Here is a 65,025-nt window from a genome sequence, read left to right on the forward strand (position 1 = left end):
TAAAGGACTGCCTGGATCTCATCAGTTCATTAATAACAATTTTCAATCCTTAGAAAATTATCAGTCTCAGTCAAGAGGCACAGCAAATACAACGATGAGTAAATGTCCTATAAAAATAAAAACAAAGGCTGTCTACTATCCCTCTTTTTCATTAGGCTAACAGTACAAATACTCTCATCTATTTCAACAGGCATTGAATCAAGCTATTGAATGGTCACTCACCTGGTATAGACTCTGTCCCCGTTTGCCTGCAAAATGTTTATTTTTATTTTTAATACCAGATGAGTAATAAGAAAAAATTACTTATTATTAAAGTACCCCACAAATCCAGCTCCTTTTAAAGTACGCAGTAACTCCACTGGCAGTTGGTCTGCACCCTGTGGGCAAACCCTGCGCCCTTTCACTGGAGCTCCGTCGGGACAAGCCGCCTTTGTGGCTGCTGCTCTGCCAGCATAACAGCGTGAGTATCTGTATGGCTTATTCCTGTGTCTCAAGGAAAATGAGGCATATCATTATAAGGCACTTGCACAGCAAAATAACTACCAGTATAGCTATTTCAGGGTTTATTTTTTAAATTGCACTGTCTGTGGATCAAGCCTGTGCTGGCAGCCTTCATCCAAGAACCTCTTAGAAAACACTTGAGAAGTGTAAGTTTCACGATGCTATTTGTGGGCCCTAGAAATGCTGCTTATCTTCTCTGATCAGAATAATTCTTTGCATGAATTCCAGTCCTGTATCCAAGGCAATCTCATTATTTGCTCTACACACTTGATCTGCTTGCTAATTTCTTTTTCCTTGTCATGGGGGAGGAACCTTCCTGTGCTCCACAGGCGTGCCTGTGTTTGGGAGATTAAAGAAAGCAAGCAAGACATAAAAAATGTCACCCACTTGCAGCGGTGGCAGCCTGAATGGGGAGCACAATTTAGAGACAGATGTTCCTTCCAATTGAATTGTCTGTGTCACTGATTCCAGCAAGTTCAAATGCTCCTGAAAAGTGTGAGACAGGAGGGCATTGCTGAGCAGAAGGATGGCTGCAGATCCAAGGAGCTGGCACACTGCAAGCAGCAGCTCTGCTGATTTTGACCTGGCTGCAGCATTAATCTGTCTCAGCCTTGAGCACCACTGGCTGACTCTCTGTCGTGGAATTAATTTGGCTAATGTACTGCATGATGGAAAGCCATGTTTGCAATCTCTTTGCTAGGCAAGAGCAAACAGAGATTGATAGCATCCTCTATCTCTGGATTAGTGAACCGGTAGCAGAGGTCCACTGAAGGGATACCCACCAAGAATTTGGCTCCATCTCTCTAGGGGTAAGAGATGATGTATTTAACAGCTCCTGGCTCTTGTAGCTGTCAGCATGGGGCAGGGGGAGCCTGAGCAGAGAAGGAAGAGGTGGAGTTGCCTTTTGAGTCAAGCACTGTCTCTGTAACCCCTGTGCAAGTGGGGTGTGTAGGAGTTTTTTCTGAGGGCAGCTTCCAAATAGCAGTCTCAGAATAACTTGGTTTAATGAAGGGGATGATCTCCAGCACAGGAAGCCTATTTGCAGTTGCGGTTTCAAACTGGTAGCTACAGACTAACATGTGACCACTAAGTATTTCAAATTAGCTAATGAACAGCTGTTCTGTTAGAGTTGCTTTTGGTCATTACTGGCCTGAGTCTGAATTAAACAAGAGCCCAATGGTGAAAAGAACCGATGTGCCGTGGTACAACTCCTTGGTCAGAGACTGGAAACAAGCCCAGTGCTTCCTTAGGGCTCTGTCCCCACTATCCTGTGGCACCTGGGCTCTCCTGGGCCCTTCCTGCACTGCTTCCATGGGAGGCAAGAAAGGAGAGAGGTCTTGAGCAGCTAGGAGGTAGCAAGAAGTCAAATAAATACGGCAGCAGTGGGAGCTGAGACAGCACCAGCCGATCAGAGGCAAGATCCCCAGGCTCCAGAAGAGCAGAGGACAAATCTGCCCAGCAAAGATGACATCCAGCTTGGGAAGCAGAAGAGGGTGCAAGATAGGCAGGATGACATGGGAGGAAGATCACTGTGTACCTATCAAACTCCAGCTAAATTGATTTTGTCTCTCAGTCAGTAGGAGAGGACATTTGGGGGGGGGGGGGGCAGACACCCCTTTTACCACCACTCTCTGAGATGCAAGCTCCGCACAGGGCCATCAACTGTGTGCCTTCCCTCCCCATCGTTGCTGTGGCCACATCCAGCACTGGCACGTTCAGCAACACACAGAGAACTAGAGGTGACGGCAAAAGAACATTAGTACATGGGTGTAAGCCACATCAACACAGGACCACTCAAACTAACCCAGAAGGAGGTTTTAAATGTAGGCAAGCTAACTGCCAAAAATAAACCCCAACCCACCCTGGCTGCTGTGCTGTGGCATGGGAACAATATCATGCATATGATCACATTCAGCAGGACACAAGCAGCCTAAGGGTCTTTTTACATTTGGCTTGAAAAGGCTAAAAATAGCACCCCAAACCACATTCCTTTCTTGCATTGCCATCTCCTCTGCCTGTTCCTATTCACTGACACTTTTACATGCAAAGCAGGATTTGGGATCCAAGGCCCGGTAATTAGACTCCAGCCCAGCAGCTGCAACTGGAACAGCTGGAGGTGTTATTTTTATGGGTTATTAATTGACTCCATGAAAAAAACTGAGCCCAGCAAACAGAGAGAGCCAGCGAGTCGCAGTCCACACAGCCACATGACAAGGTCCTAGTGACAGAAAAAGATAAAATAAAAGAGGGCCCAGTATCCTAAAGCCGATTAGTTATAGCAATTTCTCCAAAGCTAAATATAGAAAAAAAATCCTCCCCCATCTTCAGCTCCATTGGCAGAGATGAGAAAGCACAAGGAAGGAGATAGAGTGAAATTTCATTTTTCACTTAACCCCCTCATGGACTGCAGAGATAAACTGCTGCTTTGGTGATGCTCCCAACATTTAGAACCAGATTCCCCCAGCAGCTACACCCTGACCACCCCTTTCCTCGGCACTAACAAGTGCAGCTGCATTTGCTCCATCCAGGCTTCTGGGCTGCTGAGCAGCATCACCGCACTGGGCAGGAGACAAAGCAGGGAAGCTCCCGGTGCCAGCCCGGCGCCTGGCCACAGCCGGGCAAGCGTGGTCTCAGCACCCCTCTGCCAGGCACAGACGGGTGAGCTTGCAGAGCTCCCTTCCCGGGCACTCTTTGCCTCCCTTCAAAGGGGCTGAACCACCCACGCTGCCCAAAACCAAAGCAGGAGAGAGCCAGGAGACATCCTGCCTCCAGTTCTTCTTCCTCCCTGCCTTTCCCACAGCTGGGGCCAGACAAGGCTTGGGGACAGACGAACCCTGGGGTTTAGGGCTTCCACCTGTGGCCAGGAGAAACTCTGCATCAGTGGCCAGAGTAAGGAAAAGCTCAGGGTGCTGGTGGTGGGAGGGAATGGGACCTGGGCCATTGCCTCGGCAAGACCTACCGCACATCTCCTCAGACCTCAGGCAATAAATAACAGGCAACTCCAGCAGAGATGCTGAGAAGCTGACAAACTGGCAGAGGATTTCAGATTTATGGGAAATTAATTTAGCCCTTGTCTGCATGCTGACAGCCAGCAAGGCCCTGTCCCCAAGACAGCCCATATAGCTGGCCCAGGCTGTGTTCAGGCCCTAGGCTTCTCACTTCTGAAAATCAATGGCCATCACACAGCAGAGGTGGAGCAGCTCCGCTCGCAGGGGAGAGGAGAGCCGGGTTCACTGCACCTCGGCATCGCCTGTGCTGGCAGCCAAAGGGGAGGGAGAGGCAGCGGAAAGGCTGCTGCTGCTTTGAATCAACTTTGCCAGTATCTTGCCAAAACTCAGCCCAAGAAAGCCCCCTCTGCGGCAATCCTCGGCAGGAGGCAGGACAGCCCTGTGCTCCACAGCTCCAGCCCAGGCATTTCTTCCCACTTTCATCACCCATATAGCAAGAGGAGCACTGGAGGCCCCCCAGAACATCTTTTCCCAATGTTCAGGCATAAGCAAGACACACATACACTGGTTGGAAGAGAGGGATATTTCTCTCCAACCTCCACCCTTAACACTAGTCACCCCTCCTGTTGGCTTTGGGGTATTTTCAGTCCCTCCCGTGCTGCCAGCTGCATAGGCTCCATCTCTAGAGGCAGCCGAGGGAAACACCCATCTTGTAATGTCACTCTTTGGAGACCACATCTTTGAGGCGCAAGCAATTCCCTTAGACATACCTTCAACGTGAGCGTGCACTCCTGCATCCAAGCCCACTGCTGGAACCGTCTGCTTTCTGCACCAGCCTGGCAGTGCTGGGACCATCCTCGTGTAGGAAAGTTGCTCTTCAAAAGCCAACTCTGCCACATGCTCTGAACTGGGAATAGCGGCCACAGCTCCTGCCAGGTGCCAGCACTTCATTCCTGTAGGACAGGCTTGTCAGTTAGTCCTTTATTTCCTGCTGCTTTGCCTCAGCCGCGGTGTGCCTGCTCCGCACACAGTGCCCAGGGTGCATGCCCCTCCCTGAGCCACAAAAACATGGTGGGCTTCATGCTGTTACGTAGCCTATCCCCAGGCTGGAGGTGCCCACAGGAGCATCAGCTTCATGCAGAGAAAAAGGCAGAAGTGCCAGGGGGACAGGGACAGCCCCAGAACAGGGTTCCTGTGGGGATGGCAGGGCTTGGGTACACAGCTTCAGGGCTACAGGGACACATCACCTTTCCCATCACATGTTAATTCAGGCCAACCAGGCAATTGCTAGGTGTTTGACAATACAGGAACACCTGTATTTTTGCATAGGCCCTACATGCCTGTGGTGGCTGCACAGAGCTCCCCCCCACCCCCCACCTTTAACCTGGCAGGGGGGCACAGACATGCTGCCTCAAGAAGTGGATTCAGCATCAGCTGCATGACCCTGCTCAGGCTTGGGGAGATGCATGTTGCTCTTGCATCCACAGGTCTGGCAGCACCACGTCTCCCCAGGCTTTTGTCCCTGGTAAGCCTCAGTATATGCCATCTGTGCTACCATCACACCTCTCCACAAGATTCAAAGTTGTGGTTGCATGGGGATAGACAGCGATTTGGGGACAGCAGAAGGGAAGGAAGCTTCCTCGAGGAGGTGTCAGAACCACAGGGGACCTCACTGGAAAGCAGAGAGCTGCAGGCAGCCCCCAGGGTCACAAAAGTCTTTGGCCTCAGCAGCATGGGATGGGGATTTGTGAGCAAAGCACATCAAGCAAGCTGAAGGAGAGTGACATTTTCCTTCCCAGCTGATATATCCTTGCCCACACAGCCGGTGGGATGACTCTGCAGCTAAGGATGCGACATGATTAGTAAACAAATGATGCATTTGCACCAAGAATGAAAAAGAAAAAGAGAGGAAGAAAGGAAAAAAGCAAGAAAACAAGCCACATTTCAGGATAGCAGCATGCAGCAGTGTGCTTTTTAAAAATCTGCTGAGGAAGGCACTTGCACAGCACATGGTTTGGGCAGATCAATGAAGCTGCAAAGTGGCCTGCTCCTGGCAGGCACACAAATCCACTTTCTAATGAAATTTACAGCAAGTGGAATTTAGGTCACTACTCGGAAGCATTTAGTTTATTCCAGGCAGATTTTAAAATATTTAAGAAATAGCTGTCAAATTAAGCCTGCTCACCTCTGGTGGAAGGTCCAACTTGGAGCCATGGCAGATTTCTTAGCTACAGCTTAAAAATATATATATTTTTGAGCTTTCTTTGATTGCCCCCTCCCTTCATCATCACAGCACAGTGATTGAAATCAACTCCTGCCATGCAGTCCTGCTGCGGGTGGGAACTAAGGGCCCAAGCGATGCTCAGGCTGCCCCAGCCTGTCCCTTCCCCACGGTCAGGGTGGTGAGACACCCAGACACCACCCTCCCGCAGCCTGTGCTCTCCTTCCAGCAGTGAATGCAGGACTTTGCTGCTGCAGGAAGACCAATACTACAGCCAGACCTAAAAACGGCTCCCAAGGGAAGCAGCTAAAAGCAGCCTCTTAGCAAGGATGAGCCCTCACTGAAGGCTGAGTGATGCGGAGTGGAGTGGAAGGATCTGGGCTGGACTGGTGGCTCTGCTAGCACTGTTCCCAGATGTCACACTTAAGGGAGCTGCTGTAGCCTCTTCAACAGGTGGTGGAGAGGGAGAAAAGATGGGAACCAAGCAGTTCTCAAGCTGTTTACCCCACAGAAGTGGCCACAGCCTGAAATCTCCTTGCTCTCAATTCCTGCACAAATCAGAGTGAAAATACAGACACTTCCTCTTCTTATAATGCAAAGTTCAATGTTTTGCATAACAGAGTGAGGGAATTAACCACTTCACGTCCCAGCTCAAGGTCCAGCCTGCCAGGCCCAGACCTCAAAGCTTTTCCAGCCTAAGCACAAGCCAGGAGCAGCAGAGGGGAGAGCAGAAGGCAGCCTCGGAGCACAGCTGGGCTCCCAGCATGTGGCTGCACGGTCCTTGCTCCCAGCCAGCTCTTGAGGACTGGCCCGGCAGAGCAGTAACGTGGCCATGGCTATGGTGCTTGAGGGCTTAGTGCAAGTGCAGAAGCCACCTCCAGAGCAGGGCACTTGCTGGGACATGCTTTGGAAGTCAAAGCAGTTTTCCCCATTGCTCAGCAGCTCACCCCACCCTGACAGCCACCTGCCCACTCTGCCTCCATTTGCTGCAGCCAGGGCATCTCCCCTGCCCCACAGGACCTGCTCCCCTCTCATGGGGTCTGTCTGTCCTCCCAGCCCAGCTCCAGCACTCCGGATTTGGCCTGTCTGCAGCTGAGGTAAAACACAGGTGTATACGCAAACATCTCTGCCTCCTTCATCATTATTTTTGACTTGCACACGTACGTATCCGTTTCATGCTCAGCTGATGGAGGATTTGCTTGACTGCATTACAACCCTGGCTGCTGCTCTGCAGCTGGCTTTGTACCAGGATCTGGCACCAGAGGACACAATCGGTCGCCAACCTACAATCCATCTTCACTCCTGGGCTTGGATGAGCACCCCAGGATGCAGCTGATGGGCACTGCTGCTGCACACAGCGACACCATCCACCATGGCCCTGGCAGCCCTTTCCCTCTGCTTGGGCTTGCAAGATAGTATCAGGGCATGACAAAGGCTGTGACGGAGAGGGATGAGGAGGGACCAGTGATGCAGAGACAACACCATCCCTCCATAGCTCCACAAGCCTCATTTTCCTCTCCCCTTCTCCTGTCGGCACCGTGTGCCAGCCTCCTCCAGATGGCTCAGCAACTGCCCTGGCCCCACTCAGCCCTTAGGCTGTGAACCTGTGTGCATTTGCCCTTGAGTTAATTCACACTGGTGCCCATTCAGCTGGGTCACAGAGCTGGCAACAATGCCTTTGGACACAGCATCTTGCAGGAGGGCTCGGGGCACTGGCAGCCCTGGTGGCATTCCTTCTTGGGAGCTGGGACCTGTCCCCTGCATGCCCCTACCAAGCTGCCTCTCTTCACCCTGCCTCAGGCCTCCTGCCCACAGCTCCAGGAGGGGAGAGCACCAGAAGCAGCAGCTGGTTGCTTGGTGCCTGCACAAAAGGGCCAGGCCACACACCTTGCTTTTCCCATTGTAAAACTGGAGAAAGCCAAGCTCCCACGGGTGGCCAAAGGCACCAACTGCTCTCGTGCTTTCTACCTAGAAGGAAAAACACTCAGCATTAGATGTCTCACAACGGATCAGGTATTTTTTTTCCATCCCGTGGCCAGGGGAAGTGTGCTTTCCTCCACCCTCTACACCTAGGTGCCCGCAGGGTCTCACGCCCCGCACCCTTCCTCGCTGCAGCTGGCTGCAGGAAGCAGCGGGTCCCTTTTCCCGGCAGTCCCACCCAAGGGGCTGCCTTCTCACTCAGGGAACAGGGCACATATTTTAAGTCCAGAACATTGTGCACAGACCAGTTCAAAACAAACAACTAGGTGAGAGCACAGAACAGATTCCAGCAAAATCAGGGGAGCCCAGCAGAGCAGGCTGCCTTGCTGTGGGTTTTACTTTCACACATCTTTTATGACCTCTTGGCCAGTCCCAGCTTTTCTGTTCCACAGGAAATTCCAATACCAAAAGCCCCAGTCAGGCCAGATTTGGAGGGTTTGGGTTTTCGGGTTGGTTTTATTACTTTTTCACCCCAAGAAACTTTAAAGAAGAAGGAAGAAACTGTAATTCTAGAACACTGAATTTGGGATCAAGGACTGTAAGACGAAACAGTCACAGCATCACAACGCCCCAACCTTTCTGTACCCAGGAAGCATCTTTCAGCGTGGGGATACGTAGGAGACAGCCAGACTAGGGCTCTGTGACCAGAATTCATTACTTAGGAAGAGAACCCTCATCTTATCAATAAAACCAACCCGGTTAAACCCTGCCTGGAAGAGAGAATAATTATTCAGCCTGAAAGACTAATTTGATGTGGAAAATCAGGGAAGGAGGCTGGCTCTGGCTTGTCCTCTGTGCCTTGTGCTGGCTGGTGAGGAGGGGCCTGCAGTGTCTGCTCCAGCTGAGCAAAAGCCATCAGCCTTGCACTCAGTTTTGCCAAGAGAAGCCTGACAGCTCACACCACCTTCTCCAAGACTGATTTTCCCCTTTTTCCATTTAGCAGATCCTGATTACTCTGAAAAGAAGATGAACGTGGCTGCTCTGGCCCAGCAGGTTATACAGACATTGTCAAGCACAAATCTCCTTATCAGGTCATGTTGGTGGGTGGCAGAGCTGTGTGGCACTATCAGTTATCACCAGTGTCTGCAAGGACAGCAGAGAGGGCACTGACTGCTTTTACTGCACCTGCAACCAGAGCTCTCCAGTGGAGAGGCTTCCCCCCCTGCCATTATGGAAGAAATAAAGTTACTATAGAGAATTTTCTGCCTGGTCCAAGTCACGACTTTAATTTTTACTTCTCCCAAAAGAAGTCTGCCATCCAAATGGGCTGAAAAGCCAAGTCATTCCCCCTGGATGCTACCACACCACAGCTGACCCTCATGTATGGTGATGGTATCACAGCCCTGCCATGGGCTGAGGCACTTTCCTGCCAGGGAAAAGGAATCAGCTGCATGTTGGAAGGGCACTATTTCCCAAAACCCAAGTGCCTGACTCTGCCATCCTGCATTCAGTGCACATATAACCATTTTTGCAATGAAGATCTGGCTGCCATCACTGCAGAGCTGCCTGCTGTCCCAGGCAGTGCTGCTGGGCAGCTTCAGCAGGGACCAGATGGTGCCAGCTGGCTGGCAAGCTCGGGGCTGACCTTACCTGAAGATCTCCACTTCAGGTAAGCACTGAGATCTCCAGGGCTTTGAGTCCAGCAGGATTTTCCCCTGCAGTAAGAACAATTACTAAGAAGTCATTAAAAAACCCAGTTCCTGGAATCATTGCATGGTTTGGGTTGGAAGGGACCTTAAAGATCATCTAGTTCCATCCCCCCTTCCTTCCTTCCAGCCACCTTCCACTAGCCCAGAGGCCCCGTCCAGCCTGGCCTCGGGCACTGCCAGGGATGGGGCACCCACAGCTGCTCTGGGCAACCTGTGCCAGTATCTCACCACCCTCACAGTGAAGGATTTCTTCCTCATATCTAATCTAGATCTCCTCTCTTCCAGTTTAAAGCCACCCCACCTTGCCCTATCACTACATGCCCTTTTAAAAAGCCCCTCCCCAGCTTTCTTGTCAGCACCTTTAGGTACTGGAAAGCCACTGAAAGGTCTCCCTGGAGCCTTCCCTTCTCTGGGCTGAACAACCCCAGCTCTCCTGGTGCGTTCCCAAAGTGCTGTGGTGAGAAGCAGGAGAGAAGATTGCAAGTGGTATCTGTGCTCAGTGCCCTGGGTTATATTGCAGGAGGGTTCCCAATCTCCCCACAAAAACACAATGAGCAGAACTTTTTCCAAAAACCCACGGGACACACAGAGTATGACCTCACCAGTCACAAATGGAGGAACTGAGAAAGCCGTGCACAGGCAGCAGGCAAGGACAAGCAGAGCCAGAGAGGCTGTAGCTCCCCGGCCTGCAGAGCTGACGTAAGTGCTTGATGCTGCCAAAAGGCAGAGGTCTGGCTCACCCAGAGCCCCCCAGGACCTTCTGTGGGCCAGCCTAGCTCCTTATTCCAGCAACTATAAAATGCTTTTCTGCCAGGCGAGAAAGTTGCGTCAGCTCCCTGCAAGGAGTAAGAAGAGCCAGCATGAGCTGGGCACAGCAAGCACCGCAGCTCCCTTCCCGCAGCCACAGGCTGCTGGGGCAGCTCCTATCCCAATGTCCCCAGAGTGGCCAGAGGAACCGTCTTGGGGCATGGGGTGAGAAGAACAGAGAAATCCCATGCACTGGGAGACAAGGACCCAAGAGCATAAGGGAAGAACAGAGTGGAGGTGAGCTCCCTGTGGCTGGAAGAACAGGTTGGATGCTGCAGCAGGGCAGCCCACCCACCCATGCAAAACATTAGAGCTGCTGCCATCCATGGAGCTGTTTTCAAGCAGGCTGACAGAGCTGGAGACAATCAGAAGCTGCAGAGACCCAGGGACCACGAGGGGCTCTGCTGCATGGCGAGGGAAGGCAGGGCACTATCCCAGGGCAGGGTAAAGCAGCACTTGGAGGGCCACCACGTCTGTGACCTGCCAAAGAGCAATGTTCCCTCCAGCAAGCAAAAGCCCTGCTCCAACAAAGCATGCTTCCTCTCGGCTCACCATCAGCGCGGGGAGCACATCCAAGCAGGTAACTCATTGCTCTGGAGACTCATGTACTCGTAAGATGAGCTATTCTTACCCATGCAGGAAGGAATGGCTTGCAAACGGCACAAACAAGTGCATGGCTTGACCTTATCACAGCGCACAGGGCGCAAATGGCAGACAAGGCTCCTCCAAACAATTACTCATGCTTTGACGGTCAGGTTGTATTTGGAAAAACATGGAGCCACAGTGGTGGCCAAAGCACTTTGCACACTACCTTCTTCACAGCTGGGAAAGAAAAATAAACAGCGTGTGTGTGGAGAGCTGGGTCAAAGCACTGCATTAGAGGCCAGAGTGCATTTGGGTGCAGCTCTCGTGTGGACACCCATCACTCCCACCAGCACCTCTCCTGGGTCCCTCTGCAGCTCACCAGTGCTCACAGCCACCCTGGCGCTGCCCAGCACTGACCTGCTGGGGACTTGTGGAACCCTCAGACAAGCTGTCTGACATTGCCCACCTTGATGCAGGCAAGGGACAGAGAAACAAGCACCTTGTTGACTACATGGTTTAAAACCACCCCCCTTCTGGGTGAGCCTGGAGCTAACTGTGGTGGGGATTAGTTTTGCCCAATTAGCACGCAAAACTAGTAAAACAACACAGGTTTCAAAACGTATCCATGCAATACCAACACTGACTGGCTGGGGTGTTCGCCTACTTACTCTCTTTGCCTTGGCAGTAAATTCTCAGTTGTTTAAGAGGCTCACAGCAGCTTCAAGTCATAGGAAAACCAAATGGGCCAGTGATAAGCAAACCCAGGGGCACGCGCCTGCTCAAGGCCATGAGAGGCTCCAGAGCAGGCAAGCAGGGACCGGGGATGCATTGCCCAGTGCCAGACAGACACAAGCCACTTTTGCAATGCCATTTGAGCCACTCCAGCTGATAAACAAATAAGATCCTTAAGCATGATTTTCAACTTACATAGCCCCAAATATCCAACTGACCCACTTCTGCCAGGTCAGTTGTGCTCTCCTCAAATGAAGGCTGTTTACAATCTCTAATCGACTTTGCATGTTGGCTAAGCAGAGAACTCAGTACACCGAGCCAGGGGAGGCTGCATCCTGCCTGTACCTGTCAGCCCAAAGAGGCTTTTACTGTAACAGTGCTTCTGTGCAACTAATTACTTCAGCCACTGGACTGTTTTTACAGCAATACCCTGGGAGAGGTGCCGGGATGGGCTGGGGACTGCGCTTGGCAGTCCTGTGCATATGTGACTGTATTAAGACACAGCATTCCCCAGGAGAAGCTGGGGAAAAGCATTTTTTTTTCAAAAGGCAAATGGTGACCAGCTCCTTGCTGACCCATTCCAAATTAAAACCTTCAAAAACAACATTGACATTTTTGCAGAAGCCACAAGGTCAAAAGGATGCAAAGTTTCCTTGAAAACAAAGCAAAGGCAGAAAAGCCGTTGCAGGGCTGCCCTTCCCGCAGGCACCCCATCACCTCCCCACCCTCAACACTCACACAGCTCATCAGCTTCACAAGCACCATCCCCTTTCGGGTGCCTCCCTGTGGCTCCCCAGCCAGCCTGCACCCCAACACCCAACCAGGCGTGCCAGGAGCAGTACCCAGCAGACATCATGCTGCAGCCAAGAACTGTTATCTCTCAGATGTAATGATCGAGCTCTGAAATGTCCACAGACTCCACTTGGTACCCACAGCTGGAGAGAAGCGTACACTCGCCCGCATCTCCAGCCACAGCAATCACATACTCACAAAGATGCACATCTCTCCTTTGGGTGCTCCTCAAGCACTGCGAGTGCTGGAGCAAAGCCAGCATTGCTGGGTTCGGTTCTGCTCAGGAATTCATTCTTAATGTCACCCTGGAGGTCAAACTTAAGTGAGGAAGAAATCCTGTGCTTGGCCAAGGAGCCAGCATGGCCACCAGCAGCTGAGTGACTTCTGTGGCACCTCCCATGAGTACAAAGAACACGCACAACCCAGTGAGCAGCATGGGTTCACGGCGTTTCACAGCATGCTAGCCTCACGCTCGGCTTGGGAGCGTTGCAGATCAAGTGGAAATCCCCTCTACCTCTGAAAGGAAATCTCAGAGCCAGGCTCTTTCCAGTGCAAGTGAAAAGTTACTATTTACTTAGCCAGGGCACATTTTACTACCCAGGAGGAAGGAAAGGGAACTTGGCATGTGCAAATTAACCCTCCAAGCAACCTCTTCCAGCTACCCGTGCTGGCGGTGGGCACTAACTGCATCAAACCTATAGCAGAGCTGCCTCCCCCAGACACACACGCACATTGCTTACGAGTTATTCCCGGCTGCACACTGGCCAGGGCTGAGCACCATCACATGGAGTGCACGGCAAGCCCGGCTGATGGTTATACAACCTGGGCTGCTGCCAAAGCGCAGAGCTGGGATCTTCAACAGGAATGTAATCCCGCTGTGGCCTCACTGCCTGCGCATCCGATTAAAGGAAGAAAGTCTCCTGGTTTTCCAGTTTCAGTGAAAGCAAACCATTCCGTGGAGCTCCACACCCTCTAGTGGGGATTGGAGACTGGCACACTGAGGAGATGCTCTCAAATCCTTCAGCACTGAGTTTGATTCAAGATTGTATTACCCCTCCAGATCCCCAAAGCACATCTAGACAGCACTACACATCACCAGCATGTGACTGCCCCGGGCACAAGTGTCAGCGCAGAAGTAGCTTTATACGCCTACTTTACTGTATGCACACTGGCAGCATGTTAAAAGCCTTTCTACTTTGTTCATGCACAGTATCAAGTATTAAATATGAAGAAAGGAAGAAAGTCAAGTCTGAGAACCAGATTTTATTTATGTTTACCATCTAGTTCAGCAAAACTACTATCTAGAACCTAAAAAGACCGCACAGGTATTAACCAAACTGCAAGGGCAGCACTCTCACCATCCTGCAGAACGATCTTCTGGTCCAGGCACCTGAAAAGAAACAACCAGGACATTCAGCCACAGTGAGCAAGCTGCAGGGAAAACTGGGCCCTGGCACTGTAGCTGCTCAGCATGTGCATCAGGTTATCAGACACCACAAGGCTGTCACACAGCTCATGATGCAGGGCCCTCCTGCAAACAGTTATGTTACAGGTTAACCGAAATGAGAAAATGCTTTATTGTTCAAAAGTTAAGTTGACAGGACAATACTTGGTCAGACAAATGACTTTGTTTTTAAAATGAAGATTCTTCTCTGACTTATATCCAACTTTTCCCTCCTTTTATTAGAGACCTGACAAGTCTGAAGTACAGCAACACTTACAAATTTTCAAGCTTTCAGTTTAAGGGATAAATACAGCTCATTTTCCAGGTGCAACTAAGATCAGGACATTTGCAATCACCCTGTCTAGGGCTCCAAACACTCTGTTCTGACAGCCCATGTGGATGAAAATACCAATTTGTGACCCAGGGAAGACTGACATTAGTGAAAGGGAAATGCTTGTTGAAATAATAAACCAGACAAAGGATGTCAGTTTGCAGTAGTACACAAGCAAAATGTCTTCTAACTGCAGCCTGAGACTGTCAGACCTCTGCCCACATCACTTCAACATCAGGAGACAAAGCAGAAAGGCAGAACTGGTTGCAAACTCCAAGAGTGTGACTTTGCATCCTGCGAACAGAGTGCAGCTTTTCTGGGTGCAGGAGGTATTGCCCAGTCAGGGTGTTAAGACAGAAATCCAGCTAAAGCTAGAGACCACTGTCCTACACAGATCAGTCTTCTCTGGATCAACATCAACTGAAACACCTAAGAGAAGCAGCATCCCAACCCCAACTCTCCTCAAAATCCTTCCTGACAGCATTTCTACCATGAAAACTTCCAATAGCACACCAATTACCACTTTTGGCTCCAATTCCTTCCCAGCTGGCGGGAAGGTGCTCTCAAGCCTGCAGTGTCACAGTAAAATAAGGCTGCCAGATTAATCCAAGCACACATGCCTGATCATTCCAGGCATGGGAACATGACTGCATTTCTGCTGAAATGGCCACAACACACAGCCCAGAGCTTATACTGCGTCATGTGGCACAGCATTAACCTCCTAGACTGGTCTGAGCCAGCAAAGCGAGCTCATACAGGTCAGTGTTGTGTCACAGGAATGCAGCATTTGTGTCTGGCACCAGAAGGCCCCAAGCTAGAGATGCTACCTCATTTCTGCTGAGGGGCACAGTATAAACAGTGTTTCTTCAAAAATACACTTCATACTGTTGTGGTTACCCTGGCAGAATCAGATGATGAACAAGTACGTGTGACACAAAGAATTAACACTGAGCTTGTTAAACCATCAGGCTCCCAGATTAACACCCCACTAAAATCATCAGGGGCAGTTCACAGATTTGGTTAAAACAGCATGGAAACAGACAGAGCAAGAGCATATTAGAGCTCCCAAGACAGACACATAGATCACACTCTTCTAGCTCACGTGCTGCCGGTGTGCAGTGCCCCCATTTTAAAGATTTGGTTAGAAATACAGCATTTGGCAGCTTCTTCATGGCCACCATGCATACTGTGAGTTCTACAGCACAGCTCCCATGCAAAACAAAGCCACTGCAGTGAGGAGAAAAGGGGGGGGGGGGGGGGGGGGGGAGGCAGAAAAAAAAAATTTCCCTCCCCCAAACTACAGAGTCCTCTCCCTCTCAACCTATGATACTGTTAGCTTTCCCATAACTTCATTCACGTGCTAGAGGGTTGCTTATTTTCCTCCTCTTAGCTTGTTTTTGCTGCTTTATTGAGTTAAATCTGCTCACAGATAAGCCTGGCAAATCCCAATGCCAGGTCATGGTAAGCAAAGGAAGCATTCTGCTGGGACTGGGGGCAGGGAGGGTCTCCCATTTTAGCTACAATGAAATATTAATTCATTCACAGGCAAAACTTCCCTGAGAGAGCTGACTGATCACTGCCAGATCACTTGCAGTCACACACAAAACAGTCTGATGGTAAAGCTGGTTTAAGGAGCACCTTCTTCCTCCTAATCATATGGCAGCTCCTCAGCTGTACAGGAGCAACCATGTGGGGTGACCTTGCTGTGAGCCAGATCACCCAACCCACACAAGTGGAAAAAACACCTTTTTTTTTTTTTTCTTCAAAGAGTTGTCAGAAGCCAGGATCACTTTGGTATCAGGTTCACAGCACAGGCCCTTCCCACACTTGTGAGAGCATGTGCCCACCTCAGCTGTGACCCCAGCTGCACTCCACAGCTGTAGGAGAAAAAACAAACAGCAAAGCAATCACAGATATAAGGAGAGAGAAAAGTACACAACTTCCAACAAAGCCTTATGATTTGCTCAAGTAAAGAAACCACCTTATCAGTATTCCTTAAAATGTGGGTAAGAAAGTTTTAGAATTCAAAAAATATCTAGGGAAGTCAGGTGAAAAAACGTATGAGCAATGTATCATTAAGTTCTGTTTTCCATACCTGTGAAACTTGTCTGGAAAGGAAGGGTAGTATCAGTTTAAGTTTTCTAGAAAGTTTTCAAAAGATGATTCAGTATACATTAAGAAAACTAACCTAACAGCTGTTTTTCCTTGGCTTGGGGCGGGGGGGGGTGGGGGGGGAAGGTGTTGTATGCAGTATCATACATGACCATCAAAATGCTGCATGAATGCTCACACCTGTTACTGCACAGGATAAGCCCCAGCATGGAGCCCACCTGGGAGCTGATCTCGGGCACGGGTGAGGCTGACTGGTACAAGGCTGGGCCCGCTGGCCCCACCACCCAGCAGCCCTTCCCCAGCCCTGCGCTGGCTGCAGCGCCGGCAGCCCCCTGGTGCCCCCCACCCAGGAGTGTGGCACTGGGCTCACCCGGTTCTCACCTCACCAACGGAGCTAGTGCCGCCATAACCACCAGTGTCACCGTCGGGGCTGCGGCTCCGCTGGGGCAGAGCCCTCCCCGGAAACCCTCCACGGGACACAAACCTGCGGATATTCGAAAACATTAAGGAAAAACCATAGTCCTGGCCCCTGTGCTTTTCGCACCCTGAGCCCCCCCTGCCCCCGCCACGCACCCCCCCGGCCCTTCCAGCCCTTGGACCCAGCTCGGCTCTTCCCCCGCTCCCCCGCTCCATGGGACTGCCCCCCGGTGCGGGCTCCAACCCCTCCCGCATGGAGGAACCGCCCGGCGGGTCTGTGCCCCGCACAGCGCCCCAGCTCTCCTACCGCCTCCCTCCCTGCCCCCAGCCCCCACCGCAACACTACAGCCCGCCCCTCAGGCCCTCACGAACCCCCACACTGGATCCCAAACCCCCTTTGGCCCCCCCACAGCCCCCCGTTCACCCCTCCCCAGCCCCCACTACACCCCACAATACACGCCCAGCCCTATACCCTGTCCCTCAGCCCCCGCTGCGCCCCAGCTCCCCCGGCCCGGCCCGGCCCGACCACGAGGCCCGGCGGAGCCGGAAGCGCAACGGCCACAGAAACCACCGAGGTGACGCGCGGGCCAGAACGCCTCGCAGAGCACTTCCGGCCTCCCGCAGTCCTCCAAGCACCGCCTTAAAGGGCCAGCCTGGCCCCGGTCGTCGTTATGGCAACCGGCGGGCCCCGGGCCAGGCTCGGGGGCGGGCAGCCGGGTGGCGAGTGTCCGGGACGCAGGGCAGAGCCATCCCGGGGCGCTGGGCCTTGCACGCTGCCTCTGGCGGTAAGGCGCCGTGCCCTCCCCCGCAGCCGTGCCTGGCCCCGGGGCCGCAGCAGGGCCGGGTCCCACAGTCCGGCCCTTCCCCCGAAACTGGCGGGGCGAGAGCCGGGAACTCGGCGGAGGGGCTCGGGGGAGGCAGCTGTGACCCAGGCCCGCTCGGGGGCCGGCCCGGTGGCTGCGGGTTTTGGTTCCCCAGAGGGGCACAACCGCAGCACATGGCGGGGCCGGAGGCGGCTCTGGGCCGGTGTTGGCAGCGCACTGGCATTAATACGGAGTAAATCAGTATTTAGATCGAATTCCCGGTTGATGGTTTTTGAGGCTGCCTGTTTACGTTGAATTGTGCGTCTCTTCCAGTGGCTCTGACAGCTCCGCTCCTGGTGAAGCGTGAGAGGCTTTTCAGCGTGAATAAAGGTATCTTACTCATGTAATTTAATCACAAATTTCCCTCCAAGACATTTCAGTGTGAATAGCCCAACAGAAGAAAAACACCACAACGCACATGCAGTAGCTTTCTCCCTGATTAAAAATGAATAAGCACATTGTTTTATTTCTGCAATAACGCATTTTAGCAGACCTTTTATAAAATATGCATACAGATCTAAATCATACATGCAAAACCTGGGCAGGAAGAGCAGCTGGTAAAGCCAAGCCAACCACCGCTAGCAAACGCTGGCTTTCAGGTTGCCCATGAAACCATCGTGTGGCCTCTTGGTGCAGGCACATTCAAACAAGGGGCTTGAATGACACGGTGACAACTTGTTGTCCCACGAGCTCAGCCCCACACTGTGCGAGGGCAGATCAGCCCCCATCACCCCGCATGCTGAGCAGGTAATTCAATACTCTGGTTTCTCATTAGTCAGTGTGCAGCCCAAGCCATGAGGTCTGCATGCTGCTCAGAGCCTGCTCAGAATACTAAACTGTTCATTTTCTTGTGATGTTTCTTCTGGCTTTTGTAAATATACAGACGGAGTGTTTTACAAATACCAAGGAATGGCTTTCCAGTCCCTATGAAATCAGAGGTCGTGATCCCCATTTTGTACACGGAATTGTGATGCAAAGGGATGAATGAAAACATAAGGACTCACAGATTCAAGGAGTTTACTTTGCAAAATGCGCTTCTGCGCTTTTCAGGGTACAAAGCCCTTTCCTTCTGCCCCTTGACCAGTGGTCACAAGGCGAGGGATATTCCCCTCTCCCAACACAGCCCAGGTTTTCCTATGTTGCTGGTTTAATGTTGGATGTGGTAATGCTCAGTGGGTTTTTCCCATATGATCGCAGTGAAATCCTTTTTATGGTGTCAGAAGGCATCCAGAGCATGGTGGAAGAGCCCTGCAGGCAGTCTGCCCAGGGCTGGACCCTGGAACGTCATGTGCAGTGGCCACATGAGGCTCCTTGCAGGGCTGGATGAGCCAGCGAGGCTGTGCAGGCACCCTGGGCACCCTCACAAAAGATGAGCTTTTCCAACTGAATCAGAGGGGCCTCACAACCTTGTTTAACACCACCCTGGCAGGGAGGTGCAGGAAGCAGCTGGACAGCCTGCTCCAAACAGACAGATCCTTCCCTCTGGAGCAGCACATCAGGGTGGCACAGGGGCATGTGCATGCAGAGCCTGAAAGCAAAAGCATTTCATGATCAATGCTGCAAACGGTGCACCTGCTGCACACGTTTGCTGTGTCCCCCTTCCCTTACACACCCATTTTTGTCTCTCCTCTTTGTTGCAGCACTGCTGACAGGAGCCACAGGGCCATGCAGATGCCCAGCAGCAACTGATAGGCTGCCACACACCCCCATGCTTTCATTTTTCCTTGGTGTGATACTGCCAGGGATGTAGCCAGCTTTAATGTTATGTATCTCATTTATACAGCTGAACCTGTGCTGTCTGGCTGATGGCAGGGACAGCTCTGAAAACAAACTAATTCTTTTTTTTTTTCCTTTTTGATAAAAGAAAACATTACCTCTCTGAGATTTACACACTAGATCAAGCATAAACCTGAATTATCTCCCTCTTCTTTTCCTCCAAGGAGCAGATAATAGGTAGATCTATCCATCCGTCTGCTTTGTTACATGTCGCCCTGCTTGGCAGCATTTCTGTTGCTATTAAACCATGCTCATCCCCCTTGACATTTAAAGGGCCGTTATATGATTACTGTCACAGTCTCGTACGTGGATCCTTAAACCAATTCTCTCTTTCTCTTCCCACTGATGATGGATTTCCTCGTTTATGCCATAGTAATTTGTTTTTCTCATGCTGTGCTTCAGCAAAATGCTTTCAGTGTCAACTGTGGTTTTCTGTACAGCCCTTCCCCACAGTGCCACGTTACAACTGAGCAGCTCAGGGCAAATTTGAGCTGCCCTGTCTTTAAACAGTGTTAGCAAAACAAAATAGTGTGTGCCTTCAGGAGCCTGATCACGCCGGGGTTGGACCTTCTGGTTTTGGAGTCACTATTGCAGTAGTGTGAAACATCACTGACCACAATCCTGTGATTCCTGTTGATGGGGCCATTGGCTACCATGGCTGGTCCGTCGCCCCCATGCAGAATATCCCATGGGACCCATGGACGTCAGCTTCATGGCAAGGAGCACGTGGCATCTGAAAGCAGGGAGCTGTGACTTCCTGCCTTTTGGGGAGCAGAGGGTGGGAAGCACTATCAGCTCAAGGGTTTGCAGCTCATCAGTCAGGCCAGCACACACATGGGGAGAACATGCAGACCAGACAGTTTGCTGCCAGCAGAGCTTTTCCACATGATTTGCAAAGGGGAGAAACATTTCAGTGCGCCAGCTTCTGAAAGCAAAGTTCCTTCTGGCGTCTCCCATGTTCTTTGGCAAGGTCAGAAACGCTGAGCATGGTACCCAGCTCCACTGGGTTTTTTTTTACCAGAAAGTTCATCTCATACACGTCCAGGCACTGAGTGAAATGGGTAAAAACACTTGACAGAGAGTTTGAAACGTAAAGCTGAGCCCTTGTCCCATACATCAGTTTGTACTTTGGGTATCTCTCGTGTGAAAACCTGGCTCTGTGCGTGCTCCCAGCCCACTCCCACCACAAACAAACTGCCTGTCCTAGGGCTGCTCACACTGAGCGACTTCACCTACCCTCCTGAGCAGGACCATCAATGCGCTCCGGTTCCTGCCACCTTGGGAATGGGCTGTGAGTGGGGCTACCCTGGCCCATCTTGCACTTGGAAAACGCAGCCAGCAGAGATCAAAATGCAAGTGAATGAGCATCTCCCTGGATGGAGAGCGTCACAGCTGGTCGGATGACCGGTCATGTCACCTGGACAGCTGAGCCCAAGGCACTCGAAGCATGGACATCTACCCTGCCATGGGGCTGCAGTGCTGCTGAGCTGAAAGCTTGGGGATCTCTGGCTTAACCTGAAAAACAAAGTGAAAATTTCCCACTCCACAGAGCTCAGTTGTTTCTAGAATTACTCCCATCAGCATCTCTGCTGTTCCCAATCCGCTGCCACAGAGAAGATTGCAGACGTTCATGTATCTTATGAATCACTATTCAAACCCGCTTGCTTGTAAAGAAACATCCTTGACCAAATCCAGCTGTGCTGGGGAAAGATATTTTCTCTCTCAGGCACTTGTCACTGTCCCCAGCTGGAGGTTTCTCTCCCATCAACCTGCCAGCAAGGCAGTTTGCACAATTCAGGTGGAACCAGCTGGGCTGGTGTCCTCTACTCCGAAGATGATAAATATGAGAGCAGGCAACCCGATGGGAGCACTGGGGTGGCCAGGCATGCTGCTGATCATGGCACATCCACGCTGCTGTCTCCCACCTGCTGGGGGCTTTTTGGAAGAATAACTCATTGTGGCAAAATTTCTACCAGATCCAGTATCGTATGGCTGTGCTTCTCTCATATTAGCTGTATCAGGTATTATTTATCCTCCAGCAGACAGCATCAAGCTTCCAAGCAGTATGTCATGAAGCTTGACTAATTTCTCAGGCACCGACTAACTGTACCTAGCCCTGAGCTCCTCTCTGCTGCCTGGTGGCTCAGCATCACGTGCATGAATTAACACCTGCAGAACAGCATCCTCAGACCTTTTCACAGAGCTGAAACAAACTCCAAAGTGGGATGGTGAGCCCTCTCCAAAGTGCCCAACCAGCACATCTGTGTCCATGTCACAAGCTGTTGCAGGATGCTAACTCCTTCTACCAGCACAGCTGGATCTCAGAGGTGATGTTCATTGGCTGTATGCTTGCCTGCAGGCCAGGACTCAACACCAGCAGTTATTCATCTGGTCCTCCCATGAAAACTGTGCAACAAGGACTGCTCTGTGGGCTGGCAGTGAGGTGTTTAGCATGCCTGCAAACTCTGGGTGTACTAACCATCTTTAACTGCAGTGGGCCCCTGTCTGAGCAGGAGGAAGGCTGGGCAGTGCACAGACCAGCGGTAGCTGGGGCCAGCCCTGAAAGGACCATGGCAGTGCCTGTTGTTCTGTGCTCAGGGACCCATGCTCTGAAATGCCTTTGAAATACTCCAGAGCACTTGGTCCTTTTCCACTCGGGAGCTCCCAGTACCCCCTGCAAGTGGGGTTAAGTCCCAGCAGCAGACAGGCAACTGGAGGCACACCCGGAGCTCCGATCACTGAAACTACCCCAGGGAAGTTCCTTTGTATTGCTTTGTGGGGACCAGCGCTGACACCCTCTTGCTCTGCAAGACCCACAGCCCTAGATGTCCCCTGTCCCCAGCCAGGCACTGCTACTGCTCACAGAGCCCCCCCGTGCCCCCGGCTGCCCCCCACCCCCCACCCTGACGAGCTGCTGGCTGCAGCCATGTGGGAGACATCCAACGCAGGCTCCTTGGATGAGTTGGTGCCCTTTGCAGTCTCCTTCTGTCACATACCTATAGAGTTTGGCCAATTTGCATTACAAACGTGGTATAAACGTCAAAATTAGCCACATCCACATCTTATTTTCACTTCAGACTCTAATTGCATCATTTGACTCTAACTTGCCTTTGCAAATAGCTGGAGCCTGGCATGCTGGGGACGTCGCCTTGCTGGATCCCCAGGGCTGTGCTCTGAGAGCCCAACATCCATCTTACTTACAGCTGCCCGAGAGCTCCTGCCTTTCCTGCAGATGTAATTAGCAGCGCTGCCACTGCTGCCTGGTACAAATGGGCCCAGAGAAGAGAGGAAAACACATGTTGAGCCAGGAGAGAGACCTGCATGGCAGCCCAGGGAAGCAGGTGGCCTCTTCTGCATGCCAAGAGGGAAAGTGAGGCAGAAACAGCCAGGGGTCTGGCTCTCTGTTGCAGATCTACACTGCAGATCTGGGTTCCCGGTGCCACCCTTGTGTCACTTTGGTTTGCACAATTTCTCGTGGAGGGCTGTAAGAACGCTCAGGGTGGTTTTGCAGAGACACACACAGGGGTGAGAGGTGGCTCCAAGCCCTGGTCTCATCCAGACTTACTCATGCACTGCATTCCTCCTCCTGCTGAGCTGTGGATAAACCCTATATAAAACCTACATAAACCCACCTTCTGCTCTCCGTGATGGCCCCACTGGCTGCAGCCATTGCTTCCTGTGAGGCACAGTTTGGGCTTGTATCTAAATGTTTCAGAACCCTTAAAGCATCACATTTCATTTAATTCTGCAAATGCAAATGAGGATTTGCAAGAAACCATTTGATTCACTGGTTCATCCTTTATTTTGGCAGATAGCATCAGTTAAATGCCTGCTTATTTCTGCTTTGTGAGAACAATATAAACCACTTAAGTACACATACAAGATAGACTGATCTGTAAGTGCTTATGAGCTGTTTGATTTACTGAGGTGTCTTTATCTTTGCTGAGTATCTTACAGAGTAATTTATTATTTAGCAGTAAATTAAAGCAGAGGGTCTGTGATTTTCAACAACAGAAATTAATATCCCAGCACTCTTTTGTACCATATATATCTATAATTTACAGCACTGAAATCAGTGAGATAGAGCTGCGAGACGATCTGTTTCCCCTTCTCCCTTGTTACCTCCTGATTAGTGCTGTACAGGGGGAAATAAAAAATGGTCTCGCAGAAGAGACACTCAAGTCAGCGAGGGATATTTTTAAATTAAAAGTCCAGTTTTTGTGGCTCTCGTGAGATCCCCTTCACTTCCCCCTCTGCCCTCCCACACATATCACTTCTGCATAATAGATTGAACGTGCTGCAACCTCGCCTCGAGACTGCTGATTTTTCCCCTCACTGGTTCTGTCCTCAGGGTTAAATAACAATAACAATAATTAATGATAATAATTAATAATAATGACGACAACAACAACAATAATAATAATTCTTCCACCCGCAAGCCTTGCAAACAGAGGCTGTGGGGTGCTCTGCGCACCCATTTGTGGTGGAGGGGTGGCCGTGGCACCTGCAGAGTTGGAGGAGGCAGTGGCTATCTGGAGACATGGGTGACAGTGAGGACAGAGCTCTTCCTGCTGAGGCTCCACAGACTTATAAAGTCTGTGGGTGATTTTAGGAACAAGGGTGGGGGTATCACATTAGAGAAAAATAAAAAACCCTTTTTTATACTGGCAACCCTGTCCTTTGGGTCTGGGCCAGCTTGCCACCAGCAGCCTGGTGCCACGTTCAAGTGCAATAACATGGCCAGAAAGTTTTATGGGCTGTGTCGGGCTCCACTTGACACAAAGAAGCTAATAATTTATAGCAATCTCGTGTACTACAAAGGCAAAACACGTCCCTCTTGGATGTAGCTCTGCAAGCCGCAGGGATAAATCAGCTCCAGCAGGGAGCGAATATGAGAAAAGCAGAGAAATGACCCCAAACTTTCCACTTGGCTTCTCTGGAAGGAGAAGAGCAAAGGGCCCTGCAAATGCCCCCCTGGCACGGATCATGTCTTGGCCGGCCCATACAGGCGCCCAGGCTATGCCAGGGTTTCTGAGCCCTGCCTGCAGTGAACCACATGCCCACATGAACCCCCCATCCTTCTGGAGCCCACCTGGGCTGCAGAGTAACGAGGCTGTGCACCCCTGAGCTGTGAGGGAATGGGGTTGCCCCCCGGGAGCCGTGCGGACCCATCTGGGTGGTGGCAGGGGTGCACTTACCAGCCACTCCTTGTGCTCACCGATGAACTGAGGTCTCTGCACAGCAAGGTCCCCATGTCTGGGGCCTTCACAGGGGCAGGATTTGTGCTTTTGACCAAGAAATCCATCTTCTGGAATAATCCCAGGAAATTCAGCACTACCCTCAGTGCTGCTGGCCAGGAATGGCACTCATGGGCACTACAGATGCTTTCCACCTCTCTAACCACCGCCCTGACCCACCAGCCATCACGTTGGAGCAGCACAAGGCAGCCTCCCAGCATCTACCAGAGGTGGTCCACTGCACCAGCGACCAGGCTGCCACCACACCAGGACCAGTGCCACTCTTGCTGCAATGCTGCGCGGTGTTCTGCCACAAGAACTGGACTTCCCAGCCTGGAAACCCTGCAGCATTGGATGGGATGAGACACCCCATCACCTTGTTTTCATCGTACTGGCTTGTCACAGTTCCCCAGGCAGCCAGCTGGCTGGACCGCTGCCCAATTATACATGTGCCCTTCAATTTCTCAGCTAAATTAAGAGAGTTTGTCTTGCAGTGAACCAAATAAAAAGGAGGAAAGACATCAGGAAATTCAGCCTCTAACAAGTCACGCTTTCCCCCTCTGTTCTTTTTAATGTGAAGAAATTTCCAAGGAGAAACCGTTTCAGTATTATTTGTCTTTGTTTTGGGGAAGAAAAGCAAGCTGATTAAAAGCAAACATAAAGTAAGAGCTGTGAGGTCCCAGAGGCTCCCTTGCAGGAGTTCAAAGGGAAAAAAAGAATAAAAATCTGGAAGCGTTAGAGCAAGACATTTAAGCTTTGAAGATCGTATCAGTTATGGATGAATTAAAACACACAATAATTAGCACTGAAAACTACAATACCTGAAGAGATGGGGAAAACTGGTTTCTTCGTGCTCATCAGGTCCTCCCAGGGATGCTCATACCAGGCTGGGTTTATGGTCCAGGCACTCACATCATCGCTGGCAAAGTCTGTGCATCACAGCTGAGCCGCACCAGCTGGGATAAGGGTTATTGTTGGGGAACATGCTGCTGTTTGCATTGCTTGGGACTACAGCCCACCCTCGGACCCCCGGAGCGGGGACAAGGACAGGGACAGCAGTGCTCTGTGCTCCCCCCAGGGCCTGCACTAGGCCACAAGATGATGTGACCTGGAGGTGGAGATAAGGTGGGAGAACAAAACTCCTGTGTGAGAGTTGGGAGGCACCTGAAGCTTATCTCCTCTGCATCTGCCAGTTGAAGATTACAGGCTTTTATTTTCTTCTTCCCAGTGACAAGGAAAAAAAGAGATATAGGGAAAAAACCCGTCCTGCATGCTAAACATGAGCCTCAAATAAATCATGGCTATGTTATTCCATTAAAAAAGCACTTAGCTTCAAGCTTCGAATACCTTGGGCCTTAAGATGCTGAGCTCCGACTGCAGTGAGCAATGGGAACATACGTCTGCCAGCTGTTGTTGCCTCCTACCTCCTTGGCAAGGAGGTTTGGCCTTCCCTCTTCGTGCAGATTTTTTTTGACAGAGCCACTTGACATCAGATCTACCCAGGAGCTAATTTGCTTGAAAATCAGCAGATTAGATTAGGTAGCCCTGTAGATCAGGGATCACGGGCATGGAGGGGGGTCCCAGCTCTACAAGAGTTTCACCTTCCCCTTTGGAGTCAGGTTGGGCTCCCCTCGCTCCGCTCCTCCTGCCCTCGAGTTGGGAACGGGGCTTTTGAGCTGCTGATTATTACCTAAACTCTGCAGAAAAGGGATGGCTGGACCATTGTGGTCTGATAGTCCTCCGAGGGCAGTGAATTGACCAAATCGCTAGCAGATGAATAGGAAGGAACTGCTTTCCTGCATGCACACACACAGCCGGGGCAGCGATAAGGGTGTTCAGTGGGAAATAAAAAACTCAGGCAGATTCCTATCAGATAATGTGTTCCTGTATAAGTGATTCTCAGCAGCGTGGAGCCTGAGGTGGGCTCTGTAGCACTTCAAGAGGGAAGTTCAGAACAGAATAGATCGAAAAAAGCTATAAAACCTCGTTTGCACTGCAACAAAATTAATCAGGTTTCATTTTTTTGGTGGAGGTAAAATTAGCGCAGGCAGCAAGGGTCGGCTCCAACCCCAAGAGCCACTCCACCCTGGGCAGTGCTGAGGGATGGGTTGTGCTGGGTGGCTGCAGCAGCTCAGGTTTTACAAACTGGGTTTGTGGGTGCAGGGAAACATCATCCATTATCCCTGGGGGGGTAACAAGATCAGGTGGCATTTCACCTCCCTCCATGGAGAGAAAACCACCTCTGCGGAGCTGGGCACATCCCAGCCCCTCCAGCCTCAACATTCTCCACTCTCCGGAGCTGTCCCTCCTGCTCCTTTTTTCTCCCCCCGCCCCCCCTTTACAGCCTTTAGCTGGAGTCAAGCAGAGCCAGGACAGCTCCTCCTGCCAGAACTTTTTGTTCCTTTAGACGAGAAAGATAAGAGAAAGCCTTCTGACTGATGCCTCCAGTAGCATGTTTCAAAGCCCTTCCTTGCTCTGGAGGGCAGCCATGCTCTTGGCTGCTGGAGGAGTGGGGAGAACAGCGACAGAGTGGGTAACCTGCAGCCGACAAAGGTTGCTGTTATATTTAAAAAGCCCCGGAGCAAATCTTTTCACCCTGGACTATATATTTAGAAAGCCTTTCACCCTAGACTATTTAATGACTCCTGCTGCATGCCTCAGATTAGCAAACACATTGCTCCTTTTTCCCTGAGCACAAGGGAGGATGAAGCTTCTCCCTCCCGCCTCCATAATCTCAGATAAAAAGAGTGAACCAAGCAGGTACAGGGGACGAAGCCATGTGCCCCCTCCCCACCTTGACGTCCCCATCTGCAGAGCCAAGGTAGTGGCGGGTACATTATTTGCAAATTCCCTTGCTTGGTGTGTGCAGCAGGGGGGTGGCTTTCCCCAGGGGGTAGCATCCCACTGGCGATGGGGACCTGCAGGAAAAGCTGCCCCCTTCGTTTGTCTTCAAGCAGGCACCCCCCCGCCAGCCCTAAGTGTCCCCATTGCCGCTAGATGTCAGTGAAGACTGGAGCTGCGGCTTCGCTTGGGAAGGGCTGGTCCTGGCAGCAGTGCCGGGGGAGCAAAAGCGGGGTCCTTGGATATGGGCATCCCACTGTACCCCTCCTGCAAGGCTTGGGGACACCTAGTGTGACCTGCCACCTGCAGGCGTGAGTTCAGAAGTTTCCCCTGCGTCTCCTGAGGGATATGAAGGGGAAACCTCCAAACCTCGTGGCCAAGGGTACCAGCAGTCCCAATTACTCATCTCAGGCATTAAGCAGACAGCATCCTTCAGCCAAGCAGGCAACTGCTCCTCCTTAAGCAAAAAAACGGCATGGGAAAGCAGCAAGGGAAAGCAACCAGGCAGTTTCTTTGAAGGATGTGCTACAAGCAGCTCATTAGCTTTCAAAGAAGGGTGGGATGCAGGGTTTTTCTGAGGAAGCTCCATGAACTGTCCTGCAGGCTGGCATGGGGCGAGCTGTGGGGTCAGCTGTACCCTATGCCTGAGCTCTGCCCTGTCCCCAAAGCCCTGTTACTGGCAATAATGTATCAGCTATTTAACATCCCCCTAAAAGCATCCACCCTTTCCCAAGTTGGTTGTTTAACAACCTCCTAAAAGCATCCTCCCCTTCCCAAGTCTTGCCAGATCCTTTACCATTGCAACAGGTTTCCCCCCGAGCATGAAGGGCTATTCCAGCTTTCTCCCTGTGGATGGGCCATGTCACAGCCCTGAGCCAAGCAGGGGTGCTCAGGGAGCGAGCGGGGCAGAGGGCAGCCCCCAGCCCGGCTGCTCCGACTGATCTGAACCCGCATCCTCCATCCTCGGAGATCCAGACCAGCAGCTTTGCTGCTCCACAACTGCAACGTCCACATGAGAGTAGCTCCCCTCTCCAGCAAGCTAGGCTCACAGCATTGAAACATAATAAATAAATAACAAATGCCTTACTTTTATGGGAAGTGGGGAATAGTGATGTCACTGAGCCAAGCGGAGCAATTTGATTTTGCTCTTTCTGAATTATGATGCATTGGCTTCAGCCTCCCAGTGAGAAGCAGTTCCCCACCACCACTGGATGATTATTTAGGCAGAGTTTGAAATAACTCCCCAGCCCCCTCCACCAAAACCCGTCAAACCAAACCTTTTCCCTGAAAATATCCCCTGGATTTACCATTTTCTAGTGAAGAAAGAAAAAGAAAAAAAAAAGAAGCTTTACATCAAATTCTCAACTACTTGTAGTTGTGGGCTAGAGGTTTTCAGATACTATATACTACAGGAGGGTAAAAGCCCCGTTTCTCCTGCCAGCCTTCCCCAACGCATGTCTGGGGGGTCCCTTTGTCCTCCCTGTTTCCAATCCTGACACCCAGCCTCCATGCACCCCATCCCTCAAATACAAAAAGTGCAATTTCCAATCCCATTCCTAGTCTTATAAATGTTTTCCAGGGTTCAGAGGGCTGCAGAGGAGCAGTCCCTGCTCTGCAGGGCTCACACCCAGAAATCCACACAAAAGCCCACACTGGTTAATAGATATGTGATTTTGACTACAAAATAGTATGGGGTTTGGGGTTTTGGGGGGTTATTTTTTTTCTTTTTATTTGGTTTGATTTTTGGGGTTTGTTTTGAGTGATTTATTTGCTGAAGGCATTCTTGTAGTGAAAGATTGCCTTGCACCCACCCGGGGCTGGGTGGAAATTAGTTTGATGGGCTGGAATAATTTATGTCGACCCAAGACAGAGGGAGGTGGGATGCTCTGCAAGATTTCCCAAGATTTTAGCCAGCATGTGCAGGGATGTGAGGGTCTCAGTGCAGGGCTCGGCAGCTCTGCAGTCTGGGCTGTCAGGGAAAAGCCAGCACTGAACAGCTTTGCCATGTCCACAGCAAGCCCAGAGATGCTCACAGAGATGCTGCAAATACTAAGTGGGATTTACAGTGTATTAACCACCCCCTGAGATGTTTTTTGGAGCCCTAGGGCCAGGGGAGGCTCTAAAGACTTACATCTGGCCAAGCCTTGGCTGACAGATTTCAGGGTGGCCCCATGGCACGTGGCAGGGGACAAAGCAAGGCCACCCCTGGGCAGCCGCCCTGCCAGGAGCAGTTGCAGCAGCCCTGCCATCGCTGCCTGAGTAACGCATAAAGCACCCACAAAATAATAGCTTAATCTTCAGCAGCTCCATCAGTCCTGCTCCTGGGCCCAAGTCGCACCCAGTATCGGGAAGGGGTAATAAAAGCCCAGCCACCACCACCAAACCCACGGAGCCTGGGAAGGCTGGGGGCTGCCTCTGAGTTAATTGCATGCAAGAAGACAGCTATTAGGCTTTCGGAAGCCTTCTGAAGAGAATTAAAAGGGAATTAAGTTGCTCACTTCAGCTTAGTCAGTACAAATAAACCTTCAGCTGTTGGATTAGCAATGCTGCAGCAGGAGCAGCAGCTGCTGGAATTTCTGGGGTTTTTTTCTTTCTTTTTTTTATTTGATCCTTGTTATTCAGGGCAACAGAGTGTCAAACCAGCCTGGATCTTCTCCAAGAAAGCTCTTCTTTTGTGGCCATGATGCTACTGCTTTCATTCCTCATGGAAAAAAAGGAAGAAGAAAAAAAGGGGGGGGGGGGTGCGCAGGGGGAACCCACAACCAAAACCCTAATCCCAATTCACACTGGTACCTTTTAGCCCCATGAGAGTCCAATGCAAATCTCATTTTTTGTGTAACATTGGACAAAGAAGCATACCTGGCAAAAAAAAGAGGTGCTTTCTCCCCATCTGCACGCGGTTTGCTCTGCACAGTTGTACTCGTGCTGCATCTGACAAGAGAGATGAGCACAAGCAGAAATAAACTGCCAAATAACCCCCGCCTGCAAATGGGCTTGGAAATAAAGGGTAGATTGGCCTAACGAGCAAACCCTCTGGCAGTGACACCAAAGCACCGTTTGAGGGAGGAGCAGCCTGAGCACCTGCCGGTGCCTCTGTGACCTGAAAGCACTTGCAAACAGCCCGGCCTGAGGATGGGGATGGATGGGGGATGCAGGTGAGGCAGGCAGGCCTGGCACGAAGGCAGCTGGGGTGGGGGGGAGGGCAGCAGGGGGCTGTCCCTATGGTACAGTAATTGAATAAATGTGAAGAACCTTGATTTCTTCACCCAGTGACTCCAGGTGCAAGCCAGCAAGCGCTATTGTGCCTCAGTTTCTCCAACTGCAAAACCACGCTTCTGTACAGTGTGTGATTTGATATCAACTTGCAAATCTGCCTATCTTATATTTGTATGTATGTATATATGCATACACACACATATATATTTTTATAGTGGGAGAAAGAAGAATTTCTGGCTAAGACGCAGGACAACCCCCCTCCCTATGGACCTGCTTGGAGGGGATCACAGCGTCACAGCCTACAGCAGCATTTGCTGAGTTAAACCCAAGCAGAAGGCAGGGCAAACAGCCAGGAAAGCTGCTGGGCTGGGGCAGGGTCCTGCGCAGGGTCCTGGAGCAGGGTCCAGCAGGTACCAGGGGGTTCCCATCGGCTGGGCTGGGCTGGGCGCAGATGTTTTGCAGCGCTTCAACAGATGCTGCATTTTTGCTCTGTTCATGTGCAGGCAATAAAATGCTGGACACCAACTGGGCCACTTGAGCTGGGATTTTAGTGGTTTCCCTGAGAGGGGTTTTGATGACGTTAGAAGCATTAAGCAGAGCCTTGAACCCCACCAGCATTAGTAAAGCTGTGGTGCTGGGGGGGTCCCTACAGGCCAGATTTACCCATCTCCTGTCCCCCCCAGCAGGATCCAGCTGTGCTGTAGAGCTGAACCCAGCAGCTGAAACGGGAACAGTCACCTTAGCCCCACCGACAGCCAGCTCCCCACTCCCTGCTGCCGAATGAGGATCTCAGGCTAAACCCAAGCGTGTGTGGGTGTGAAGAGGTGGGTTGCAGCAGGACAGGGGGTGAAGGGGTGTGTTGCAGCAGGACAGGGAGAACAAGAAAGCATCAACATGCCTCAACATCCCAGCTGAGCAGTGCCTTGTCACCTCATCCCCTGCAAGCCAGGTCTTCCCAAGGGAGGAGAGAAGAGCTCAGGGAGATGGTACACACCAGGGTGGGCTTTTATACCTTCAGGTCTGGGGAGGTGGCCTCCTTTTGGCTGTCTCAGGGGGACGCAGCCATTCTGGCTGCCATCCCAGCCACCAGGCACAGAGCAGAGGAACCTCACCAGAGAGCATCAGCCGCGGCAGGGTCAGTACCGATGGATCTGTGGATTTCCATCCCTGCGTGAGCAAGCAGCCTGCTCAGCAGCAGCAGCTGTCTGCCTGCACACACCACAAATCCTCACTGCCTGGGAATCAGCAAGGTACCGGCAATGCAGGCGCAGCTGAGCAAATAGGATCGGCACATGCAGTTATTAATTGGATAAACCTCATATATTTTGATACTTGTGGAGCTCTTTCAGGGAAGTTTCAGCAGCTGAGAGGTTTTTCCTCCTTGCCTAGCTGCTCTGGGAGCACCCTGGGTTGCTCGGTGGTTGTGGGTGCTGTAAGTCATATGGGGACCTCGCTACACCGAGGCACTTGGGGAATGAAGTCCCACTGCACACATATGTGTGAATGTAATGGCTTGTGGTGGAGGGGAACTGCTTGAGGGCACAGGATACACCCACAGCCCCTTGCACACTTTGACTGAAGACAAAGGCTGCAGCCTGCTGTCCCCACAACATCCCAGCTCCCCCAGCCCCTTTCCCAAATGGCTATTCCAGCTGCTTTCAGTGCTGCTCCCTGCTAATGTCCCTTTTTGCCCAAGGTGTTCTTCCAGACACCAGCCCTTTAAAGAAGAGATTCAAAGACAGATGGGGCAAACACATTTGAAAAAGACACAGGTAAATACTTACATCTGGCTTGGGTAGCCAGCACCGGCTCTGCCTGTGCCTCCTGAGACCCCTTGCTCTTCTCTCTGCCCCCACTTCACACCCTTCTCACTGCTGAGAGCCCCTTATGCCCCAGAAACGTGGGCAGAGGTCTGGGAGCTGGCTGCAACAGAGAAAAACCCCTGCAAAAGGTTCACGTGGCAGGTAAAACTACAGCATGGTCTGGGATGGATGCTGACACTGCCAGAATGCCCCACAGCATCTCCGGGGTGGGCAGGAGGGAGCACTGCTGGTTTTCCCAGCCGTAAGGGGACATCAGACAGTGGAAGAGTCAAGAGCAACACTTAAATGAAGCAGAAAAAGAGGGAGATGACGAGCATCACTGTCCAGAAAGGTCACACATGCAGCATCTTTAGGCACAGATAATGATCTCACGGGTCAGCGCTCCCCACCCCAGCCCTGTGTCCTGGTGGCAGATAAAACCATTTCTGCTATTAGCACTGCATTACTCGAGCTGTGGGCAAAGCTAGCAACCAATTTTCCTCTTACAGACTCTGGGGACGAGGGGAGGGATGAGTAATTTCAACCCCAGCACATGCAGGGAGAGGGCTGGCAGGAGTGGGGGTTGCAGGGGAGAGGCAGATCCCGCCCAGAGCATCGCTGCTGGCACCAAAAGGCGTGGGATTGCTGCGGATAACTCTCAGGGAAGGAAGCACGGGCAGCCTGGGGCTGGCTGGCTGCAGCAGGAGCATCACCCCAGGGCTTTGACAGAGGGATTCCCACCGGGGAGAAGAGAATTCCCCCCATGCCTGACCTCTTACCAAGCCTTTCCACATTTCTTATTTTCCAAACAGCTGCTTTCTTGCGTGCAAGTAACATTTGTCTTCCTCCACACTGCCACCTTAGAGGGTGGACGTGTCACACACTTGGGGACAAATCCCGCAGCTGCCACCTCCTATGGCCCGAGAAAGAAGCTGACCCAGCCGGACTGCAGGGCTTGCTTCACCTCGGGATAAACCCCTCATCCAGTGACCCCCAAAATCAGTGGGAACTGACCTGCTCAAATACAAGTTAACCAACAGCCACTGGGAAGGCTTCACTGCCGCCACCGAGCTGCCAGCCCAGGTGCCTCTCCTGCTGATGCTATTCAGCCTGACAGCGTCTTTTTGATTAAATTCTCTGGCTTTCAGGGCGCTGTGCTGCCTGGCACATAATACTTGGGCCGTTAATGGAGTGTTTCATCTCCACCTTCCCCTCCCCTGTGCCACTTGCCTCTGGGTGATGCTGAGGACTATGCGTGCTCCCTTCCCTGCTGGCATCCACGCAGCCAGAAGGTGCTTTGCCTCTCCTCAGCTGCCAGGCAGGGGTAGTGGGGCCCTCCAGGAGGCTCAGCAGTATCTTTGGTTTATTCGAGCGTGGCAATAGACCAAAATTATTTCGTATGAGCCCTCTGGGATGGATGGTGCAGGGCTGGTGGCAGGGTCCTGCCTCCTCCTGCATGATGTCTCAGTGGGTCCAGCCAGCCCTGCATGGGTTTTGTCTTTGCCTTGGCTTTGCATGCAAAGCATGAGCTTGCTTTACCTTCAGACATGTTTCCATCGCTGCTGGGGCCATACGGAGCACGCAAAACCTCTGAGCTCCTTGGCACGTACCTTGCCCTGGCAGCATCCCCCAAGGGATGTACCACAGCCCTCCCAGGCTGGAGAAACTGGCGCTCAGCAACTGCTGTGGTGGCTCCTGCAGGCTCTGGCTTGGGGCTCTGTCTGGGCATGACATGCTTAAACACAGACAGGACAAAAGGACGGTGGCAGCCAGGATGGAGAACAGGGCAGGCGGTGTGGGGCCAGCTTGTTCCCCACCGTCCTCACTGACTGCAGGGACAGGCAGCCCTGGGCCAGGAACGTCCCCTCTATCCTCCCCAGCAAATGCACGGAGGCGGCTGCGGAGCTGCCTGATGAGTGATGTATTTGGCCCTGGCCTAAAACTGTCAGTTGATGTTCTCCTTCCCCATGACAAACGTGCTGGGGTTTGATGCTAATAAAACTGAGGGTAGGAACTCAACAAAAGCTCCAAATACAGACACGGCAACTGAACTGGGCCAAAAAAAGTTTAACCCTTGATCATCCTCTTGTTTTATCTTTCATTTATATATTTTTTAAGATGGCAAAAATAAGAGTTCCTTAATTTTAAGCAGCTGCCATGTGGCCCAGGCCAGTGGCAAGGGCACATGCAATTTAGAAGTCTTGGGGATGGGACTGGACCGGCCGCTGTGCCACAGCGAGCAGCATCTGACCTTGCTGCAAGCAGCAGCCTGCTGCACCCAGCCCAGAGCCGGTGTGCGGAGTCATCGTGATGAGCCTCATCTTGCTAATAAAATAATTGAACATGATCGTCTGCCCTACTCGGATCATGGCCAATATCCATCACATAAACCTCATCCACCAAGAGATTTATTTGTTAATGAGGGGGAAGAAAGGGAAAAAAAAAAAAAAAAAAAAAAAAGCAAAAAAGCCATGCAAGGCTCAGTTCTGCTTGGAGTGATGCTGGGCTGCTGCTGCGGGACACGGCCCCGGAGCTTGCCTGGGTTTGCACCAGGCGAACAGGGAGCAGCAGGCACCTGAACTCCCCCCTAGGAAGGCTTGGGCTGAACCGGGGGTGGCAGTTTGTTCTGGGACAACAGAGCACTGAGAGTTTAACAGAGGCTGCTTCGGCAATACCTCAGTGACCTCTAATTAACAGAGTTTGCAACTTGCACCCTCATTACCCAACTGTGGGGACAGCACAACCGCTTCTAAGGAAAAACAATGAGAAAGCAGAAAGAGAAAAAGCCTATGATATAATTTTATATAATATAAAATAAAAAAGACACAACAAAGATAACAAACGCAACCTTTCCTCTGCTGCCCTTCCTTTTCCAGATACCACCCCTTACTCCAAAGCACTGGGTGAATTTTTTCTCCTTTTCAATACTGAGCAGATTTGGTTGCCTGGCATGGCAATTTTTTTTCCAGCTTGGTGCAAAGCATCTGGGTCTGATCTCAGGGGCCAGATTCTTATGAAGGATGGAGATCTGTGAGCGCACAAAGCAGACAGCTGCTGCTCCTCACTGGGCCATCCAGGCTAAAAAGGAAACTGCTCCACTCACTCTTTCACGGGGTTTAGAAGGGCTTGTGTGTTTTCAAGTGGCATCTCTGGACTTGCCTCCAGATGCTTTAGATTTTGATACTGTGTATTAATTCTTCCCAGATGTTATCAAGGTAACCAGGGAGCTGGGATGCAGAAGCACAATACCACAGCCCTATGCTGGAATGAGAAGTCAAGGATTTCACTGGGGGGAGGGCGGAATTCCCTGTGTTTGTACACAAACAATATGAAAAAAACAAGTTTCGTTTGTACATGAGCAAAATCTCATGTTTCTGCCCCTTGGAGGTTGGGCAAACCCTAGGATGTACTGGAGGTGCAGGCCAGCATCCCAGGGATGTCAGCCTTCGGGGTTCCTGGGGGAGCCACTGCCAGGAATGGGCCACAACACCCCCAGACAGCAAACCCACCGCCCTTGGCCATGTGTCCCATGCATTAATCAAGAAATGTAGGGTATTTTTGTGGAAACTGATCAGTTCATGAACAATTTGCAGATGGAGCAAGGGACCAAATGCCGCACTAACAGCGGCAAACTCCTCTCACCAGCCCCAGTTTTTACAAAGCCCCTTTTCCACAAGCACCCTGGGCTTCCCTCCATGCCTGCATGGCACAGACAAGTTCCTCCTCTCACCCCAGAACTGTTTAGGCCACAGCACGCTATCCATGAAATACATTTGAAAAAAGTCAATCCAGATCTTTTCCTTTCTCGGAGCGCAGGCAGCTCTGCAGGCAAACCCGACCGATGCTGCAGCCACAGGTCCCCAGCTCCTCTCTGCCTGCAGCCTCTGCCTTGCTGTTGAAACCGAGCCCAAAAGTAAAACCTGTCTGAGACCATTTTTCTTTCTTATTTTCGATCTTTCATATTCTTTGCACAGCCCTTCTGTCTGGTGATATGCTAACACTGCCACCAAAATGAAATTGGAAGATTAGAGCAATCAAATCCATTTCCACAGGATACATTTAACTGGACAGGTTTTACTTTAAACCTAAGTACCCAACTGGGGATTCATTACCAAAATCCATCGGCTTCCCATTTGTTTCTAATGGGAGGGAAGATGAGTTTTGAATAATTAAAAGCCAGCTCCTCTCTGCCTGGATGCCACTGGACAGAGCAAAGTTTGTGCTGCTGCTCTGCCCACTCATCCCTGCTCCAGGATCAGAGTCCAGCTCTAGGCAGCAGCCCTGCAAAACCCCTAAACTATTTATAGAATCACAGAATGGTTTGGGTTGGAAGGGACCTTTAAGGGACATCAAGTCCACCCCCCTGCCCTGGGCAGGGACAACCTTCCACCAGCCCAGGGTGCTCAGACCCATCCAACCTGACCATTGAACCCTGCCAGGGATCAGGCACTCACAGCCATTCTGGGCAACCTGTGCCAGAGCTTCACCACACTCATTGTAAAAAATTTCTTCCTTACATCTAGTCTGAATCTACCCTTTTTTAGTCTAAAACCATTCCCCCTTGTCCCAACGCAACAGGCCCTGCTATAATATCTGTCCCCAGTACAATAACTCTACTTTTTGCTCCTATTTGCAGGACACATGCAGGATCCTGGCTGGGACATGAGCTCCCGACACGGGTGCTGGGCTTTCAAAGGCACCACCTGCACATCAAGCCAGGCCAAGGTGAACCAGTGCTAAAAAAACTAATCCCTCTAAAAAAGGAGCCGGGGAACTGATGTTTTCCAGCTTAACGCTCTCCACATTCTGATCATGCTTGCATCGTCTCTGAAGGGCGTGGCTGCCCAGGCACGCTGGATGGTAATCCCCCCTTGTAAGGGCAGCGGTGGGAAGTGATGACAAATTCCTCCAGTTCAATCAAAAACCCCCAATTCACTATGTATCAGAACTTTTGAAGTAATTTATCAGCATTTAATTCATTTTGTCCCAGCACAATCTCTACGGAAATGTAAAATTCAGCTACTGTATGATTTTCCGCTTTGCATTGACTGGAAAGAGAAAGAAAGAATAGGTTCTGTTAAATTAATTATCAGCATTGATTTCTTGTCTTTTTTTATATTTTTATCCCAAGACAGAGCCCTCGGTAACTTTGAAGAATCTCTAGCACTCAGCTCAGAAAAATCGATCTAGCAGTTTCTGTGAAGCAGCATTTCCAAGCCCCCCTTCCTCAAAATAACTCTAAATGTTAATTGCATGCTTGAAAGGAACCAGGTGATTTGTCATTATATTTGCCTCTTCTCCCAGATGTAGCTACTCTCTCCCCTCTTAATTGATTTTCATATTTAGATTCAGTTCTAGGGAAAGTAATTTGGGGACTGAATTGGAGAGGGAATTAATAGCTGACAACAAACGGGAACTTCGATGGGACTTCATTAGGCCATCCAAGCGCCCAAACTGTTCCTCTCTTCCTCCAGCAGCTTCATTTCCTTGATCTATTATAAATCATTAATTGAAAAACAGCTGCTACATAGAGACTCCTCACTGCTTTTGCAAAGCAGAGGCAAAAGCTGCCAGATAAAGGGGAAGAAGTTGTTTGCAAACATTCATTGGAATAAAAGCCCTGGATGGGCTCGCCTGGCCCTGTCAGTCATTGCAGCTCGGGTGTGCAGGATCCGCACATCACCGCAGCCCGCGGCCGGAGCACAGGGGACCATGGCCAGCAAAGACAATGCCACAGGGGCTGCTGCGATGCATGTCCACATGGATCATGCGTGCTGTGATGCACGTTCCCGTGCATCTGCATCTCCGGCTGCATGCAGTGGGAGTGGAACCCACACTGGGGAGGGGAGACGTGCCCAGGGAGGTGCTGTGACTTGCCCAGAAGAGATCTTGTGTCCTGAAGGCACCCAGGGAAGTGCAGACATAGAAAACAGCACAGAAATCTCCCCGGATAAATTGCATTCCAAGCCTTTGACAGCTGGCAGCCACAGATTGCAGCACCCTTCGCCAGCAGAGGACACATGGCAGTGCCCACATCCCCTCCCCGCTCAGGGACCTCAAAGCACGTGGGATGCTTCTGGTGGCCAAATACCTGTGAGCTTTGCTTGAAAGAAGCCTGAAGCTCCAAGACACCCTGGTGCTGGCAAGCCCTCCTGCCCCTGGGGCCACTCCAAGCCTCCTGGGCAGCCTCACAAGGCATAGCCCAGGCAAGCCTTTGGTAGCCTCTATCAACCCAGAGCTCTCGATAACATTACTTAATTAACAGTCACGAGGACGCCAGGCAGTGTAGCTCCAGCTGATGGGAATTACCCAACACCAGAAGTTCCCTGGGTTGACCTGCCCATGGAGTTGCATGTCAGCTTCAACCCTGGTTTTACTCATTGCCATTGAACTTTTAGCACCTGAACTTGTCAAAAAACAAAAAAAAACAAAAAAAAACCCAACAACCCACCAGCCAAAAAACCCAAACACACCACCTGGAAAAAACAACCCATCTTTTAAAGAAGAAATATTTTTCCAGCAGTATGTTTCATTTTAGGGCCATTCCAACACTAGCTAGCTAAAGAAAGCAGTTTCTTCCTCTCTCCTGCTGTTCTAAACACAGTTAATTCTTTTATAAATTAACTTGCACAATGTCACAGTACATTACCTCACCTTGGTATATTTTTATTCTGAACTTTCCATGGCTGATAAATGGAACAATGCTTGGATTTTCTCTGGGGGTGTTTTACCCGTAGTGTAACTTATTAAAATACAGCTGACTGCAGAAGAAATAGCACTTTTTCAACAGGGTCCAGGTTATCCAGTGAAACATAGATAATGAATAATGGTTTATGGCAAAACTGATAAATCAGCAGCTATTACACAGACTGGCCCTGTGGTTTCCTTTAAGCATTGGGAATTGCTAGGCAAGGTGCCATGGACCAGTGGCTAGCTGAAAGCAGGGTCACCTCGGGGGTGACGACTTGGTGAGCCCCCAGAATGATGTCCCTGCCCACTGCTGCCACCAGGGACTGTACCACACGTCTGGCGGCCACTCTAGTTTGTTCCACTTTTACCACCCGCTGTGAAATGCTGCTTTATCTAGTAGAGCAAGGCGGTTTGCTTCTGTGTGGTGGTCTGCTCGCACCCGTGCGCAGGGAGGCGGGACACGGCAGCAGTGCCCCAAGCCACGAGCAGGAGCCTTGTCTCGCTCAGCACTGCTGGCTACCCCGCTGGGTCTGGGGTGCACATCCCTTGGGGTACCCACCCCTGCCAGCCAAGGGATGAGGATCCCAGCTGGCTGTCCCTGGGAGTGGGGAAGGGCGCTCCCACTCCCAAAGGTTCAAGGATGTTGGGCATGTTTCTCCAGTTATTACCCACCTTTGCAAAGGCTGCCCCCCCCCCCCCCCATCAGCTACAGCCAGCTCCTAACATCAGCTGGCAAACACCTGTCATTCAAGTCCCCCTGCCCACCCCATAGCAGAGGTGAGGTGGCTGCTCACACCACCACATCCCCGCTCCCAAACCAGCTCCAGTTTTATCCACCGGCAGCCTGGCTTGGCTTTGAAATTGAAACAACAATTTCAATGCAAAAATTTGAAATTGAACAATTTCAGCAGCCAAGAAGAGAGAAAGCAGCTCCCACGAGAGCCAAGAAGTCATCATACCCCTGGGTGCTCCCATCTTGCCACATTTCTAGAGACAGACACATGCCATGTACCTCAGGTGCTGGGGACAGCAGTGGCTCTGGACCAAAGGCACCAGGGTGCCTCCAGCAGCATTGCAGCTCCTCTGCACTGTGGGGCTGGGGGCAGCTGTGGGGTGGGGGGAGCAGCCATGGGGCAGGCAGCCCTGCCCAGCCGGGGCTGCCCTGAGCCCTGTGCTTCCAACAAGCAGCACCTGCCTCTAGCATCCTCCCTCCTCAAAGAAGAGATGGAAACCCTCTTTTTCCCTTTCCCTCTCTTTTATAGCACCCTGAGCCAGGGAGGGACCATTAACCCTTCCCTGCCTGCAGCCCCTTGGCTGTAGCCCAGCTGTCCACCAGGCTGGGCACCAAGGGGACATCCTAGGGGTAACTGGTGCCTGTGTGTTATTCCCATCCCATTTTTTTTCCCTTTGCAGACCCCATCGTTACCCAGGGCATTGCTTGGCTGCTGCAGGTGGTGATGAGAAAAAGCAGATGTTAAATAGGCTCATTTTCTCAAGCAATGTTAACCCCGGGGAATAAGCAGCAGAGGGGCAAATGGAGCTGCTGGAAGGATCAAGGCATAGGGGGTGGGGGGGTGGGGGTGAAGGACATGATGGGCAGGGAAGGGAGTGCAGTATGCCTGTAGGTGGAGGAGGACAGCACTCTGGGATCGCTCCAGCCAGTCAGCGTGACACCATCCAACAGGCACACTGTGTTGTGTGGGGAGGCTTGGGCTGGCCCCCGCCCGGGTGACGTCCAGGGATGCTGCCAGGAGGCCTCGGACTCTGCCGGGTAACACTGAGTGACCCCTTCAGTGCTGTGCCTCAGTTTCCCGACTTGTACCCCGAGGCTAACCTCAGTTCAGCAGTGTCGGTAGCGACGTGTCACGCGTCCAAGGTACAGTGAGAATCTCTGCAGAGAGATGTAAATCCAAGTCAAACACTTCTTCATACCTCTGCGGGAGCTCAGACAGCAAAGGGCTCAGCCAGCGAGCCCCAAGCCGACAGGAGGGCAGGAGCGTGTCTCGCTCACAAGCCCCCAGTGCTGCTTGCTTAGAGATGGCTCCCTGTTCCTGCCGCATGCTGGAGCATCCCAATTTTACCCACGGTGTGACTTGACAAATCCAGGGGTTGCACATATGGTCTCTGCTCAGTGTTTAGTTGGGCTTAAAAAAAAAACTCCTTGCATTTCTGTACCGCCTGGAGCTGAGCCTGGCTGGGTCTCTGGGATGGGCAGCAGTGAGCAGGGCGGCCGGAGGCACCAGGCTGCTGGAAGAGGGCAGCTGGCTGAAGGATTTGGGATTTCATGGAAACCTCCCTCTGCATCCAGCACCCCGGTGCCAGACCCCGCACAGCCCGTACCCGCAGCACAAGGGGCTGCAGCTTTGCAAGGCTGGGCTTAAACCGCCCCCGACAGCGTGTGAAGCCTCCCTTTTGCTGGTCAGTGGGTGTCTTTGCTGACAGCTCCCTGAGACTATTCCTCCTCTCTTTAATAAATAAATATCCCTCTTCCTCCAGCGGCAAATCTGCCGGCATGGGCAGGAGCCCCGCAGCTCGATGGCTGCTGGCAGAGAGGTGCCGGGGAAGCAGGGCAGCAGCCGTGGCTTTCCCAATCCCTTCTTAATTATGAACGATGAACACTTGAAAATCTGACCTGAGGTGGCTGTTGTTGAGTCATATCTCTGTTAATTGCTTGCAATATTACACTGTCTCACAGTGTGGGCTGTAAATTACCAGCAATAAAGTGTAGAAGCTGCTTTACAGCTAATACATTGCTTCTTGGGAAAGTTTTGGATTAAATGCATCTTCTTGCTGAGCTAACAGTCCCTTCCCCGGGGATCAGGCTACGGCAAGGGGTGTGGGGGGAGGCAGAGCAGAGGATTGGCCTGGGGGATGCTGACCTCTTGCTGGACTATGCCTGCACCTTGCAGGCAGGAAGAGCCATGGGGGTGGGGGTGTAAAACACAGAGGCATGCAGTCCGACTGCTGTGACAATGTTTGTGCCTCAGAAGTGCCAAGCACTATTATCAATATTTCCCCAATACCCCCCAAGGTGAGTCTTTCTGAAGATTTCAACATGAGGTTCATTAGTGACTTCAAGTGAAAAGAAAAAAATATAAAATCCACTATTCAGCAGTACAGATTTCCTCAGAGGCTTCTGTTATTATCATCTTCCCAGTTATGAGTGATTTATCCTTGATGTTCCTGGCTTGGCATACATTCTGCAAATTATCACTTCCGTTGTGAATCCAGTCTGTCTTGACACCCGGGCAGAGGGGAGGCAGCCACCATGGGTGCCAGCATCCCTCCACCTTCCCCGGCGGTCCCCAGGGGTCTGGGCTGTCCCTCTGCCCCTCACAGAGCTGGGGCAGCATCCGTTGTTGATGTCTCTTAAGCTCCGGCCATGGGCAGCCCTGGGTGGCTACAACTTGTTGCAGGATGTTTTGAGATCGGGATGAAACCGGGAGGTCCCTGCTGTGGGCTGGTGGAGCCTTTTGGGGCTACTTGGCTGGTGCCGTGGGGGTCTCCATCGCCGCAGGTGGTGGTGACCCGGCTGAGGCAGGACTTCTGACAGCAACAGCCCTGTTAGGAAGGTCACTAAGAACAAGACTGTTGAAATTGCCCCCAAATTTAATCTTATTTAATAATTCCCATCTCTGGCCTCCAAGAACATCTGCCCATCACCAAAATGCATCTGTCTGAGGGGAAGGAGGTGGCAGCTGTTTGGGAAGCTGAGCAAAAATGAGGATAAGCAGAAAATACCAGCAATGCTGCTGAGCCACCTGGCTGTCGGGGGAGCAGAGCACCTCCCAAAACCAGACGGTGGCCAAGCAAAGGAAGAAAGAAGTGTCTCCCCTCCCTGCCTGTAGCTGATGGGTTTTTTTCTAGGCACAGGGTCAGATGAATTGGGGGGTTACAGATAGCCCCAGGGCTGAGCCACTGCCGGGGGAAGCTCCGACAAGGGATTTGGCGCCGGCACTGGCTGGTGATAGCTCAGGACTGCAGCAGGATCTCCAGTCACATTACAATGGCAGATTTCTAACCTGTGACAAGCTCAAAACGATGACTTGGATGTGGTTTGCCCATAACTAACAGGAAATAATATTTTACATTGTTTCTAGATCATTCTTGTCATCATGCCGAAAAGGGAATGGTACTCTTTGAAGTGAAGCACCCCCCAAGACAATCAAGGTTATTTCAGGTTTTATAACTTCCTGTTGGCCATTGGAAAACAGGAGGCAAAATCAACAGCAGCCTCAATCAAATGTACCCCAACCCACTGAGCCCCTCTGATTTCCTAGAAAAGGCAAATTAGGTGTTAAGAAGCACTACTACTTTTTCCCAGTCTTCCTCCGTGACTCCAAGATGGAAGATAATTAATTGATGAAGGAGCCTCTTTCTGTGAAGGCACTTACTCTACTTCGCAAAGAAATGCAGACTGTAATTAGCAGGGTTTTTTCGTTCGGCGTGTGCAACCTGCAAATGCTCGGCAATCCTTTCGGGCTGCTGCACTGGGGGATGGATCATTTATAGGTGTTGAGCAGGGGTCAGTCCTTCAGGCATTTCAACAGCAGCTGCTGGCACAAATGAGGATTTTTCAGAGTCAGCCAGTGAGTTTAGCTACATTTAAACCCAAAGTATCACCCTGAGGCAGAGGGAGATATGTCCACGCTCTGTCAGTCCCCATCATTGATGGCTTTTAAAAGTCCTGCAGGTTCCCCCTCCTCCCCATCTGCTTCAGACACCTTGCCACGACTGGGCTGCAAAAGAAAACCACGGCTCCTCTGAAACACAGGTGGGAAATGAGATTTATGTTTACACCAAGCATGACAGGTAGAAAGACTGAGGTTGTTTTCTGGGGGTGCCCCGTCGGTGTGCTGCTTGCCCAGGGCTCACCCAGCATCTCTGGCAGACTGGTCTCCCTGCCGGGCACCCACCTCACTCTTTATTTGGGAAACAGTAGCCATCCCTTAGGAAAAGCCTGGGGCAGCCAGAAAGCCATTTCCTTTACCAGAAATACCTGGAAGAGAGCAAAAGAAGTGGGGAGGAAGGAAGCTATAAAGCAGAGGAAGCTGTAAGGCATTTAAAACCTTGATTCTGCCACGCTTAGGAGCTGGAAAGGAATAAAAGAGTATCTGGTCTTTGTTCACCCCCGGAGCCACGGTTCTGGCAAAGATGAGCAAGAACAATAAAACTTCCACCAGTCCTAGGTTTGTCCTTGATGAATGTTAAGGATTTTCTCAACAAGGACTCTGAATAGTGTGAAAATAATAACAGAAAACATTTTTGTTGTCTCCAGGGAGGAAGATGCACATAAAGTGTTTTTTCCTGGCTGGGCTGTGCTGCCTTAGGTGCAAATAGCTGCTGCACGGATTTCAGGAGCCACCCTTGGAGAAACACTGGAAGGAAATTTGTCCTTCCCTCCTTCCCTCTCTCCTTCAGCTAATTTTGTATTTCTCTTTCTGGCTGTGCTGCAGAGAGTAATGAATGTGGGTGATTTGCCATCAGATAAATTGTATGCCATTAGCTGCCTGTTTAGAGACCATATTTCCTCTTTGTGATGAGAGCTCAATATCTTTCCAATGAGTTATTACTTGGAGATCTTCTAGACCTGGACTTTAAGTACCGAGCAATTACTGTGTCGTAATTCCAGGGCTGCTCACCTCCCTGCTAGACACAGTCTGTTAAGCCTCGTCAGGTTGACTGGAGGAAGCTTCTCCAGTTTTAAAAGAACAGCTTAATGCCAGCTGTTTCAAGCAGCTCCCTTTTCCATTCTCCTTTCCCACCCAGCATTTTCCGTCACCCACTGCCATCTCCTCGCCCTGCCCAGCAGTGCTGGGTGGTGAGGGTGCAGGTAGCTGGGGCTCCAGGGTTGCAAACTTGCAACAGGAGTGTATTGGAATTAACAGAAAACTGGCCAAAAGCTTCTACCTCCACATGCATTAAACCATGGCACTGCTGCCCCGTTATGCCTAAGCTCTCCCAGAGGGCTGGCAGAGCCACACAGCCCAGCTCAGCATCTCCCGGGGGTGTAGCCCATCGCTAACACTGCTCCCACCTCGCCTGCTTGGTACCTCCACCGCTGCCAGCCCCATCAGCCTTGGGCAAGCTCTAGGGCCGTCTCCCCTGTTTACAGAGTAGGAAGAAAAGTCCTTCCTTCCTTTTGGGAAAAGCCTTTGCCCTGGGACACAACTCCAGAGCCACGTTTACATCTTTAATACAAGCGATTCCTGTACTCCAAGCTCCCAGTCAAGGCCAGAGCTCAGTGTGGCAGCAGCAGAGGTTCAAGCAGTGGGTTTGTCTTTAAACCTCAGTTTTGGGGAGTATCAGCATGTCCTGAACTTTCATATATCTCAAGGAGTAGTTGGTGATGTTGGAGGGCACATTTGGAGCTGTTTGAACAAAAGGTTCCCAAGAGATGCCCATTTTCCCCTCCTAAAAAATGAACTACAAAAGTAATCCACGCTACTCCGAGCTTCGCAGGGCGCTGGAGCTGAGCCTGGCTCTTGTCTGACGTGACCGTGGCGTGGGCTGGAGGGAAGTGCTGCGGCTGCGAGAAATGGGTGCTCTAAAACCAGAGGAAAAGCACCAAAATGTTGCAAACAGGGCAAGCCAGCCCTTGTGCTCCCAACATGCCCAAGCACAGGCAGTAATGCTGCTTCCCTCAGGGACTGGAGGCCAAGAAGAGACGACGTACCTGGAGGCATCGTCCCTTTTAGAAAACCACCAGTAGCTCCTCTGCCTGCAAACCTGGGCAGTCACTGCCATCCATTTAATCCTGAAAAAAAGCATTTATTTTTTATTAAAGAAAACAGGAACAACAAGCAGAAAACTCAGGTCTCGAGTTGTTAATGTGGAGGGCACGGTGCCTGGGGCTTCTCATGCATTTTTAAATGTCTCAAACTGCAGAAGTGGAGAAGAGGAGAGCAGAGTGCCCCCGGGCTGTCCCACAGCCCCCTGGACTCCTGCTCCGGGCACCTCAGCTCCTCCCAGCCCCAGGGCACACTGGTTCCACAGCACCCCCAGCAGCCTGGGTGGTGGGACAGGGCAGGGTGCAGCAGGGCGGGATGGGATCAGCGAGATGGGATCAGCAGGATGGGATATGGTGGGATGGGATCAGCAGGATGGCATGCAGTGGGATGTGGTGCAGCAGGATTAGATCAACAGGATGGGATGCAGTGCAATAGGATGCAGTGGGACGGGCTACAACAATAGGATGCAGCAGGATAGGATGAGCAGGATGGGATGCAGGGGACAGGGTGCAGTGAGCCATGATGCAGCAGAGAAGCCAAGCACTGGTAGGTGCTTCCCCAGCCCTGCTGGGAGCCACTTCAGGAGTGGGGCCCAGCTCCTGCAGCAGCCCCAAACACTGACTCAGCAAACAGGTTTACTCATGAATGACGAAGAATATTAGTTAAGGGAGAACATCCCTGATAAGCAATTAAACACCTAAGTAAGCCTCAGGTGGATGGATGGATGGATGGATGATGAGCACCTGATTTACCAGGGTAAAGTCTCTATTACAGTAGAAATGCTAAAACTGAGCTAGCCAGGAAACTTGCTTTTCTTCTCTCTCTCCATTTTTTTTTTTTAAGGCCTCTTCCTGCTTTTGACATCGCTGCATCTTCAGGCCTTGCAAAATCTCCCCATACACTCACAAAGGCATCGTGTACCTGACAGGCTCAGTGGGGTGACCCTGGCTGCTCTTGGCTGGAGCTGCTTGTTGGCATTGAAATCTCTTTCTATGCTTCCCACGGCTGTATTTCCAACATCAGATGCAGGAAAAGCACCACATCATGGGACAAGCCAGGCAAAGTGTCCCACACCACGGTCAGGTTTGTCTCCCCCTTTCCCTCCTCCAGGAAAGAAAACAGGATTATTCTTTGCAGCACTGGGTTTTTTCAAATGACCAAGTAATGGAACAAACCTATGGGAGATGTTTCAGCCTCTCAAACTGCTGATGGTGAAATGTATCCAGGAGACCAGGCTAATACCAGGAGTATTTTTAAATAGATCAAATAATCATTGTTTCTCAAAGCCAGATTTTTATGTCTCAGGCCTCAGGCAGGTAGAGTTCAAGTGCATTTCGATAGTGTATTAATCGTGTATTAATGAAGCCCGCATACACTGCTTGCGATCTTCAAAGGCATTCTTGTTTTTGAACTGTAATTGTTCACTGAGAAATGACAAAACAAACAGCAATTACACTGGAAAAGGGATTTAAAAAAAATTATGCCAGTAGGACTGGAGCTCATAAAGCAGCGCCAGTGATACATACACATTAAACTGTTGCCAATTCCTGGAGAAGTGAAAGCACAGAAGTGCTTGTTTTCCTGTTTTCTCTCTTTTGCCTTTTTTTATTATTAAATTTTTGCAGTGTGAGCAATGCCCAGGCATGAAGGCAGATGGTGCATCTGCAGCCAGACCCATGAGGAGCTCCCAAAACATCCCCAGGCTGAGATGGGGACTGGAGCTGGCCTTTCTGGTCCCTGGAAATGCCAAATAATTCCTCCGCAGCCAAGGTGCCCAGCGGAGCCACGGTACCGGGAGCTCCCCTCCAGCATCGCTGCCCTTTAGGAGCAAAGCTACAGGACATGCCCTGAAACTGCTCCAGCCTCTCCAAAAAGACGAAAGCTTACGCACCCAGAGGGCATTTTTATTAGCACGGTGTTAATAATCCATTATATTTATTAGAGTGGCACTGTCCCCCGGTACATGCAATCGGCAGAATTCTTTTCCATGAGATAATATAACCCATGCCAGACCTGGTGTGCAGAAAACTGTTGATAACAACGTGGGGCCATTTATTTAGTGTAGTATTGTTAAAGTGAAAACGCCAGCCAGGCAGCGGTGGCCAATTACTGTCAGCGCCTACCTGCAAATAGGGAAAAATTCCCCTTCCTAGGAAGGAGAAAGAGAAGTTATGGACTGGACTCGGTGCTGTGGCAAGGCAAATAATAATAATAATAATAATTATTATTATTATTATTATTATTATTTCTGTGCCTGGAAAGATTAGGGGCTGAAGTGCTCCCTGCCTGCTCTGCCACTCTGGGCTTCCACCTTTATTTTTGGAGCCTTTCTAGTTTCAGACTGGTTTCTCTTTACCTTAAGCACACTTTCCTATTAAAAACAGTGTATTGTTGAGACCTAACCTACTGTCACTTAAGTAGCCTGTATAAAAACGTTAAGCAGCACATGGCTGCTGTCAGCTCTATAAAGAAGCTCTAAAACCACTGAAGCATTAGAAGGCTCTGGCTGAAGGGCTGGATCCAGCACCTGCCAGCATCGCCGCCCCCTGAAAGCACAGGCAAATAAATACCTCTCTGCATCGACATTTTCCACTAATTTGCAAAACTGAGTCATTGCAAAACTGAGGAATTTGGGATGACAAAAAATGGAAAAGCTCGTCTGCCTTTTCCTGCCTGTGAATAAAACCTAAGTAATATATAATTTTAAAACCATAAAGAATATGAAAATCAGGAACAAAGTGCTCAGCTCCCTCATTGCGATAGTACTATCTTGTTTAGAAAATCAGTTTTAAATGCATGCTCAGATAAGCTTATTTTTTCATCTGTAGCTAGCACATTTTAAATGGTTTTATTTAACTAATAAAACCATTTTTGATGCTGTTTATTGGGCATCTTAAATTGAAAACCAATTTCCATCTGAATAGACCATGGCACATGTTGTGAGTCCAAAATTAATAATCATCTCATAAAAGAGAAACGCATCATTCCCTATATTATAACATAATAAAAAGTAAACACGAAGAATTGCCATAAATGTACATTAAGCTACATAATTGCTTAAGTAACCTCACATACTTGAAGTGTTTTCTTCTGTTTAGCAAAAAAAGGAGTTGTAAAAGAAGCAAACCTGTAGATTAGTGGTTACCAACTAAGAAGAATCGAGTTAAGAAAATACTTAAAATGTACAAATGTGAAACAAGTTCAAAGCCAATCATTTAAACCAAGCTTTCTGCTGTGCTAATTTAAATCATGATTGAAATAGGTGGCTGGAATGAATAGCCTCTGAAGTCTTCATCTTTAAAGTGTCCTGCACCCTGTGAAGGGCAGAGGAAGGGTGTGGGGCAGCCCTGGCATGCCAGGGGACGTGGTAGGACAGTGGCAGGGGATCTGCTGGGTCTTACCCCCTGCAGCCCTCAGGCTTGTGCTGAGCTCTCATGGATTAAAAAATATAAATTACGAGTGCCAAGAGCTGCTCAGGGTCATTAAATCCTTCCCAGCCCTGGCTCCATCCAATGCTGCACACTTGGATGGATGCTTGTTCCACAGTTGTTCCTGACTGCACGAGTCAAGGAAAGAAGACAGTGATCTGGGGAGAGTCAGAGGTATTAGAAAAGAAGGGGTGTGATGGCTGATGCTCCATTTTGATGCACATCCCATGATGTTCAGGAAACATGACCCATAGTCATGGAGCAGGGAGATGGGGTCTCAGAACCCGGCAGCCACCAAATTCATCCCTTCTCAAGCTTTATATGCAAGTTTTATAGGAAAGCATTAACCGGGATCCTCACAGGTAGGCATCCTACAAGCTGGATGGGATTACAAGGGGCGGCAGATGCTTGCCAGCCCCACAGCAGCATCCCATCTGCTAACACATCCCACCTTGATGGGAGATGGGAACCACCTTGCTGCTGCCATCGCTGTTGGGTGCTGCGGGGAGCCCGGGGAAGTGCCGTGTTTGCAAAGCCCCACGAAAGCACCCATGCCAGGACATGCCCCGCATGTAGCCACGGGTTTCCCACCACGGCGGAGCAGCAAGGACTTCACGTCCCTCCGTGCTAGGCTCCCGTGGTCCTTCACGCTGCTCTGGAGGAAGCATAGTCTTTTTGGAGTGGATGGGGAGATGTCTGAGGAGGTGATTTTGGATTTTAGCAGGATCCAGGGCAGCCCAGAGGACACAAAAGGATGTGGTGGTGCAGCTTCCCACTGGCTATGGCAACATCCTGGGAAGGTACTTGGGAAAAAAATCCAACTCCTTCCTGGCATCTCTCCTTCTGACTCGCTTCCAAAGCACGCCCCCGCTCCCAAGCAAACCAGACCATCTTTCATGTGAAAGAGAGAGGCTCAGCAACGTGTAGCAATAATCTGTCGTTTTCTATTCCACTGCTCAGTGAGGAGCCTCTGGGGATGGCAGGGAAGGAAAGGGACCTCAGAATAGTGGCAGATTTTCTGTGCAGCTGGAGAAGCTTTCTGGAAGAAAGAAAAACCTGGAATAGAGCAAATATTCCCATTCCTATCCCAGGGAACGGGCTTGGGTACAAGCGGAATGTTTTTGCTTGGTAGGGAATAGCTAGCAGCATCTGTCGCAGCACAAACTAGCCGGCTGCAACAGGGTCTTTTACCATCACATACCAGCATACTCTTCATGCCAGTCCCTCTGCTGCCTTCTCCTAGTCTCTCCTCACCCAGGGCATGCTCTCTCTCTTCTCTCTGCTTCTTCCTCTCTCACCTTCTCTTCCTCAGCCACTCTCTCTTCACTGGCTCTCAACCACTTAACCAGTCACACCTGCACCTTATCTACATCGGCCAACCCACAGCTGTATATTATCAATGCTAATTAACCCAGCTTCATTCCTCTACAAGCATCCACTTGGAAGAGGTGGGAGGCTTCAAAGGGACATCTACCATCCTCAGCCATCATCCCCAGGGCCAGGACTCCCTGGTCATGTCTGCTTTGGAAGCTGGCTTAGCTTCTGCTGCCCTATCAAGACGTTGCCCCGCTTCGTGTCTTGGCATCAGTTGCTCCATCTGTGGAACGGGCACCTCTCGCCTTGGCCCAGGATGGCTGCGCAGTGCCCTGCCGGTGCCTGGCCAGCACGGCCCCCGGCTCCCACCTCCACCTTGAACCCTCCAGCAGTTGGTGCTTTTGGAGTGAGAGCAAAAAGGGCATTGGCAGAGAGATGTACTAAAAATGCCACCACCTCCTCTGGGAGGAGGACCCACATGCTGGCACCCGGTTTGGCTCCAGGCAACGAGCATCTGCTGTGCGTGGCTGGAACAGGAGGAGCAGGACCAGGCTGCACCACGCCAGACCCTCCCTGCTTCGGGACTGCAAGAGGGACGGTGCCACCCATCCCCACGGGAGCCACCGGGTGCCTGCAGGTGCTGCGCTGACTGCCAGAGCGCAGGCAGGCAGCAAAGGCACGGCCAGTCTGAAGCCCCTATTCAGGCCTGCAGGTGGGACCACACCGAGCTGCGCCCATCCTGTCTCCACCATTGGTCCCCTGCCGTGCCTCCAAAATGAGACCTGAGCATCTGAGCTTCATACTCTTCATCAAACACTGCAGGCCTTCATCCCCTGCCCCCATCCTGCAGAAAATAGAGGAGATGCCTCAAGTCAGCACAGAGGCAGGTGCCCTGTAGCCAGGGCTGCTTTTTGCCAGGGATGGGACAACAGAAGGACCAGGACAGCATCGTTCCTTCTGCTGGAGCACACAAGCAGAGAATTGGTCTCTGGGCAGGTGGGAGGCACCTTTGCACGACCCAGCCCCAGGAAGGTGCAGACCCCCAGCCAGCTCCCTGCCTGAGGAGCAGGCAGCAGGCACTGAGCTACCGCGATTTTTGGTGCCTGCCTGACTTGAGTTTTGGCCACATCCCAGCTCAGTAATTTGCAAGTTCCTTACCACCGCCTTGTTAAACCAAGCTGAAAGCAAGCCGTGGCAAGGAAAGCATTTGCAAAGCACCAGCACCAGATGTCCCAAGTCCCAGGTGAGCCTTGCCTACCATAAAAAGCACCAGCTCGAGGGTTTCTTTGTCTCGCCAAAAAACAAGTGCTAAGGCTAAGCACGGCCTCACGCTGCCAAGGGGTATAAATTGGCACCTATTAGCCATCCTCAAAATAACTCTAACTTGTTTGACATAATGAGGTGATTAAATCAGCATGAGAAATTGTGCTTCTTGAAGCCAACAGGACATGGCAAGATCAATAGTGTTTCAAATCTCAGCACAATTAGGGAAAGGATGGGATACGGTTTGGGGAGGGGGATGCCTGCATGGGCTTCATTGAGCTTGCTATGCCCTGCCAGCCATGCTGGGCTGGGACAAACGGGATCTGCATTGACCCACAGCCCTGCCTCCTTTGTCAGGGCTCTGAGGGCTGGGAACACACAAGGATTGCCTAATATGCCTAATTTCACCCATTTTTCAGCCTGCCCAAACCCATTCGGTCACGTGAGGACATGTTGCAATGGGTGCCAGCTCCAGTCGGTGACCTGCCACCATCTAATCACACCTACTGCCCACAGGTTTTCCTGCTGCCAAATTCTTGCTGTAGCAACCAACTCGATGTGTTAAAGCTGGTGTTAATACCGATGGACTCCCCTGGGACAGTCTCTGTTAGCAAAGAACATTTTGGCAAAGAGTTTGGTTTTGCTTCACCAGACAGGAAAATGAGCAAGAAAGTCACTGCCCAGTGCGTAAGCCTGGCAGCAAACGAAGGGAGTTTGCTGTGTGGTGAGAAACACCCAAGTAGCATCTCGGGTTGGTGTCTTCAGCTGCTCGAGCAGGAGAGCATCTCCACACCATGATGCAGGAGAGGATCAGCCAAGCATGAATACATGGGTGACGGTTCCAAAAATCAACCTTCTGCCAACACCAGTTGACGCAGAAGCAGCTCCCGGACCCCCAGCCTTGCACTGCTTTGTCAGACCTTCAGGCTCTCCATGTCAGCGTGGATCTGCAGAGCTCCACCAAGCCGTCCGCCTCCTTCCCGCTGTACAGACATTTCCAGCAGATTTGCAATGACCTTCAAAGGCTTGTCTCTGCTTGGCCAGCTCTCATCTCCGATGATTTGGTGTCTCTCTGGTTCCTGCCATGCAAATAGAGGGATGGGAAATCTTTGGGCAGCAATAATTCACATCTAGACATCACAGGGACTGAAGATAATGAAGGTTTTTGAAATCCAATAGTCCCTAAATGCTATCGGGTGCTGCCTTTGCCTTTCTGTCTTCATGCTTCAGGGGCAAATTATTCCTTACAATCTGTGTTCCCAAACCCTTTCGCCTGAACTGCAGAGAAGGATTTCAGTTAGGTCTAGCACAACGTATGGTCATTTGTCATAAAATTAGTTTTGTTCATTTATCTCCATTCTGCCTTTTTAAGTCCTTTTCTTGTGTGCTACTTCGGCCAAATTCCCAATTCCCTGAATTTATTATCACTATAAAATGGTTGCCTGCTCCACAGCATGACCTAGACGCGCACCCCACCGCGATGCTTTAGAGGCCTTCGTCTGTTCCTATGGCAACTGGAAAAAGAGGCAAGCACTGCAGCCAGCGTGGGGACGGATCCTGCATGGATGCTGACACCCCCCGCCCAGCTGGGATGCTGCGGGGAGGCCCAAAGGACATGGAAGGGATATGCAGCGCTGGGATGAGCGGGGCAGAAACACACCTTCCCGGTGGTTTCTGTTCCCTGGTCACCTCATAGCAGCTCTGTGCTCGGTCCTTGCATGGCCAGGAGGACGGCTCTGTTGGGATGCTGGATGGTGCTCGATGCTTCGCGTGTTGCAGAGGGGCGCAGTGTGCTGCGCTCAAAGCTGGGGTGGGATGGAGAGAACAGGCACTTAGTGGGTAGTTGGGTTGTGGGTTTAACTATGGGGACATGGGTATCAGCCCCAGGCCACCTGGGTACCCGCAATGCTGCCCACCCAAAGCCCACCCGCTGCCTAAGGGAGCGCAGCTGGCACGGTGCAGGGGCCTGGCACCTCGCGATGCCACCCAGCTGGGTGGCACAAACCCCTGTGCCCTGCTCAGCCAGTCACGCTCTGGTTTCGCACTCTGTCTTCCAAGGAAAATAGCTCGCACAACCCCTCTCCCTCCAAACCAGCCACCTCTGCCACAAAATGCTGCTTCTGCAAAATCTACTGCCTTTAACCTGTTGATAGACATTAAGGCCTTTACTTTCATTTACTGATGTTATTCTCTTTTAATTCTTCATTAATCAATCCCCACGTCAGCCACTCCATCAGTTTGCCCAGGATCGAAGTGGAGCTGGCAGGCCTGTAATTACCCAGGTCATCTCATTTATCCTTTTTAAACACTGACAGAGATCTCACTTGGGAAATCCGCAGAGCAGATTCAGCTCTTGTTTTTGACACAAATACGATTTTGTTTTTCCTTCTGTGATGGGTCCCTGCCCTCAGGCTGGGGAGCCTGGGGGAGTTGCCTAACCAGCACCTTGAGTACAGACACAGCACCATCCCAGTCTCCTGTAGCATCCCAGCTTTCATTAAAAGCTGGGAAAACAGCATGGAAGGGCCCCTTATCCTCTCTGCAGTGCAGGGACTGGCTGCTCTACTGCTTGCAGAGCATGAGCTGAGTTTCGTGTATGGCTCTTAGATGTCATGATAAAATACAGTGTTGCCTAAGCATCCCCTGCTCTGGGGTCTATGTCACCGCCTCACACAGCAGGGTGCTTCCCCCCATTTCCCAGCCTGAAAACAAATGCTCAAAACTAATGCAGACTCTGGCCTTGCCCCAGCAGGAAAATTGGATTATTTTCTTCTGGAAATAACCCAAGGGAGCTACAGATCTCTCCATCCAGGGTGTCCACTGCAGTTCCTGACCCGGTGTCCCCATGCGGCTCGGGGTGCCGGCGCACATGAGCATCCCTGCAGAGCTGGCCACAGGGCTCAGCCCCGAGGGGGAGGTGATGGGTAGGGCTCTGTGTGCCCCCTTCCCTACCCAGGGCAGCGGTGTCAGGGCCAGATGCTGCCCCTGCAAGGAGTCACAGCTGCTCTTTACCCGAGGCTGAGCTTTCCCTAGTCAATCAAAACACCGTGATGTTGCACCAGCCTCAAGATGAGAAAAACAGCATTTGCAGGCAACAAACATTCATATTACGGCTCCTTCAGCAGATAACTTATAGCCACCTATAAAAGCTACGTGCAGTGTGCCTTCCGAGGCCAGGCTGCTTTTAACACCCATCAAAAGACACTGAAAAAAATGAAGGGGGATGAACAAAAGAAGTGATGCTACCGAGATGCACCCTGGCTGCATCACAGGGGAGGCAGCGTGTTTACACACACCTATCACCTTTGATCTGGCACTCCTCGTTTCTGATTTCACACTTACAAAGGGTGCTGCTTATTCAGGCAGCGCCTTAAGCAACTGACCGAGCACCACAGGTTCCTGCTGCAGACAGTACAAAATGTGCCAGAGATGGATGGGAAATAGCGTCTCCTCCGTCTGCAGCCACGCGGTCTTGACATGCTGGCAGGAGAGATGGGCAGAAAAGCCTTCGCTTGCTGCCATCTGGCAGCCAGAGTCCAGGGAGCCGGGGCTGGAGGTGAAAGAGAAAATAGCTTTTCTGTTTAACTCGCTTGTAGGAAGGAGGAGGAGGTTAAATCGGGACCAGGAGCGGGTTTGCAAGCCTGGCAGAGAGCGCAGAGCCACACTCATGACCTCTGCTCAAGGCTGCAAGAGCTTCTCCCTGAAGGCAGATTAAAGCATGGGGGTTTTTGGTGCTGGGATGCACGGGGAACCTAAGCAGACATCACCAGGCTTCATCCAATGTTGATCAAAACCCCTCCGGGAAGCGGCTTTATACCAAAGGATTTGTGTGGGATTGCTGTTCAGCAGCAGAAGGGTTTGTTATGAGCAAAGGCGCTGCGGGGAGGATACCAGGGGATGAAAAAATGCTGCATTTTAATGCCCAAGGCTGGCTGGGTCTCGGTGGCATTTGCCTCTGGCTGTTGCTTTGTAATCCTGGCTTGTGCTTCCCAGCCTCCCAGCAGGTCCCAAAAGCTGGGGCCCAAAAGCATGAAGCAGAAAGGCAGTCTGCTGCGCGGAGGAGGTGGTCCGATTGCAAGGGATGCTCTGCAGGGCTCAGCACCCTGGGGACTGCTCAGTGCTGCTGTGAGGAAGGAGACAGCAGCAAACCCTATGGCAGCATTGGCCAGCCAGGAAAGCTTGCAAAAAGGTAACAGCCTCCAAGCAAGTGTTTGTGTGTGAGTTGCAGAGCAAGCGTTGCTGCAAGACTCCCAGAGGATGCTCAGCACTGCTCCAAAGAGGCTAAAATTTGGGTTAAAGGAAAGGATTGAGTCAACTGCCTTCCTTCCCTCCACCTGAAGGCATGTTGGCAGGGTCCTTGGGGGTGGGAAGGGACCCTGGCTCCAGGGCAGCCTAGGAGACATCATGGGGGCTGCTCCCACCCAACACTTTGAGCTCCAGCTGAGCAGACCCAGGGAGCCTGTGCTGAGCTGCCTGGCGAGGGACACTGCTCCAGTACTGTCAGCTTCTGCCTATGCCCAGGCTACTTCATTTTTTGTCTCTCCTGGCTGCAAGCTGCTCCTTTCCTTTCCAACTGACCTTGGGCTCCTCTTCCTATCTACTGCCTGGCCCATCCCTTTACCACGGAGGTGGGATGCACCTGTCTCCAGCATCCCAAGGGGATGGCTGGAGGCAGCATGGTCACCAGGGGTGAAGGAACCCACCAGGTCCTTCTGCCTTCCATGGCCAGAGCCATCAGCAGGGAAGGGTGTGCAGGACCACAGGCTGTACGGCCCCAGCGCCACAAGCCAACCTCACGCTGTACTTTGGAGAACCACCACCAACATGGAAAGGGTGAACACCAGGTGATTTCTGAATGTGGCAGGGAGCGTTTCTACCTGTCCCTGTTTCTGACATGATAAACCCTGGCACATTATAAGGAAAGAGCCCACTGCTGTCTGAAAGGCTTTTAAAAAGCTTTGTTCAATACATGTGTGGTTGTTAAAAAGCCTGGCATCGATTCTCCTTGCACGTACCCGCCAGCCCATCCTTCCCTGACCTCCCAAACCTGCTGCTTCTCCAGCACTAGGATCCCTTTGTGTGGCAGCACTTCACATAACGCACTCGGTATGATGAAGCTATGCAGCAGAACTCACGGAAACATCTTTTGAGCACACCTGAAGCTGCTTGTTAACCAGAAGGAAGATACAAAGAGCACAAGCTACTTACTGGGATATTATGGCTTGCATGTGCTGCTTGTGCACAAGCCCCATCGCTACCTGGCAAACTTCTCAGGAATTCAATAGTGCCGGGGATTTTATAGCTGTGGGGATGAAGCTGTGAAAAATAAACATGCTTTGTTTGGTAGCTTCCTGCCACTTGTGGAAAACAAAGTTGTTTCAAACACTGGGACTTTAAAGCTGGGTATTTTTAAAATAATAATAAAAAAAATATTGAAGGAGATTTCCAGTCAACATCTGAACAGTGAGATGAGCTTGTTTGGGAAGGGTGGGGGAAGGAGCTGGAGGCTTTAGAAACACTCACCCCTTCTTCCCTCCCGTGATACCATTAAGACAAACTGAAAAAGCCCTCCGCCTCACGGGGTCTGCATCATGCCACCTCGCTTCTCAGCGCTGCGCAGGGCTCGGGTGGGTGTTATGGCTGGGTGCTGGGGGGTGAGATTTCTTGCAGGAGCGAAGGTGTATGTGCTGTGGGGCGAGCACCAGCCCCGCTTGCCCCACGCCAGGTGATGGGGCAGGATGAAGAGCCTCTGACCCACAGCAGGCAGACTGCAAAGCAAAAGCTGCTCACCTGTGGAAATACAGCCCAGCAGCTGGAGGAAGCATTTCCCTTATTTACAACAACTTCCTGGGACTCCAGGTCTGAATTGAAAGTGTTTGCTCACTTTCTGAGAAGCTATTTAGTCCTGTACAGAAACACACAGCATCTCCATAAATTTCAGCAATGTCCAGAGGGCAGCATGATCACAGAAAATGCCCTGACCACGAATCCATCAATCTCTTCAGGAACGAATCAATTTTTATGTGCTTGTAGCTGTGGGGATTATTGTTGACCTTGTGAAATCATAAATAGAAGGCACTTTTGGCACAGTCCCTGCTTTCATCTGGTTTATTTTTCTCTTCCTCTCTCCCCCACCTCCCCATTTTTGGAAGGTAACTGCCTACTTTGCAGGCAGCCTGCCTACAGCAACCTCCTTTGGAAAGATCCATGCATCTTTTTTCGCTAAAGACAGAAGAGCCTCTTGATGCTCCTGGGCTCCATCTCCTGCTGGGGGAACACACCCAGCTGGTGCTCAGGTTAGCATCAGCACGGCATGGCCAAGGTGGGCAAGCATGGCACTTCTACAGAAACAGGATCAGGAATTCTAAAGGTTTTTGCAATAATCCCCCCTTGCTCTCCCACCTCCTGAGCCTTCCCACAGACAGCTACGGGTTTCTTCCTACAGCAGTGCAGGTATGTCTTACAGCATCTTACACCAAAAGTGCCTGAGCAAAATGCCATGAAAAAAACACCTTACTTATCTTGGATTTTAACTATGCCACCCTGAAGCAGCAGTGTGGGATGCTCCAAGAGCCTGTTCAGCCTTGGATGGCTGCCTGGTACTCTCCCAAGCTATGTTAGACCCACACTGAAATGACCTGCCTTATTCCTTGGGGCATTTTCCTTGCCTGGCCAGCTAAGAAAACTAGGGATGTTTTGGTGTTTGGTAGATTGCAAAGTGGTTAAGCTTTGAAGAGGACACAAATGAAGAACTGATACAAATGAAAATGTTATTTTTTCCCTCCCGTGCTTCTGGAGCATCCCTACCAGCTCACTTCATGCAGGTTCCTGCTTGGACCAGAGCCCTGATCATCAGCACCGTGATGCAAGGAGCAGCTAGGCACTGCAGGATCCTTCCCTCCGATGGACCATTTTGCCTCATCATCAATTACCCATCTAAGGAAACAGCAAATATTTTTCTGCATCTTGCTTCGGTGGAAAATAACGTTATATTTTGATAGAAGAAGTTCTAACACCCCAAGACAGCAGCTAAATCACATCTTCACATCTCTTGCCTCTTCCAGGCTAAATGGTTCTATGATTCCCACTTGCGCAGGCTCTGGACAGGACAGCTGTGGATTTGAGGAACCCCCACACACACACCCCATGCCATGAGCATCACCTATCACCCTATTTCTGACTCCCACGGATTTTTGGTGGTCGGAAGGTGAGTGTTGCCCATGCTGCCCTTGAGCAGGCCCTGACATGGCTGCACGGTTCAGGGCTCATACGCCAAGAGCCACGGAGAAGGAGGGTCAGAAGGGTTCTGGAGGGAAGATTTCACAGTGCTTTGGTTTTGCCATTGTCTTGGCAGTCAGTGCTATGTAAGCATCTTCCTTCAGCTCCCTGCCACAGCTGCGAGCCAGTATTGCCTGGGACTGGCACTTACCATGCCTGAACCTGATCTTTCCTTCTCTTTTCTCCCCTGCCTAATAAAACAGCAAACCGACCATTCCTCCACACAGCTGTTTGCACCTAGCACCTTTGCAGAGCCCATCCCAGGCTTGGCACTTTCTGCAAGACAGTAACACTCTATTCCCTCACCCACACTAGTAATAAAAACAGGGCTCAGACTTTCACAGGTTTTAAAGAAAACGAGAGCAGGGTCTGACCCTCACAAAGGATGGGACCAGTGCTGGGATGCTGCTCCCCTGTAGCCCGGCTGCCTGGCTCGCAGCCGTGGGCAAACAGCTCTGCTGCTGAATAAAGGCAATGTAGTGCCCCAGCAGAATGTGGTGAAATGAATAAACAAAATGCAAGGCAGCCAGCATGAGCAGTGCTTTAATCAGGTCAGATGAAAAATTAAGTTTAAAAAAACCCAAATCTCAGATTCAAATCTATTTTCTCAACAGTTCATGAGTGGCTCAGCTCCGGAGAATGAGCAAGAGGAGAGGATGAGGGCTCTGCAGAACGTGAAGAGACATGTCTGGGTCCTGCTCCCCTCTGCTCAGCACAGCACCAGCTTCTGGCAGATGTCCCAGGGGATGTTCAGTGCTAGGCTTTGTCTGAGCAAGCCTACTCGCAGCCATCACAGCTGGTCCTCTCACAGGGATCACAAGCATCCCACAACCAGGATTTAAACCCAGAGTTGCCCTTTGCCAGATGTGAACCCAGATCTGGCAGGATCAGCTCCAAGCAGCACCTCAGGCTCCCCACGGGCACTGAATCATGCTGATCCAAGAGCTCTCCTCCCTGCTTATCTACTCCTGGGCATCCAAGTACAGGAGGTATCGCAATTGCTTGCACAGCCCTCCCCAGCTTCAGCCCCCCCTGGCTGGTAGGACCCCTGGATGACCAGCAAAGTTCATTTACAATCATCATTAACTCATGGCCACTACCAGAAAACAGGGACAACTGCAGGCAGCCCAGCCAGCGGGCAGCATGGGTCCATCAGCCGATGGCCGGGAGCACAGTGGCAGCCAGCCCTGCTCCTTCCCCAGATAGAGAGCCCGGGGTTGCCTTTTTCTTCCTCTCCAGCACCCAACCAATTAACTAAATAAACAAGGAAGCAGCAATTAACCCAGTCTTGGCCTCCCTAGCACCCTGCTAGCAATCCTCCCTTGCATGAAAGCTAACAGATTTCCCTGCCACTCCATACAGCTTGAGGGCACAAAATCAGCCATAATTTCTCATCCCCTGCCCCTCTCCAGCATCCCATCTGTTCCACAGTTCCCAGCCCCTCCAGCCTGCTGCCCTCACTGAAACGTGCCCAGCAGATGCCTTTGAAGTGAATCGGACCTGGAGAGCTTTGCCTGACCCAGCACCTCCAGTCGCTTGGCCTGGGGAGATTTGCAGATGCCGATGCCTCGGGTGCATCTCAAGAGCTGGCTGAGCCCCCGCACGCGGTCCCCCCCTGTGGCTCCCAGGGCACGTGGCCCAGGGGTCACTTGACATCCCCCAGGTCTGGGAGTCAGGGTTAGCGTGACCGGTGCTGAGCAATGCTGAGCAGGGGAGCGTGGGGCAAGGGGATAGTGCAAATCTGGAAGACCAGGAGCACACAGATGTATGTGAAACCCAGTGCCAGCAGAGCCGGGCAGTGGGATCTGTTTCCCAGCCAACTCCAGACAGGCTTTGGGGCTCGCTGCGGTCTGGTCAGACCTTTCATTCCCCCTGGGCTTGAGTTTCTGAGCATTTAATCTCAGATCAAGAGCGAGCTGCAGTTTCCTTCCCTAACTACAGACATTTGCTGGACTAGAGGGGAGTTCCCAGCCATGCCAGGGCATCCCTAGACTGCCTTGTTCAGTGCCTCATCCATCCATCAAACATTTCACGGCTCTTGAGTCACCATGGGGCAGCCCAGCCCTACAGCTCGGGGCAACCCTCCAGTTCTGCCCCATTTGCCAGCCCATACCCTAAATCACCCCCCATCTCTCCCCAGACTGCCCTCTGTCCCTGACCCTGTTGCTCAACTCTGTTACCTGGATGTCTGCCCCATCCCTGCATATCTCCAGCTCGCCCATCACTCGTGGCATCAGGGCAACCCTTCACTGGCACAGACAGGTGGCTGGTGAGGCTCCTTCCACCCACACCCCGTGTCAGCCTGAGCTTCCCCAAAAATTAAGGACAAGCTGTTCTGCAGCTGGGGCAGGGCCTTGCTGTCACACTTAGCTGTGGCCTGGGGTCCTCCGTTCTTCCCGCAGGTGGAGACACGCTGCAGCCTCACGGAAATATCATGCCCGCTTCCTGGGAGCATCGCAGCAGCTTTACTGCTCCGGGATAACTTACAAGGCCGGATCGCATTTCCCCACAAAGAATCATGCCCTTACAGATCCCACAGGAATGAGGCAAGGCACAGGTTTTGTAAAAGTACTAAGGAAAAAAAAAATTATGTTTTACAGACCCATCTTCTGCACAGACAGGCAGCTCTTTGAAAGCCAGAGTGCCTTGTAAAATCTGGGTCAGTTTTGTGAGATTATTTTGAAGGAGTGGAAAATCATTTTGACAACTTTTCAAACTACCCCATTTTGGCTTTTTTATTTTTTTTCCCCCTGAATAAAGCGCCTTGGAATGACTTTTTGTCTTTATAATCTACTGAAGTTAAATCAAAGTTAAGACCCAAATAAAACACCCCGAATGATTGGCGACAGCTCTGTGAACTTTCCCTGCAGAGCCAGCGGGGAGCAGCCGGGTCTCTCACCCAGACCAGCACTGCCACAACTGATTAACTGACTCGGTTAAATCACTCCTTGTCTCCCTGATGCTCCTCATTTAAGCCCAATTCCCTTTTATTTCCAGCCCAGCAGCTATCAGCCCGTGGGACAGAGACCAGGGAGCTGCATTCCCATCTGGGAACCACTGATGCCCTGTTTACAGGACGGGAATGAGGAATAGTCACATTACAGAAGAGGAGCATCCCCAGCCTGGGGATGGAGCTGGCTATACCTTGCCCTTAACACAGGCTGCGGGCACTGCCCTGAGCCCCTAGACTCGCTGCCCAGCCACAGGCAGGAGCTGCCTACAGAGCCCCCCGGCTTCCCACTGCATGCGGATGGGCCAAAACTCACCATCCCACATATGAGACCCACCTGGGGACATGAACCTGGGTGACAGCAGCACCACAGTGCAAGCATCCTGGGTGCCACTGCACCAGGATTCACCTGCTCCAGCAGATCTCATCCTGATCAGCATCATCTTCTCCCCTTACCCCACCGCTGCTATTTCAGGAAGGACTGACCAACATCCATTGCCGTGACCTTCCCTAAATACAGACTGCACAGTGCAAGATGAGGCTTTGATGAGCAGAGAGGTGGTGAAGGAGATAACGAGCCCACCCCAGGGAAGCAGGTCACACCCAGACCCCTTGGGGGGCTACTACAGCCCCATCTGCATGAGGACCTGCCCCACAGGGAGGACACCCAGGCTCCAGGGGGCTTTGATCCCACACCTGGGTGCTGGATGCTCCCAGGGCCACCCCCTCCAGCACTCTCCTAACACAGCTCATCAGGCTCTGCAGTGCAAGGACTGCAGACAGAGCAAGCGATAATTTCATTTCCCTTGCAAATGAGGCCCCATTCCTTCCCCGTCCCCAGCACCTCATCAGCAGAGCCGTCACCTCCACTCCGCTCCCCACCAACCCTCACCGCCTCCTCCACTCACTTCAATTTGTTCACCCAGCCCCAACAAACAACCATTTCCACTTTGTGAAGAGCTCTGGCTGTCACCCTGTTCTTACCATCTTGTCGCAGTTGATCAGGCAGGTTTGCTTATTAATGGAGTTATGACAGTTAACTATTAATAACAACAATAACAACTCGCTTTTCTAGCGAATGTGGTTCCCAGAGACCTTCCCTGATGCCAGCTGCTGAAGGCCATTGCCATGTGGATATTCTGTTTAGGATGGGATGATGCAACAGGCTGGTGCTCTGCGGATGCAAGAAAGGGCTGAGATGTGGGTGCAGGGAACTGGAGATCCCTGGCAGGTCCCATCTCAGCACGATGCCCCCACTGAACCCCCAGTCCTGCAGCCCTATCGCTCACTCCTGGCAGGGAGTATTTTATCCCCCTGTTTCCCCATCCCTTGCCCTCCTCCATCAAGGCTTTCCCAATCCCACCCATGCAGGGTGAGGGTCCAACATCAGCCAGCCCGAATCTGCAAGTTTTGCCAAGATGCTGACTATTTTGTTATATTTAAACTGCCCTGGAAGCACACCTGGTCACGACAGACCTCTCCCCAGCAAAGGTGCTCTTGAACTACACTGTATCATAGCACAGTAATTAAAACCAAGCCTGAAATCTTCCCAGGGAATTCAGAACACAATTAAGGCTGCAGAAAACTCCAGAGAACAAAGACTTGGCGCTCCAGAGTCCCTTCCCAGGCCGGGGGCAGGGGCAGGTGCTGGGTAGGGGGCACAGGGAAGCAGCCACAGGGTCACGTTACCTGCTGGGTAGCACCTGTCTCAGTTTCCCCCCTGGGTTAACGCATAGTCTCCCGTGGCGTGGATTCAGATCTCAGCAGTCGCTGGCCTCCCAGAGAGCTGCACCCCACAGCTGGGATCCTGCACTGCCTTGGCTGGAAACCCTGCAGGGAGCAGAGAAGGACCCGCTTCTGGGGGCACCTTGCTACCCTCCCAGACCTCTCCACACCCCGACCCAGCCCAGCACGTTGGTGCCCCCCCAGCCAGGCTTCCCCACACTCTGCCCTGGCTGGTAAGGTACCCAGTCAGTCCTGAGTAGCCCCGAGGCACCGGGGATGGGCTTCAGCCTCCCCCTACAAAGCAGATAGATGCTGGCCCCACTAAGAAGAGCCAAGACATCCAGCTCCACTTTCATTAATTTCTGTTGAATAATTAAACCCTGGGAAGTTAATACTTTCTGCTTAAAAACTCAAAATGCAATGTTTGTAATTACTGTTTTATTGAAACATTAAAAATTAAAGGGCATCCTGAGGTTGCAGTTAGTGCAAAGCTGTGCTTGGCCCCGGGTAAGGCGAAGCTGAGCTCTTAGGCACCAGCCCAGCTGGGGGGGTGTGAGGCACAGCCCCTCCACCCCTCCCACTGCTGCAGAGATTAGGCTCTGGGATCAGCAGCTACAGGAGGATAAACCCGCCAAACCTGGGGGTCCCAGCCACAAGCCCTGCCCAGCCTGGCTCCTGAGACTCAAGCTGCCTATCTCAGGATGGAGGGGACCCCGACAGCCCCAAACCATCACCTACATTGCTGCCAACCCCCCCCCCCCCCTCCCAGGGCACGGGATGGGGATATCAGCTCACCATGCCAGCCTTGGGGGTCCTGATCCCTCCTCCTGCAGCCAGGCTCCAGGACCAGCTCAGAGCCCCCACCCACAGCAGCACAGCCCGGGTGGCCTCTATCAGCCCTTTGTAGGCTCCAGCTGCTCCCACCCTCCCTGCGCTGCTGGGTGGGCTCGCTGGGGGCCAGGCTGCTACATCTTGCCCTCTGGGAATAAGTAGCAAGGGCAGAACGGTGCTTTTAGGACCACAGCTGTGAGGAATCCTCATCTTCTCCCCCTGCCCAGGTCTTGTGTGGTTCCACCCCTTTGCCATCACTTCACTCCATCATAAGTGGAGACATTCAGTCTTGAAATTTGTAGCCAGAGCATCTGCTGGCCTTGCAGAGCTCGGGCATATCTGGGGTGGGAGAATGTCCTGATGGGGGGCGGGGGTGGTGGTGGCTTCTCCCACCCCGGATCAAGGGTGCACAGTCGGTGTGCCATGTCTGACCGGGCAGCTTCATGGCAGACAATAAATGGCTGGAAATGTCAGCGGGTGTTTTCATGCATGCAAAAAGACAAGCGGGTGGGTGGGCTGGAGAGTTACCAGCTCGCGGTGAGGTGCTCATCACCCACACAT

General features: G+C 51.5%; 1 protein-coding gene and 1 non-coding gene across 2 annotated transcripts; both read right to left on the reverse strand.

Moving 5' to 3' along the window:
* Window positions 1-13,458: 13,458 nt before the first annotated feature.
* Window positions 13,459-19,814, reverse strand: LOC119153883 (collagen alpha-1(I) chain-like). Its single transcript, XM_037400841.1, has 4 exons — window positions 19,773-19,814; window positions 16,992-17,559; window positions 16,484-16,586; window positions 13,459-15,867 (listed from the first exon to the last, which is right to left on the reverse strand). Exons 1-4 carry the CDS (start codon window positions 19,812-19,814, stop codon window positions 15,777-15,779), a joined length of 804 nt encoding a protein of 267 aa, XP_037256738.1. The 3' UTR covers window positions 13,459-15,776.
* On the reverse strand, window positions 16,230-16,409 carry LOC119142575. The gene has a single exon (XR_005102334.1).
* Window positions 19,815-65,025: the final 45,211 nt, after the last annotated feature.

This window comes from Falco rusticolus, chromosome 1, assembly GCF_015220075.1.
Source record: "Falco rusticolus isolate bFalRus1 chromosome 1, bFalRus1.pri, whole genome shotgun sequence".
Lineage (NCBI taxonomy): Eukaryota > Metazoa > Chordata > Aves > Falconiformes > Falconidae > Falco > Falco rusticolus.

Coding starts and splice junctions, on each gene's coding strand:
- LOC119153883 (XM_037400841.1), bottom strand. CDS start 19,814: ATGGTAGCCAATGGCCCCATCAACAGGAATCACAGGATTGTG. Junction 17,560..19,772: donor ACAGGAATCACAGGATTGTG/GTCAGTGATGTT, acceptor TATTAATGCCAG/TGCGCTGCCAACACCGGCCC. Junction 16,587..16,991: donor AGCGGGGGCTGAGGGACAGG/GTATAGGGCTGG, acceptor GAATATCCGCAG/GTTTGTGTCCCGTGGAGGGT.